The 57,421-nt window shown below is 42.7% G+C and overlaps 2 protein-coding genes, 2 pseudogenes and 1 gene segment (V, D, J or C); 1 reads left to right on the top strand and 4 right to left on the bottom strand.

Annotated features, from left to right (window-relative positions):
- Nucleotides 1-8,007: 8,007 nt before the first annotated feature.
- Nucleotides 8,008-8,591, bottom strand: LOC144583865 (immunoglobulin heavy variable 4-38-2 pseudogene; annotated as a pseudogene).
- A 2,120-nt stretch (nucleotides 8,592-10,711) lies between these two features.
- Nucleotides 10,712-11,262, bottom strand: LOC110070463 (immunoglobulin heavy variable 4-38-2 pseudogene; annotated as a pseudogene).
- A 3,297-nt stretch (nucleotides 11,263-14,559) lies between these two features.
- Nucleotides 14,560-15,149, bottom strand: LOC110070464 (immunoglobulin heavy variable 4-38-2-like). The segment is given in 2 exon segments: nucleotides 14,560-14,882; nucleotides 15,101-15,149. Coding segments are annotated over 2 exon segments (372 nt in total).
- A 2,165-nt stretch (nucleotides 15,150-17,314) lies between these two features.
- LOC110070466 (vomeronasal type-2 receptor 26-like) lies at nucleotides 17,315-28,299 on the bottom strand. The gene is made up of 5 exons (XM_078378810.1): nucleotides 27,413-28,299; nucleotides 26,023-26,880; nucleotides 23,958-24,185; nucleotides 23,455-23,602; nucleotides 17,315-22,003 (listed from the first exon to the last, which is right to left on the bottom strand). Exons 1-5 carry the CDS (start codon nucleotides 27,701-27,703, stop codon nucleotides 21,090-21,092), a joined length of 2,439 nt encoding a protein of 812 aa, XP_078234936.1. The 5' UTR covers nucleotides 27,704-28,299; the 3' UTR covers nucleotides 17,315-21,089.
- Nucleotides 28,300-36,898: 8,599 nt separating this feature from the next.
- On the top strand, nucleotides 36,899-44,736 carry LOC110070467 (vomeronasal type-2 receptor 26-like). Its single transcript, XM_073003732.2, has 4 exons — nucleotides 36,899-38,180; nucleotides 38,761-38,982; nucleotides 40,540-40,666; nucleotides 41,595-44,736. Exons 1-4 carry the CDS (start codon nucleotides 37,392-37,394, stop codon nucleotides 42,503-42,505), a joined length of 2,049 nt encoding a protein of 682 aa, XP_072859833.2. The 5' UTR covers nucleotides 36,899-37,391; the 3' UTR covers nucleotides 42,506-44,736.
- Nucleotides 44,737-57,421: the final 12,685 nt, after the last annotated feature.

The raw sequence follows: 57,421 nt of genomic DNA, 5'->3' as shown, positions 1-57,421 counted from the left end.
ATGGCGGCAGAAGAGCATGGGAGGCTCTGCCCCAGAATTCAGGATTTTGGAATGAGTGACAACGCTCCATCGGACAACGTAATGGAGATGGCAAAGGAGACAGCATGACGTGCCCAGGAATTAATTAATTAATTTTATTTATTTATTTGGCTGTTATACTGCCCATCTAGACGAATCTACTCTGGGCGCTTTACAGTCCAGAAAAGGCAACTGGTGTGTCCCCAGCCTACGTGAATAAAAGCTGCTGGGGGAATTCCTTATAGGGAGGATTCCATTCCAGATCTATTCTTGATTTCATCAGCAAGCATTCTGTGAACACATAATTGGAATTTCTTGTATTTAATTTCACAGTGTCACTGGAATTACTCATAGAGTTTCCGATTGCTTGGGGATTGGGGTGGGAAATGCAACACGTCCCCCAGTATAATGGATTCATATTGAATGGAATAAATAAATTGCACTCTAAATTATTAAATACATTTAAGGTGTATATTTTTTTCATAATTCTTAAATATATATGTAATATATTACATACATTTTTATATATTTATAACTATTAAGTTTACAGTGTACAATTCCTGCTGAGTGAAAACAGGAGCTTTGACCTGTACTTGGAGCACCAGCGCTTGCGTCTGTACAAAATGTCGGAGTATTCTTGGTGGTACCTGCATGAGGCGCTTGAATACAAAGCTTCCTGAAGCACTTCGGGAGTCGTCGTTCAAAGAAAATAAACAACAGATGGTCACACCTCCAATTTAATTCGCAGTGTGCTCATGAGAGACTTCATAGCTTGAATACAAACTAAAATTGGAGACGGGTGATGTGGATTCCACCTCACTGAAAACTGGATCCTCAACGTGAAGAGGGAAGCTTTGGTATCAGAAAACAAGTTTTTCCTCTCCCAACTGAATCAACATGACACGAAGTTCCCCTTTTTGTACAGATGCCAGACTAGCTTTCTCTCACTGTGTCCCCTTGCGCAGTAATAAAGGGCTGTGTCGGCAGCCGTCAGGGACCTCAGCTGCAGATAATATTCATTCTTGGAGGCATCAGCCGTGATGGAGACCCTGCTCTGGAAAGCTGAGCTATAACTTGGCTTCCAGGTGGCACCGCTGTAGTATCCTCCCCCTATCCATTCCAGTCCTTTTTTGGGTGGCTGGCGGAACCAGTCCCATCCAGCACGCGAAGTCATGGTGTAACCAGAGACTGTGCAGGTCAGCTGGAAAGATGCTCCAGGCTTCCATGTCCCCTCACCGGACTGGGTCAAGCGAATTTCTGAAAAGCCTAGGGGAAATTTTTTTAAAAAAATTAAAATAGATAGGAGCAGTTGCAGCTGGCCTTCAGCAATGGTAGAATCATTTATTTTGCCCCACATTATTTTTTCCTTGTTGTAATCTCTCTCCATAGAAAATGGAAACTCCCACATACCTGGCTTAAGGAATGAAAAGAGAAGCAGAAAGACAGTTACAGGTTCCATTGTGATAACTAGGGTTGGCTGTGAAGGGGTGGGAACCTCTATTTAAAGAGTGAGGTAGCCCATGAGCCTATTTGCATATGGAGAATAGGCTTCCCATTCAGACATTAAAGAGGCGTTAATAATTTCGAATGGAATCCGTTACCTCTGCAGAGTAGATATACCCCTTTCTGGCCTTTTCTCTGCCTTTTCCCTTGGATGTCGTTGAGCAGGCTGTAGTGCCTTTCCATTTTAATAAAGCTTAAAAAAAAAGTGACTTGGGGAAATAGCAAGTCATCTACCTGGGATGAGAAACATAATACCGTCAATGGGTCTTGCTTATGTAGAATAGCGCTGCATCAATAGGATGCCAAGAAACCCCAAAGGAGCGACAGGGTTGTCACTTCAGATAACACCACCCACAGCTCTATTTTGGTGCCGACTCAAAATCTGTATGGCCTACAGGAGAGACTACTAAGGAGGACTCAGCTTTCAAAAGGGGAGGGATGGTTCAATCTGAATCGAAACATTTGTGGTCTCCAAAAACCTAACAGCACCGAAAATGATCCAAAAGTGAGCTATTCCAGCAGTGCAGAAGTGTGTTCACTTTAGGGAAAAGTATTTGAGAAGTTGAGCATCATCTCTTACTATCTATCTCTCATTCCGGTCTATTAAAGAATGAGAACGACTTAAAGAAACAAAGTAAAGTCTTGACATTTAGTATCAACATAGTTTCCCAGAACTAAATGTATCTGTGTGAATAGTCTAGTCCAGTAGTCCCCAACCTTGGGCCTCCAGATGTTCTTGGACTACAACTCCCAGAAGCCTTCATAACCACCTTTGCTGGCTAGGATGTATGGGAGTTGAAGTCCAAGAACATCTGGAGGCCCAAGGTTGAGGACCACTGGTCTAGTCTACAATCATCATCCCATCAGCATGCAAACACTGAGTCATAGGCTGAAATCCTGTTTGTAGAGGAAATGCAAGCATAAATTTCCATTTATTCATCTCTAAAAATATAGCTATCATCCCTCATTCATGGGATCTATCTTTGCAATAGAGGTCTAGAAATTCAGAAATAATAATTTCATGGTCTAGGAAATAAAGCAGGTCTCCTAAAAATTTCAGAGAGATGAGACCTGAGGCATATGCCATTATTCAGCTCCACCCTCTTAATCTTGATGTTATTTGAAGCGATATATTCATGAATTGACAAGGATATGTATGTGCAAAGAAGCGTAAGCGATACATTTGTTGTGTGCAAAGGAATAATCTTGAATTCTTATTCCTATAAATTTTTTTCCCCTGCTGATTGGGTACAAGCATTTGTAGCACCAGAAAACTGTCCTCGACAAAAGAAAAAAGAGAGTCTCTTTCCAGATGCCAGACTGGTTCTGAAGGCCTTAGGATTGGACCTCAACAGCTAGACAGGGGAAAGATTGCATTTGTCTTCAGTGTGGAAGGGACGGTCACTCTCGAATTAGCCTTCTCAACCACACTAGATGCTGTTCCAAGTCCTCCATTCAGAGCATGTTACCATAGTCTCTCGAGACTGAAGGATGCCTAACTCTGTAGACAACAAATCTTGACTTCAGCTGTCTTCTGCTGACAGCCTTAAATCAACTTTGGCTACCTTTGTTGAACTCCTTGCCCAAATTCTAAGAACTGAGACAGGCAGTTCCATACATGATTTTTGGCTCACTCAGACTGACAAAGCAAGTTGACTGGTCTTGCTTGGCTTATTTCTTAGGTTCCAGCTGGTGCACATGGATCAATGCCTTCAGGAAAGGAGGGTGTTTTAATCAAGGCTGAGATTCACTTCCCCTCACTGTGTCTCTGCTGCACAATAATACACTGCTGTGTCATCTGGCCTGAGGCTGTTCATTAGTAAATACAGCATGTTTTTTGAGTTGTCCCTGGAGATCGTGAAGCGCCCTTTGACGGAATCAGCATATGACAACCGGCTTCCATCATCATATATCCACGCGATCCATTCTAATGCCTTCCTGGGAGCCTGTCTGACCCAATGTGCGCTGTGGCTTCCAAAGGGATAGCCAGAGGCACGACAGGACAGGCGAAGGGACTCTCCAGGCCTTTTGGTTTCACCTCCGGATTGAAGCAGCTGGACCTCCAGTCGAACACCTGGGGAGAAAGCAGTTGCATGAAGCTCTATTGACATTAAAACCAAGGAATAAGAGAATACATTGGAATTTCAAAAGAGGGAAAAAAATAACCTCTGCACACAGCTAGAAGGACAACAAATCGAAGAGAGATCATATTTTCCTCAGTTGCTTTGAACGTATTTAGCGGGAAAGGAAAGAGATGGACTCTGTCTGGAGCAAAGATGGGTTCCTCTGCGTCTGATTTTAAAAGGAGCCAACCCCTGTATTTACATATGGTAACAGCCCATAAAAATTTAGATTAGTTCCTGTCCACCGTATAGCCTCTGGAGATATATAAGTTCCCTGTCCTGTGAGTTGCGATAAGCTATAGTTTAATACTTATCCAGAGACTGATGGGTCGGGAATAATAACAATATTAATCATTAAACTGCAGAGCTGGAAGGGACACTATGGATCATTAAGTCCAGCCCCGTCATGGAAGACCAGCAAGGAATTCAACACCCAACTTCTGGACTTATGGCCAGAGACCTAAACCACTGAGCCGTCCAGTACTTGATGAGGGTTCCAAAGTATGTCATTGTCATATTTAGGGAATTTTCAAAAAACGAAAGGGAGCAACAGTTCAGAAATACTTCTTTCATGGGAAAATGGTGAAGGAAATGGACCTCTTGTTGAGTACATCTCCTGATGTTGGCTTCCAGCCAAAGGAAAGCAATACCCACCATCTCAGACTGTTGGAAAGAGATTGTTGGGGAAATGCCCTATCATGCTCCTTGTTTTTGCCCTTCCTGAAGTTCTGTAACTGTACAGAGTCCTTCATTTTGAAAAAAAAAAATGATAATAATAATGGTTGTCATTCAGCAGTCTGCGGGGACTTTCCCGTGTTGCTAAATAAGGTGACATATGGAAGTAGTAATTAATCTACCATGCATGGTACACACAGTACTGTCAATGTCTCCTGTCTGTCTGCCTGTCTCTCTATCTCATGGTAGTTCGTTCGTTCGTTTAGTCGTTTAGTCGTGTCCAACTCTTCGTGACCCCATGGACCAGAGCATGCCAGGCCCGCCTATCTTCCACTGCCTCCCGGAGTTGTGTCAAATTCATGTTGGTTGCTTCGCAGACACTGTCCAGCCGTCTCATCCTCGGTCGTCCCCTTCTCCTCTTGCCGTCACACATCTTTCATGCAGACATACACTGGGTTTACTGTCTATGTGCTGAGCTTTGAGCATCTCAATACAGACCACTTCACTTGAATGCCTGTCCATATTGATTTCTGCAGTTTTGATTTGTGCCCATTGCACGAGCATGCATGCACGCACATACACAGACGTTTTATATTATCTGCAGGCCAGGGAAGAGAAAGAAAAGTGAATGAAGAAAAATGAGTATGTCCAAGTCCCAAAAACAATTACTTTTTCTGTACATATTTCAAGTTATACGAGTCTGTGTGTGGCTGAAACGTGGTCAAAATACAGTTAATTGCCAAACTGTAATTCAGTAGATTCTGAGGAAAACAGCTCCGGAAATAATAATCCGACCGTTCAAACCGCAAGCTGTTGTGTACCACTTCCACATAGCCTCCATGCTTTAGAATCTTTTTGCCACTGCTGCCCCCTTGTGAGAAACGAGGGCTAGAAAATCACTTTCATTTCTTTATTTGGAAGACCAATTAATCAGAAATTATAAATCTCCTCACCTTGAAGAAGGCAAGACCTTTTCTGATTGTCTCACTGGAAGATTTTACATTTGCAGGCAATAGTTTTGTACAAATAATGCCTGTAGAGAAACTGCAGAGAACGGCATTAGTCACTGCTTTCTTTCATGGGCCTTGATGGATTTGAAGCATGGAATGGTTTCTCATTGGGTAAAAGAGTCAACATTCAGTGCTTCCTTGCCAGCTTTCGCTCTATGTGTGCACACTTTGTTTCTCAAAGGGAACTCATAATGGGAGATGGTATAACTTCCAGATTATCCTTAGGACAGAAAAATGCCTCTATGCTCTCATGACATGCACACTCTTCTACTGGGCATAAGGAACCACCACCTCAGATTGCAGGTGTTAGAGGAGGCGGCTGGAGAGAACTGAAAGAGCCATGCAGACTACCACATCTCCTTCTCCCACCATACTAGCCTGTGTTTCCCAAAGGAAGATATGCCACTCTGAGAAATGGGAAACATAGGTAGTGTAAAATATGCAATCAAAACAGTAATGCATTGTTGCTGTTTAGTCGTTAAGTCGTGTCCAACTCTTCGTGACTCCATGGACCAGAGCATGCCAGGCCCTCCTCTCTTCCACTGTTTCCCGGAGTTGGGTCAAATTCATGTTGGTTGCTTCGATGACCCTGTCCAGCCATCTCGTCCTCCGTCGTCCCCTTCTCCTCTTGCCTTCACACTTTCCCAACATCAGGGTCTTTTCCAGGGAGTCTTCTCTTCTCATCAGATGGCCAAAGTATGGGAGCCTCAGCTTCAGGATCTGTCCTTCCAGTGAGCACTCGGATTTGATTTCCTTCAAAATGGATAGGTTTGATCTCCTTGCAGTCCAGGGAACTCCCAAGAGCCTCCTCCAGCACCACAATCCAAAAGCATCCGTTCTTTGGCAATCAGCCTTCTTTAGGGTCCAGCTCTCACTTCCATACATTGCTACTGGGAAAACCATAGCTTTGACTCTGCGGACCTTTGTTGGCAAGGTGATGTCTCTGCTTTTTACGATGTCTAATGCATAGCAATGATTAATGGTTGAGAAGACAAAGAGAATGCATTGCTAATGCATAGCAATGATTAATGGTTGAGAAGACAAAGAGAAACAGAGCTACAGATTCATGGTGATTTCTAGGAAGGGCTGTGAAATGGAAGAAATTTCTATTTAAAGAGGGAGGTAGCCCATGGGCATATTTACCTATGGGGATTGTGCCTGGCATTCATGCATAAAAGAAAGATGAAACTCAAACATGGTTGCATGAGGTCACACGAGTAGGGTTATGTATGTCTGCCTTCCCCACCGATAGCTGTTTGCATCTCCCTCATTCGTGAGATATTTCGTTAGAACAGAAATCCAGAAGTTCCCAACATTACTACTAATGCCTATCCTTGAACATGTTGGGGATCTTGCAGAAACAAGAACTTTTCAAGAATAGTTAACTGCTTAAGCCGTACTTGCAAGTGCTGTTCCAGAGCAGAATCCATTCCTGCGCCCGTATTCCCTTTTCCCTGCTCTAATTCCTCTCTCCAGAAATAAGGGAAACCCCTCTTTCCCGGCACAGATCTGGCTTAAGGACTGACAACAGAAACAGAAAGACAGGTAGGGACTCCATGGTGATTTCCAGGATGGGTTGTGAAATGAAGGAAATCTCTCTTTAAAGAGGGAGTGTAGTGGAGGTGCGATTTGCATGAGGAGGTTGTGCATAGAAGAGACACAAAGAAGTTCAAACATGCTCTCGAATTCTCTTTTTATTCCTCCATTTACTAATCACATACCTATCTAGTGGTTTCAAATGAATTTTTAAACTCATTAAGAAAGGATTCTTTTCTTTTTTTTACACAGATCTGCTCTGAAGAGTGTTCTTTCACTCACATCCGTTTCCTTGGCTTTACTGAAATCTTATTGCTTGGTGAAGGTCCGGTGTCTTTTTCCCTGTGGGTGGAAAGTCGTTACACAGGTTTTGAGTGGAGAGGTCGCACAAGAAGGATGCTGCATATTTCCCCTTCGCTGAATTCATAGGTCTTTGTGTTCTCCCTCAGTCATGGAGTCTTTCATGGCGTAAAGCTACAGGCCCCATTGTGTTTTCTACGATGGGCTGTAAACCACTGTTTATACAGGAAAGGAGCAGAAGGGCCAAGTTGTATTTTGAAGACACGTTCAGAATTTCAGACATTAAAAGTGCAAATCTAACATGTTCAATTCTCTCCTGAATTGTGCATTTTCTTTACACTCTCTTCACAGTCAATTTATGGGATTTCAGGTCTGCTCTTGGAAGATAAGCCTTAAATTGTCTTCCAGGTGGACCCACCATATCCGTCCCCTATGCATTCTAGTCCCTTCTGGGGCAGCCGGTGGATCCAATTCCACAGAGAGTCAGAAGTCGTGGCGTTTCCAGAGACTGCCCAGATTAGTTGGAAGGATGCTCCAAGCTTCCATCTCCTACCACTGGGGTACGTCAAGCAGATTTCAGAAAAATGTAAAGACAGGGGGCCTAGAAATCAGCCCCAATTGGGTACTCTTTCAGTTTAATTTGCTATTTGCAGATGAGAAATGTCCCTGTTTTATTACAAACTAACCTTGGAAAATGAGATTTGGATTCCAACTCACTGGAAACTGGAGTGTCAATGTGAAGAGGGAAGCGCTGGCGCCAGGAAATGGTTTTTCTCCCCTGTGTCCTAAGTCAACCTTAGACGAAGTTCCCCTTTTTGTACAGATGCCAGACTTGCTTTGTCTCACTGTGCTCTTCGTGCACAGTAATACACGGCTGTGTCGGCAGCTATCAGGGACCTCAGCTCGAGGTAGAATTCATTCTTGGAGGCATCAGTAGTGATGGAGGTCCTGCTCTGGAAAGCTGAGCCGTAACTTGTGTACCAGGTCGAACCACTGTAGTATCCCCTCCCTACCCATTCCAGCCCCTTCTGGGGTGGCTGGCGGATCCAATGCCAGTAATAGCCAGAAGAGATGGAGTATCCAGAGACCGCGCAGGTCAGCCGGAAGGATGCTCCAGGCTTCCATGTCTCCCCACCAGACTGGGTCAAGCGGATTTCAGAAGAGCCTAGGAAAAACAGCAAGAAAATGATACAGCATATAAATTGTTTAAAGTTGCATGTCCTAAAACTAACACATTTTTAAAATGATTGAAATTGATTTTGATGTCTCTCTTCAGAGATAGACCAAAATTCCCAACATCAATGCTAATGCCCTCCCTTGAACTTATTGGGGATTTTGCTGGAACAAGAACCTTTTAAGAATAGTTCTTAACTGCTTCAGCCATACTTCCAGCTGGTATTACAGCAGAATCTGTTTCTGTCCCCATATTCCCTTTTCCCTGCTCTAATTCCTCTCTCTATTAAGAGGAAACCCAACTTTCCCAGCACAGACCTGGCTTAAGGACTGACAAGAGAAGCAGAAAGGCAGGTAGGGACTCCATGGAGATTTCCAGGATGGGTTGTGAAATGGAGGAAGTCTCTCTTTAAATAGGGAGTTATCGAATGTGCAATTTGCATGAGGAGGTTGTGCTTGATATTCATGCATAAAAGAGAGACGAAGAAGTTCGGACACACTCTCTAATTCTCTTTTTATTCCTCCATGTACTCATCACAGAGCTAGTGGTTTCAAACGAATCTCTGAACCCATTAGTAAAATATTATTGTTCTTGTTATTTTATTACACTCTGCTCTGAAGAGTGTTCTTTCACTCACGTCAGTTTCCTAGGCTTTACTGAAATCGTATCGCTTGATGAAGGTCCAGTGTCTTTTTCCCTGTGGGTGGAAAGCTGTTGCCAGGACTTTGAGTGGAGAGGTCACCCAAAAAGGATGTTGCATATTTCCCCTTCGCTGAACTCACAACTGTTTGCATTCCCCCTCAGTCCTAGCGTCTTTCATGGCGAACAGCTTAAGGCCCGGTTGTGTTTTGTATAATTTATTTATTTATTTATTTATTTATTTATTTATTTATTTATTTATTTATTTATTTATTTATTTATTTAATTTATATGCTGCCCACACTACCCAGAGGTCTCTGGGCGGCTTACAATAATTAAAATTCAATACAGTAAAAGATAAAATAATTAAAATACAATTAAGATACAATTTTTTAATGTTTTTAGGTTTTAATGTTGTACGCCGCCCAGAAGCCACTGGCAATGGTGCGGCTAAAAAATATTGTTAATAATAATAATAATAATAATAATAATAATAATAATAATAATAATAATAATAATAATAATAATAATAATTATTATTATTATTATTATTATTATTATTATTATTATTATTATTATTATTATTATTATTATTATTATTAAAATTGCCATCAGACCCACAGCTAATATTATTTCAATTAAAAGCCTAGAAAAGGCTGGAAACATCTGTTTAAAGAGGAATGTAAGAAAAGCGCCAACTTGTTTTGTACCCTCAGGTTCTGAGGAGCAGCCCATTTTGGCACAATGAAGAATGAGGCAGCCGCCTCAGGTGGTGGGTGGGAAGGGATAAAATGAAGCAGAAGTGTTTTGGGAGGAATCTGCATGAGGCACTAGGATTCCCAGCTGTCTGAAGTCGTCATAATTAAAAAAAAAATTGTGAGAATTTGAAAATATAGATTGGGATTCCACCTCACTGCAAACTGGAGCGTCAATTTGAAGAGGGAAGCTTTGGCATCAGGAAACCTCTATTCCGAACACAACTGGCTTAATGACTGAAAACACAGCTAAGGACTCTATTGTGATTTCTGTTCCCATTCTCCCTCATTCATGGGATCTTTCTTTAGAACAGAGATCCAGAAATGCAGCGAAATAGTGCCATGACCCCGGAAATGAGGCAGGTCAGAACTTTTCCCAAACATTTGAGGGAATTCAGACCTAACGTAGATGCCATTATTCAAGGCCAGGGGATTCTCTATCCACCCTGTTACTGCTGATGGTTGAATCTATGTGTTCATGAACTGATAAGAAAGTGTGCAAAGAAGTAGAAGAAATAACCTCACTGTAAACAGGAATGACAATGATTAGAGGGAATAGAACAGACTCCAATTCTCTACAGACGCCAGACTTGTTTTGTATCTCCAGGGTCTGAAGGACAAGTCCACTTTGGCACAGAGCTGAATGACGTGGGAGGGGGTAAAATCATGCAGAAGTATTGTGAGAAGGATCTGCGTGAGGCATGAGGATTCACAGCTTTGTGATGAAGTCGGTGAGTCAAAAAAAAATAAGCCACAAACGGGCACCGTTCCAGTTTATTTCGCTGTTTGCAGATGGAAAATCTCAGTCTTATTACAAATTAAAACCAGAAACAGAGATTTGGATTCCACTTCGGCGTAAAACGGAGTATCAATTTGAAGAGGGAAGTTTTGGTGTGAGGAAATTGTTTCCTCATCAGTGACCTGATTCAACGTGAGAGAAAGTTCCCCTTTTTGTACAGACCCCAGACGAGCTTTGTCTCACTGTGATCCTCGGGCACAGTAATACACGGCTGTGTCGGCAGCTGTCAGGGACCTCAGCTCGAGGTAATATTCGTTCTTGGAGGCATCAGCCGTGATGGAGACCCTGCTCTGGAAAGCTGAGCCATAATTCGTCTTCCAGGTGGAACTACTGTAGTATACCCAACCTATCCATTCCAGCCCCTTCTGGGGTGGCTGGCGGACCCAGTTCAATCCAGCACCAGAAGTGATGCTATACCCAGAGACCGCGCAGGTCAGCCGGAGAGATGCTCCAGGTTTCCATGCCCCCCCACCAGACTCCGTCAAGCGGATTTCAGAAAATCCTAGGACAAAAAGAAAAATAAATGTGTTAGGATAGGGAAATTGTTAACATCCTCCCTTTAGTATATTGGGTATAGCGACGAGAGAAAAGTATTTTAAGGGTTCTTCTAAATTATTTTAGCAGCACTTGCATGAGAGGAACCAGTTATTTCCCATGTATTCACCCAAACCGAAAACAGACCTGGCTTAATAAGGGAGAAGACAAAGAGGAAGAGGGCCAGAGACTTCATGGTGATTTCTAGGTTGGGCTGTGAAATGGAAGGAATCTCTATTTAATGAAGGATGGAGCCCAGGTATAATTTGCATAAGGAGGCTGTACCTGCCAGTCATGCATAAAAGAGACATGAAAAAGCTCTGACACATTTTCAATCAATTGTTTTGCTACATGGTCTGGCTATGGAAGTGTTCAGAAATTCATTTAGTGCCTTATTTAAAAAGCAGCTAGAATGCTGTCTTCTAGGTTTTCTAAATCCCCAATTCCCACCAGCGGAGTCTGATCCGGCTCCACTTGCATTAGTCCTGATCGAATTGGAACGGAGAAATTTGGTTCTTGAGGAGATGAATTTATGCATTGAATTAGATGTATGATGGAAATGAAATTGGACAATAAAATGGCAAAGTGTCATGTAGAATACATCTCTATTCCCCCAATCCCCAAATAGGTAAAGGTAAAGGTTCCCCTTGACAATTTTTGTCCAGTCGTGTCCGACTCTAGGGGGTGGCGCTCATCCCGCTCTTCAAGCCATAGAGCCAGCATTTGTCCGAAGACAATCTTTCCGTGGTCACATGGCCAGTGTGATTTAGACAAGGAACGCTGTTTACCTTCCCACCGAGTTGGTACCTATTTATCTACTCGCATTTGCATGCTTTCGAACTGCTAGGTTGGCGGGAGTGGGACAGGCGACGGGAGCTCACTCCGTCGCGTGGATTCGATCTTACGACTGCTTGGTCTTCTGACCCTGCAGCAGAGGCTTCTGCGGTTTAGCCCGCAGCGCCACCACGTCCCTCTAATCCCCAAATATTGTATTTGTATTAAGAGCCTCTGTTTGGAGAACTGCTTTTCCCCCCTGTTTACAAGGAAATTAAATTAATTTTCTTTCTTCATCTTTTGTTTTAATATGCACTTTCATTTCGCAAATGGGACATGGTGGCACTGCGGGTTAAACCGCAGAAGCCTCTGTGCTGCAAGGTCAGAAAACCAGCAGTCGTAAGATCAAATCCATATGACGGAGGGAGCTCCCGTCACTTGTCCCAGCTCCTGCCAACCTAGCAGTTCGAAAGCATGTAAAATTGCAAGTAGATAAATAGGTACCACCTCGGTGGGAAGGTCACGGCGTTCTGTGTCTAGTCGCGCTGGCCACATGACTACGGAAACTGTCTTCGGACAAACGCTGGCTCTACGGCTTGGAAATAGGGATGAGCACCACGTCCTAGAGTCAGACACCACTGGACTAAATGTCAAGGGGAACCTTTACTTTTATATTTAATTAGTTTTGCAAACTTAGTTGGAATGTTTGTTGCAGGAAGATTATTTCATGAGCTTTGAAATCATAGTTGGTTCCATTCTCCCTAATTCATGGGGCCTTTTTTTTTTCTTCTCTCCTGTATTGTGCATTCTCTTTGATCTCTGGTCACAATCAATTTATGGAATTTCACGTGTGCTCTTTGAAGTTCTATCTTGGTTGTAACTACAACTGATGTAAAAACATAAGCTGGTGACATAAACAAAAACTCTGGTGATGACATAAACTGAATTGGAAAACATGAATTCTTTCAGATTACATCTGCTGGAATACCTCCGTCAGGATGGCCAGTGGAAGCTGTAGTCAAAATATTGGCATTCCACAATGATCTTATACCAGTTATGTTGGCTTGGAAGTGATTTCTGAGCTATAGAGTCCAAAGTATGGAGAGGGTCTGAACCTCTGTGTTTTATCCTTAATCTCCCATTTCAGGTCTTCTTCCTTCATTGATTCCATCCATCTCATGATCAGTCTTCCTCTCTTTCTTTCCCTTCCAAGTTTCCTAGCGGTATGTTTTTCCCCCACCAGGTATTCTTCCCTGCTCACAACATGTCCGAAGGCCAGGGACCATAATTCACTTTCTGTCCGGGACCCATTCTGCCATGAAGCATGGATCCAAAGTACAATAGCCTGAGTTGAGTCAATATAGATTCTCGTCAGAGCGGCTCACTTCCAGATCTTTACTCAGATCTAATCCTAAAAGAATCCAGAGCTTCTAACAGTGTGTGCTCCCTATGGTTAACCTATTGTGAGTCCCTGCAATTTGTTTGTTGTCCCACTCAAAGAGGGGAAGACCTCTGAAGGAAAGCTACAAGATACATGTTCTACAATGGGTACACCTCAGAGAACATACACCACCCTGCATCTTCTCCTCTTCTCTTCCCTAATACAGTGACTGATTCATAGGCAAACTCTTTCCGAAGTGCTCCAAAATGTGATTTGCCAACTCGTGGAGAGTGATTAACTACCCAGCAAACCCCTTTCCTCCTTTACTGATCAAAACTGGCATTACGACCGAGCAGCAGGCAAGACTTTGTCAGTTTGATTGCTGAATAATTCTTTCTTGTACTATCCTGGTCAGATTTTAGACCAGCATCTCTTGGTTAGAATTCAGGGCATATTTGTGTTGGAACTTTCTGGCTCCTGAGATGAGAATTCTTGGTCATGATGATGAAGCACATTGACAGATTGTTCTGCCATCTAATGGCCGAAGAAGAGCATGTGAGGCTCTGGCCCAAAACTCAGGATATCGGAAAGAGTGATAACGCTCCATCGGACAACTTAATGGAGATGGCAAAGGAGATAGCATGACGTGCCCATGAATTTCTGCCATTATAAGGGACTCATATTGAATGGAATCCATGAAGCAAACTCTTAATTATCAAATATATATAAGATTTATGTATTTTCAAAGTTCTTAAATATATATTTAATATATTAAGGATATTTATATATATTTATAACTATATAGTTTATAGTTTACATTTTTTTGCTGGGTGAAAACAGGAGCTTTGACCTGGAGCACCAGCAAATTGTCTTTGATTTTTTTAAAAAAGAGAAGAGATTCCCTTTCTCTACAGATGCCAGACTTGTTTTGTACCCCCAGAGACTGAAGAGAAGCCTACTTTGGCCCCAAGCAGAATGAGGCAGCCACCTCAAGTGGTGGGTGGGAAGGAATAAAATCATGCAGAGTTATTGTGGGAGGGATCTGCATGTGGCACTAAGATCCACAGCCCTCTGATGAAGTCTGTGAGCCCTAATTTAAAGATAATCAGCCACGAATGGGTACAGTTCCAGTTTGATTCCCTGTTTGTGGCTGAGAAATGTCATAGGCTTCTTACAAAGTAAATCTGGGAAGGGAGAGTTGGATTCCACCTCAGTGGAAAATGGAGTGACAATCTGAAGAGGGAAGTTTTGGTACCAGGAAAATGTTTTCTTCCCTGTGACCTGATTCAATGTGTAATAAAGTTCCCCTTTTTGTACAGATGTCAGACTTGCTTTGTCTCACTGTGCTCTTCGGGCACAGTAATACACGGCTGTGTCGGCAGCTGTCAGGGATCTCAGCTCGAGGTAGAATTCATTCTTGGAGGCATCAGTAGTGATGGAGGTCCTGCTCTGGAAAGCTGAGCCGTAACTTGTGTACCAGGTCGAACCACTGTAGTATCCCCTCCCTACCCATTCCAGCCCCTTCTGGGGTGGCTGGCGGATCCAATGCCAGTAATAGCCAGAAGAGATGGCGTATCCAGAGACCGCGCAGGTCAGCCGGAAGGATGCTCCAGGCTTCCATGTTTCCCCACCAGACTGTGTCAAGCGGATTTCAGAAAATCCTAGGAAAAAAGAAGAAAAAAAAGTAGGATAGCTAAATTGTTAACGTCCTTCCTGTAATATATTGGGTATATTGATGGGGGGAAAGTATTTTAAGAATAGTTCTACATTGTTTTAGCAGCACTTGCATGAGAAGAATCAGTTACTTCCCGTCTACTCTTTTCTCTCTCCTAGAACCTTTTTCTATACATGTAAGGAAACACCCAATCCGAACACAGACCTGGCTTAATGAGGGAGAAGACAAAGAGGAAGAGAGCCAGAGACTTCATGGTGATTTCTAGGTTGGGCTGCAAAATGGAGGGAATCTCCATTTAATGAAGGATGGAGCCAAGGTGTGATTTGCATAAGGAGGCTGTTCCTGCCCTTCACACATAAAAGAGAGATGAAGAAGCCCTGACACATTCTCTCTCATCATTCTTTATCCTTCCGTTTAGTCATCACATAGTTTGTGATTTGAACTGGTTCTTCAGACATATCTTGAAATGAATTATTTTGAAATAGTTCTGGCCACTGTATAGTGTTCAGATATTCAATTTGTACGTATCTGCACAACTAAGAAAGTAGCCAAATCTTCTGAGGTTTTTAAATTCCTGATTTACAACAAACTCTTCCTGATTCAGCTCTGTTTCTGTTACTCCAGATTTGGTTCCTGGGAAAGTGAGGCCAATTTATCCATCATTCAGATCTGTGATGGAAATAAAATTTGAGAATAAGATAGCTAAGTTTTATGTAGACTACATCCATCATTCTTTTTTTTTTTTGGCAGAAGATTGTATATGTAATAAAAAAATTGTGTTTTGGATCCATGACAAAAAAGTTTATATTTAATTCCAGTTTCCTAAAATGAGAGGCATTTTGGTCATTATCACAGAAATCATGGAATCATAGAAAAGTGAAGTTGAAAGGGACCTATAAGGCCACAAGTCCAACCCCCTGTTCAGTGCAATCAAAGCATAACTTCCAGGTGAAAAGAAATACATTGGTAGATTCTGCTGCCATCTGTTGGCTGTAGAATAACATTGAAGACTATCAAAAAAGGAACAAGGACTCAGGATAGTGGAATGAGTGATATTGCTCTTTCTGACAACTTAATGGAGCAGGCAAAGATGACACCATGACATGCCCAGGAACTGGTTTCTCCCTAGCCCATGCGAACAGAAGCTGCAGTGGGGACCCCATATAGGTCCATTATAGATCTGTTACTGATTTCATTCATAGTCACACTCTTTTCTTGGAAATGTTTGATATTTCAGTGCAATAAATTATTCAGTTTCTCCATATCACTGGAACCACATTATGGATCTTCCGACTGCTGGGAGAAAAATGCAACATAAGCATCAGTGTTCTGGACTCGCATTGAATCAAAAACATGAGTTGAAATTTTTCAAAAATCTTATGCCTTTTCTATGAAATTCTTATTCCAAATTTCACCCATGTTTTCTGATACTTGTTTTCAGATTTTTCCCATTATCTAAATGAATGGTCATTCAACTTAGTGTTGAGATTACTTACAAATGTTGATTCTATATGATATAGACTTGAGCTTTGAGGAACTGTTTTTTCTCTCCCTCAGACATGGATGATAGTTTCAAATGCTGAGAAGATCAGTGTAGGCATCCTTCGGTCTCCAGAGACTATGGTAACATGTGACAGAGTTAGCGGAATTTTACCAGGATTTTCCCAGGTGATGATAACCGGCAGAGTTCCCAGTGAAGTGCAGACACAGTCAGCAAACACTCTTGTAGCAGAAATACTTGGTTTATATGCAGAATATTTACAGATATTTACAGCAACAGTCCTTGTTCTATACACGGCAGTTTCACAGTCACAGAGCCTTAAATCAGTGTCACAGTCCAGTAAATAGTCATATACCATATAGTCAGTCCGTTCAGCCAGAGTTCCACTCTCCAAGCACGTAGGTACGGCTTCCTCTGAACTCTCAGGCTTGGCTCCACAGCTACAGCACTTCACAACAACACAGCAGCAACCTACAATGTTGTGTTCTAGTTCCCTAGCTATATACTAGAGTTAGCCAATCATATTCACCCTTCTGGCACATTCTACTTCCACAGCTGTTTTTACTCATACTTGGGTCTCCTTTGCAGTGCTGGTCCTTACAAATACTTACATCTTGTACTGAACTACATTTAACAATTTTCCAGGTTTAACCAAACCCTGACAACATGCTCTGTATGGAGGACTTGAAACAGCATCTAGTGTGGCTGAGGAGGCCAATTCGAGAGTGACAATCCCCTCCACACTGAAGACAAACACACTCTGTCCCCTGTCCAGCTCCCTGATTTTGCTGCTTTCGGGTCGGCCTCTTTGCCTCGGCCTGCTGGACAAGGGTCTCTTCAAATTGGGAGGGGCCATGATGCAACGCCTGCCTCCAGGCTGAATGCTCAGATGTCAGGGCTTCCCATCTGTTGAGGTCCATTCCTAAGGCCTTCAGATCCCGCTTGCAGATCTCCTTGTATTACAGCTGTGGTCTCCCTCTGGGGCGATTTCCCTGCACTCATCCTCCATACAGGAGATCTTTTGGAATCCAACCATCAGCCATTCTCACGACATGCCCAAGCCAATGTAGACCTCGCTGTTTCAGTAATGTATACATGCTAAAAATTCCAGCTCGATCTGGGACTACTCTGTTTGGAACTTTGTCCTGCCAGGTAATACCAAGAATGCGTCAGAGGCAACGCCTATGGAACGTCTTCAGCTTCCTCTCCTGCCGTGCTTGAAGAGCAGAAATGGAAGAATAGGTTGGTGGCGGATATATGTAAAGCCAGGTTATTATTCAAGTTTTTCTTAAATGCCTCCAGTGTTGCAGCATTCACCAACTCCCAGGTAACTTGTTCCACTGCCGTACTGCTCTATCATATCATCCCTCAGCCTTCTTTTCTCAAGGCTTAACATGCCCAATTCTTTCAGCCTTTCCTCATGAGGCTTGGTTTCCTTCTAAGAGTCTCACTAATCTCAGCTAGTATTCACAGCTTTCATATACTCTTGATTAGTGGAAGATAGGTAAGCTTTGGTTTCCTCATGAAGGCACTAGCCGAACGTCTGACACAGGGCTACACTCTTTGTTTAATATACCAAGTCAATGTTTTTTCTGTCTGGGAAGCCAGATATATTACTTCAGTGAATTTTTTGTTGTAAATTCGTTCCATTGTAACCAATGCCAACCTTTAAATTAGCCAAGTCTTCCTGGACACGTGAGCAGTTGTGTCAATACAACAATGGATGCTAGTCAAAGTGTAACATTAGATACTTTGAGGCAGAGCTTGGCATCCAAATCTTAGTGGCTGGTTCTAAGTATCAGGGGATCAGGATCTGACCTATGGAGAAACCGAGGTTCCCATGATTTCAAAACATGGATAATGTGGGCTTCCTTGGTGACGGCTCTTAGTCCCTGCAAACATTACCAAGAGAGATAGGCTCCTTCCCTCTTCTGTTCAGGAAATCATGAATCAAAGCTGCCTTCAACAACTGAATCTCCAGGTTGTTCTTAATAATGTTTTATTTTTTTCTTTTCTTCTTCTTTCTCTCTCTCTTTTTTAGTATGATTATTGTATTTCATATTGTCATATTTATTGTTACGTAGAATCTGTGGGATTTTTAAGAGTTAACTTATAAACCACCCAGAGGAGTCCATAGACCGCACAGTACAAAAATCAAATTAATAAAGCAGGATACGTCGATGAAAAAAGCAATGGGCTGGATGAAAAACAGAGTTGCCATGTTGCTAAAACTAGCCACACCAAGGGAAGCCAGAAAGGTAAAGACGAAGGATCGGGCTTTCTTGGTGGTGGCCCCCAGTCTCTGGAATAGATCTCAAATGGATATACAACAGGCTCCTTCCCTCCTGATGATTAAAAAATTGTAGAAAACAGAACTATTGAAAGCTTCCTACAATAACTGAATCTCCAGGATGGTGTTAACACAAATCTTTTAATTATTTTCTCTTTTTAATTTTTTTTTAAATCTTGTAAATCTTTTAATCTTGCAAATACTGTAGGGCAGTGGTCCCCAACCTTGGGCCTCCAGATGTTCTTGGACTTCAACTCCCAGAAATCCTGGCCACTTCTGGTGGTGAAGGCTTCTGGGAGTTGTAGTCCAAGAACATCTGGAGGCCCAAGGTTGAGGACCACTGCTGTAGGGCATGCTCTAATAGAGCAGTGTATGAATCGATTCTAAGCAACAGGGACGATAGACAAAAATGAATGTTAAGAAGACTAAGCATTTCCCAGAGCAGGATTCCTTGGGCTTATGGCCGGGCACTATTCTTGGTTGCATCTGATGAACCCTACCAGCCACCCTTGATTTGAATCTACAGTATATAACTCAGTGTATAGACTAAATCCAGAGCTGGGTGTGCTTCAAATAATCTTTCTTCAACCCCCCCTGACCTTTTTCTTGACTCCACTATTTCTTCTCATACAAGAGCATCCTATGCCATTCCATACCGGTGGAAAGACCTCAGGCTCCATTCTCACACTGGGAAAAAAAATCCATGGTAGCAAATGAGCGATTATTCTATTTTATCCTTACTGCAGCTACGGGAGGAGGAAAGATCCTGGCTGACGTGGGCATATTTGTCACTTGATTGCTCTTGGTAGAAATCAAACCCTTCAGATAAAACTTTCACATTTCTTAAACTTCAATTTCTGAACACCAATTTGAGTCTTTCTCAGCCCATTGGTGGGAAGAGGGGGATAACCAGAATTGCAGATAGCCGTGTGTCATAAGGACCTCCTCAGGCTGAGCAAACATGTCTGGGTTTCACATTGAAAACAAATTTGGTTCGGCACCTTTCCAAGACTGCTCCTCTGCATTGCTGATTCTACTTCACCTGGAAGATGAACCGTCAAAACTGAACAGAACTGGCTTCGCTGAATCTAGACATTTAGTGGAAGAAAGTATAACTTGTGCCTCGCCAAGGGAGTACTGAACTCTCTCGGCTGACACTTCCAAAAATCAGGTTTACCTCCAGCAGAGTACCCAGACAGCTCACAACACTGCCACGCAATACTATACCTGAGACACCTAATGATTCAGAACCAAGTACAGTGGTGCCTCGCTAGACGATGATAATCAGTTCCACTGAAATCGCTGTTTAGCGAGACCAATGTCTAGCGAAAAGCATTTCCCCATTGGAATGCATTGAAACCTGTTCAATGCATTCCAATGGGGAAGAATCGTCGTTGTCTAGCGAAGATCGGCCATAGGAAAGCCGCTTTGTGAACCGCCAATCAGCTGTTTAAATCGCTGTCTTGCAAAGCTTAGGTCCCGAAAACACCAGCGCGGAGGGAGCTGTCAAAATTGTCGTCTAGCGAAAATCAGTTTGTGAAGCAGGGACCAAACATTGTCCAGTGAAATTCCCCCATAGGAATAACTGTTTTGCGAATCGCTATAGCGACCACAAAAAGCCAATGTCTAGCGAAAAAACTGTCATGCGGGGTAACTGTCTAGCGAGGCACCACTGTAGAAAGTCACAAGAAGCAGAGTTTCAGTTGCAGCAATTCACAATTGCAAGGAGCTTGGATTAGCTATACCCTAATACTCAGTCTCTGCTTACAGAACATTTCTGTTGACATCTCCATATTATGATTTATTCAATAAGTGTGGCTAGTATCTGGGCCTCCCATAGAAATATGTGAACATTAAAAGAAGATGAACATAGCCAAGAACGTGTTCCTTCATCTCCCAGTTCCATAGAGACACAGAAAACGTGATACAGTTGGGGTAAAAAGGCATAACTTGTAGGACAGAGGGCAAGATTCAGCTTTAGCAAGCTTCTTTCTGCAAATTGCCAGCAGATGGGACCCGCTGTGCTTGTCTGTTCATGCAAACAATAACAAAAACAACAACAAAGAATTCCATGACAGTTAAAGACAAACATGATTTATTTTGCAGGTCTAATTGGTACAATTAAATAATATCAAAGAATGACTCAAAAGTGCAATGGGGAAACAATAACTCAACCAGCAAAGTTCTAGTTTTATTTTGTATACTTAATTCATATTGGTTTGCTTTCTCCTTGTGTGATAACAATGGATAGTTCAAGATATCTAAATGAAGCAACATTTATTCAATTTTAGCACAGACCTGAAGAAATTGATAGAAACTATATTAGTGAGGACTAATGCAGGTGAGCAACTCTGAACCAACTTCACCATTTACAGATGAAAATTCTGTGTATGCTAGGGAAGTCATTTCATTTTACTCCTTTTCCCTCTTGTCAGATGTTCTTTGGTGTTCAACTCAGGCCTCAAGAGAAGAATGTAAATCTTGGGAGCAAAGATGCAAATCAAGAGGCCAGCGCTGGAAGCTAAGATAGAGAAGATCTCCACAGCCACCATGGACTTCCCCTTGGTGCTCAAATAGGTGGGAACAAAGGATACCCAAACACTGCAAAAGACCACCATGCTGAAGGTGATGAGCTTGGCCTCATTAAAACTGTCTGGCAGCTTTCTGGCTAAGAAGGCCAACGTGAAGCACACGAGGGACAAAAAGCCCAAATAGCTCAGGACAAGGTAAAACATGATAACAGAGCCTCCATTGCATAATTGGATAATCTCTTCAGTCAACGATTGCATGTCAAATGCTGGGAATGGGGGAGATGTTCCTAACCACAGTGCACAAATTCCTACTTGAACCAAGGAGCAGGAGAGCACAATGCAGTTTGCTGTCCTTCTCCCCAGCCATTTCTTCATGTTGGATCCTGGTTTGGTGGCCATGAAAGCCACAACCACGGTGATGGTTTTGGCCAGCACACAAGAAACGGCCAATGAAAAGATGATGCCAAAGGCCGGTTGTTGGAGGAGGCAGCTCAACTTTCCAGGTCGTCCAAGAAAGAGCAAAGAAGAGAGGAAGCAGAGGAGGAGAGAGATGAGGAGAGTGTAGGTGAGGTCTCGATTGTTGGCTTTGACAATGGGGGTGTCTTTGTGCTTCATGAGAAGTCCTAAGACCCAGACTGTGACCAGGGAAAAAGAGAGAGCAACCAAGGCTAAACTCCACCCTAAAGGCTCCTCATAAGACAAAAATATGACAAGTTTGGGCAGGCATCCAGTTTTGTTCTCATTTGGATACTGGTCTTCTGGACATTTGAGACACTCGTCCATATCTGAAGAACACAAACAGAAAACAGGGAAGGGGAGCATACAGAAATCTAGAAATATAACTTTGATGTCAATTGCCCAAAGCAATGAGTGCTCACAAGGACATCTCCTCGCTTGTTCCACATATCTTAATTGCTATATATATATATATATATATATATATATATATATATATATATATATATATATATATATATATATATATATATATATATATATATATATATATATATATATATATATATATATATATATATATATATATATATATATATATATATATATATATATATATATATATATATATATATATATATATATATTTACAAAAAACTTAAAATATCCCAAGTGTTGATATAATTACTAGTTATAATAATCTGGCTGCTGTGTTGATGATGAATGCATTTAACTCAGTGGGTTCAGTAAGGCTATCTTGTGGCCAATGTGCAGGTAAATCGTCTGGTGACAATAATCTTGACAGTAATCTTCTGGTTCACTAATAATCACTGTCATGTCGGGCTGTCATGCTCAGGTGGAGACTCATTGATTTACTTCTCTGAGTCTCAAGGTGGGGAACAAACAGCGCTTGAGGGAGACTATACCCAAAATTCTTGGTCTAATTTCACTATTTAAGGGAAAGGATGTGTTCTGCAGCAGAATATTGCAACTAAGGGAACACACTGTAGATGAAGCCACCTGAATTACAGAAAGTGAGAATTAGTTGAACCAAAGAGGAATTGAAACCAAGAACTGCTTGAACGATGGAAATCTACCGTTGCTGATGTTATCACTTTTCTTACGCTGACTTGTTAGGGAAGAGAATTTTGGCCACTGTAGGTTTTGTTTTTGCATATGACATGAATTAAATAAAGCCTGGGCACCATCTTCTTTTGATCCCAGCTAGTGTCTGCATCTGCCTTGATAAGTTGACATGTGTGTTTCTCCAAACACACAATAGTAAGTCGATGTTGATGCACTAACTGGCTTTCTCCTCCATCTTGTACCCTCAGATTTCTTGTTTTGCTATAGCAATACACAAATCATTGCACTATTGTGAGCAAGACAGTGAAGGGAATCCCTATAACTCATGAGCAAAGTTCTTAAGATTTCTACAACTCTGATTTCCCCTACATAGCCTTTGCGAGCTTCAGGATGGAGGTGAGAGGGAGACTTTAATAGCCAAAAATCACTTTGAATTGCTGCTGAATTGCTGTGTTGTGGTGGTATTACAAGTACTGCTCTCTCTGTGTGTTCACTGAAGAGTAATGTAACCCCATGATGATGATATCATCCGGTCTTGCAGAAGAGGACCTTGTCATCTGCTTTATTCATTAGTCATTGAATAGCTATGTGGTTACATACCAGTCATGGCAACCCTTCATGTCCGAATTTTGGCATTTAACCCCAGAAACTCAATTATCTTTAAATGACAAAAAACCAATATTGGAATGCCCACCTGTTTGGTTTGAAATCCTTCCTGCTGGGCATAGAGCACAATCATAACAACAAAACTTTTCTCCTTCCTTACTTTTCTTCTGAAAGCCAGGATGGCAGTACTCGTTGCAAACCGAAATGGGAACCACCTGTTCATAAAAAGGACAGAACTGAGAAGGGTCATTACGAAGAGATATCTAATATTCCTCCTAGTCAAGTACCCTACAGAAACCAGGTTGGCCAACTGGGGTCTTTTGAATTAATCTTCTCTGGAAACCTTCACCAAGACTCAAGAGATGCACAATAACTATTTACTTCTACGGAAACGAATGTAACACTAATCTTGTTTTCAAATTAGGGATAGGTATATTCGGTAAGTCAACACTTCATCTAGTTTTTGAAAGTGGTTGGTAGCATTGTCTTTATTTTAGAGGCTAATACACCAAGTTGACGAGATCTGAAGGCAAACTTCATTCACCAACATGACCCTCTTAGGGAAGTAAACCCCCCCTCCATAATTCATACCTGGTTAAAGCCTCGGTGCCATACAATGCTATCCCAATCGATCACGACTTCTTCTCCTTCAAGAGCGCCGGGAACCACCCTTCCAATTTTCACTTGATGGAAAGAGTCGTTGGGGAATATGACCACGTTCATGATGTCAAATCCACCACTTATTTCCCTTTTCTCATTAAAGGACACAGTTTCTCCTTCTGAGTTGTTAAATGACAACCTTTGCAGGAATGGGTGAAGCTGGCAGAAAAGGGAAACCGAACAAATGAGAATAAAAAACAAGAGAAATTAAAGCTAGGAGTGAAGTTTTTCTTGGGATATATTTGGCACCTCTTCGGATCAGTGCAACAGCTTCTGCCCTTTGAGATGTCTATGAATGGGATACACTGAATGGAATACTTCCTCAGGTTTATGCAGTTATTATTCCTTATGTTTCATCTACTAAAGTCCATGCATGTGATGGAAAAGACTGATTCATCAAAAAAACCCTCCAGTTTATGAATATGGGGTATTGTGCCTATTTGGCCAGAAAGGAATTTAAAATTCTCTTCCTAAGAATCAGCTCATTAACTGACAGGGTCAAAAATTCAGATTGCCCCTGCTCTCGACCTTATTTCTCCTTTGAAAACTGGTGCCAGAAGGCTCGTTTCAGAAATGTTTGCTGAAAGCTGGCAGTAACACAGCTAATCTGAACTGAAACACTTTGAATATGTCTTTCAAAATTCTACGCAAATTCCATGGCAAAACGTTCTCCTTTCTGGTGGACCATGACTCCATTACATTCTTTAGAGCAGTGTTGCCCAACCTGGATGTCATGAACCTCAGAAAGGGAAATCAGCTTACTGTAGGGGAGAAAGAAGCCTCTAATGGATGACTTTGCCCCATTAAAAATGCCTTTTTATGCAAACATGGTGGGGGAATCACAGGTTACATGATCATTATACTGTAAAAGGAGTCTCAAAAGTTGGGGACCACTGCCTTAAAGCATGTCTGGATTTTTGACTCTTCATGCCCTTTAATTTTCAGGCATGAAGATACAACAATGTATTTACAATACATCAACTCTGGAACACGCTAACTGGTAAGTCTGTCCCACATGCTCAGTTTATAAGTTAATCAATTTTTCTCCCTCCTTTTTTTGAGAATGATACATCCTCCAGCTTATTTGAGAATCAATATTACATGCCCTGCATCCTGGATTCATAGCACAGCCTAACCATTCTATTTCAAGACAAACAAGATCAGTCTTTTCAATTTGTATGAGCTCTTTTAAATCTGGGGATGTTTTAGCCTTCCTTGTTTTTGGTGCTGACCTGAAGTCCAGTTTTAAAATTACAATTTTTGTTTGGGCTTCTCCCACTTTTAGAATTTCCTTATAGTATATTGTTTTTTTTTTTCTGCCACCACAAGATCATTGTTGCACCCACATGCACTGATAATAAAAGCTCTCACTTAAAACATTGTATCCCATGCACCATTTCCGAAAGAGCAATCAGACACATTTCATAGTTCAAAATTATCAATTATCCACCAAGAAGAGGAAAACAGTCCTCTTGCTTCTTGATGGATAACTGACCTTGTATTAATTTATTAATCAAAATATTTAGAAAGGTGTCGAGATTTTTAGAAAGGTGTAGAGCCAAAATAGCTCAGTTGGGAGAGCGATACACTGAAGATCTGAAAGTCCCTGGTTCGATCCCGGGTTTCGGAAAATTGTATTAAGGGACGTGGTGGCGCTGCAAGCTAAACCGCAGAAGCCTGTGCTGCAGGGTCAGAAGACCAGCAGTCATAAGATCGAATCCACGCAACGGAGTGAGCTCCCGTCACTTTGTCCCAGCTCCTTGCCAACCTAGCAGTTCAAAAGCATGCAAAAATGCGAGTAGATAAATAGGTACCACCTCGGTGGGAAGGTAAAACGGCGTTCCCTAGTCACACTGGCCACGTGGCAACGGAAACTGTCTTCGGACAAGTGCTGGCTCTACGGCTTGAAAACGGGATGAGCACCGCCTCCTAGAGTCGGACACGACTGGACTAAAAATGTCAAGGGGAACCTTTACCTTTACCTTAGAGATGTTACCTGCCAAGGCTGAAGATTCTGAAGTTCACATTCTGGATGCTCTACCGTGGTTCTGTGCTCCAGCCTAGATGAGTACATGGCATGCAAAGCATGAGCCAGGGCATAGACGGCATTGTAGATACTAGAGCTGTGTCCGGTCAAGTGCATGTCAAAAACAGGCACAGGGAGACTTGCCAAAGTCTCTTCTCCAGTACATTTTTCATTGTCAGGAACCATTTCTCCGAAGACACAATCAAAGGCTTGCTCCCAGAAATCTTTTAGGAAACCATCTCTTTGGTTCCAGCCCGGTTTGATGAGCTGAATAAACTCTCCAAATTCTACAAGCTCATTTCTGTGAATAGTAAAGGCGATGGCACCTTCAAACATCTGAAGGTCCCAAAGCTTTAGTGATCCTGTTAACATGAAATCAATCTGAGTTGTCGTGATCCACACTTTTCTATACATCCAGTACCCTTTATTTTCCGGATCTCGCAGAAATGTAATTATTCTTAGCCACGCAATTGTCGAGATTTCTCCATAGATGATACACGCACGGGCTTTTTGATTGGCTAAAATTTCATACACCTTACGAGAGACTGTCAGAATTGTTTCATCCAGGTCATCGAAATAAGGTTGCCGTGGCAGTCTTTGGACAAAGGCTGAACAGATCCCGTTTTCAGAAAGCCATGGGTCCATGGCTCGCACAAAATGTTCCCCACTCTCATTATCTGCAACGATCAGCCCAACCCATATCCATCTAAAATGCTGAAGCAACCGGAGAATCCCCATGTATTGATAGTCTTCACTAGGGACCATATGGTAGAAGTAAGGGTACTGAGATGTATGAATCACCTCAGGATCCAAAGAGCCATAGGTGAACTATAAGAAAAAGTACAGACATGGCTGTGATAATTTGGAAGTACGTTTTCCTGTATTGAGTGTATTTTGTTCTGTCAAGTTGGGTCCAACTCATAGTGACTCTACTAGGACTTTCAAGGGAAGTGAGATATTAAGGGATGGATTTAGCAGTTTCACTTCCCCAGTGAATTTCCATGGCTGAGTAAGGATTCAAACTCTATTTAACGGAGTCCTAGTCCAACACTCTATTAACTATACCACACTATTCATGGAAGAAATACTGGCTAAAGGTGTTGACACATTTGGAAAAGACAAGGATTCCTCCAGCTACATCTCCTTTTCTGCAAAATGAACTTGACTTCTTTGCCTGTATTGTCTACCTTTCCCTGAAGTATAACCTTGCAGTCAAAATAACAGAATAAAGGATTCATGAAAGTTCTCTATCTCATATATCCCTGCATTCCATCCTCCGTGAACTAGCAAAGGAAATAACAGAAGAACAGGCTCACGAAAGCTCACTATTGATCTCATAGATCCCAGTATCCCATCCTACCTGAGGGATTTTGTAGAGACCTAAGATGCCAGCTATGAGAAAGGAGGTGTCAGAGCCCAGTCCCCCAATGACTGCTTGGAGATTTTTCTCTCCATCACATTCATAATTGGGAAGAAATCTTTGCGTCTTGAAGAGCAGGTCTAGAGTGGTTCGATAAGTCATTCTTGATTCATAGTAGCTGTCAACGATGTGGAAGCCAAGGGTAATGTTGGGCAAAATCTTGGGATTCTTGTTGATCTCCCTGATGGCAAAGGTCATGGCCAGGGCGTGCTGGTAGAATTTTGTCACCATGCTGCCAAGAGAGGTAGTTTACTATTGCAACAAGTATTTTACAGTCAAACAAAAGTTCTAACGCTTAAACCAAGATGTTTCCTCCTCAATTAATAACACATCTAAAGGTTGTTGAGTGCACTGGTGCTGAATGTTGCTTATGTTGGTATAGGGTCAGAATGAGAAGGGTTCTGATCAGCCTGAAGGCTTTCTGCTGTGCTTGAAAGAGAATCTGGTTCGTTCATTCAATATCTGTGCATATAACATCCTGCTTCAACAAAACTTTGAAAAGGGAAACATAGCAATCTAGGGATTCTTGTTTCTCATTCATACTGTAAAATCAAGAAAAATATCTTTTCTCTTTACGGCAAGATTTCTGTCTGTGAGCTATTATTTTCACCATCATGTTTTCCACTATAAGAAGCCATCACCCTATGCAATTATACCCCTGTGCAACATTGCATCTTCCTTGGAAAATGCAGAAGAACAAGTGAGGGAGGCAGGAGCTGATGATGAATAGAATGAAGGAAAGAAGGAAAATCAAGATATATTATTTTCCTCTCCTTAAATTGGCAGATAAAAGCTTGTGATTTTCTGAATGTTGATCGATCTAAGCACTGACATGATTGATTGAATAAATATGTATTTGTACCTCTTCAGCTGGCCTAATTGACTTATTTCTGGAGTTTGAATTTCAAAATACTTTGACTATTAATGAACATAATTTTAACAGTATATTTTCCTGGCTTAAAAAATGCAAAGGATCAAGTAGGAAGGGTAGAGAAGAATCCTTACTTTACAACATCGAAAAGATCCAGAGAAGGATGTTCCCTGAAGGAAGCTTCATGGAAAATGTAAATCATTTGAGAAAGAATCACACCGATGAGGATTTCACCATGCTGGTGCCACTCATGAGGAACGCGGAGGGGATCCTTCACAGAACAACTCATCGTCTTTCTTGCCTTGGATTCAGCGCAGGGGAAACGAAGGTTGCAATGCCAAGAAGCCCATTCCTGTGACAGCAAATCCTCCCTTCAGAAGCAAACTCTCCTCTGAGCTAAACAATTGGATCTAAATGGGCCCCCACCACTCCAAACTTCCAATTCCATTGGAGGATATTTTTAATATAACTGTTTTCAGACTTGTTTATTCATTCTCTTCCAAGAATATTCTGGAAATCCTCTAGTGGCTGAGTCTGGTGAACAAATTACAGTAATTTTAGTAATTACCAAGAGAAGCAATTACTTCTTCAGTATTTCGACCTGAAGAAGTTTGAGATTTGGCTGGGGGGGGGGGGGGAGGACTTCTCAGGTATTTTGTGTCTGTTTTTTTCTATATGGGGGAAAAATTTTTCTGCTTTCTAAGAGGATGAAAAGTTGTAAATCTCTTCCAGATGGCCAACAAAGACAAAAACTAATTAAACATAGCCTCTGGAGATGAGGTGGCTGTAGTGATTTTGAAAGCAAAAGCACAGTTGAATGGAAATGAAAACACCACCTCTACTCAATTCCACTTTTAAGGAAGTTATCACAAGGATTAAAGACTGTGTTTTGAGTCCTAACTTTAAAGATGTCCAATATGCAGAACATTTCCTGACTACAGATGGGTGTGAATGAAAAAGCTAATTACCAAATTCATTCAAAAATCCCTCATTCATCGATTCATATTCATACACATCGATGCTCCTGATGATATGAATCAATGAATGTTTGTGATTTTTTTATTTGTTGCCCTCCAGGCAGCTAGAGACACCAAAATCACAGAGGAGCTTCCCCCGACTCTCTTCTACAATCCCTCAAAGTTTGGCGAAGATTGAGTTTCCCCAAGTCAGGTGCTAAAGGACACTTTCCTAGGAGGTCCCAATTTGTGGGTGTTTAACCTGGATGTCTGAACCCCAATCTTCTCCAAACTTGGAGCGATTATAAAAGAGAATCAGAGAAAGCTTTCCTGTCATTTTGGTGACTCTAGGTGCTTGGCGGGGGGGGGGGCTGCTTTATTTTAAAGTCAAAAATCAATCGACCATTTGATTTATTGATTCATCAGGAACAAAAAATTGTAATCCATGATTCATCAACCCTGACGAATCACAAATCCAAATGATTCACTGTTTTTCTGATTCATGCCCATCTATGATCCTGACTATCCTCTGCTACCTCTGCAAAAGATTCCTGACACATGTGAAATCAGCGTCATAAACGTTCTCTGTTTTTAACATGAAACACACTGAAGACTTCAAGGAACCAAACAACAAGACAGGTGGAAAACAATATTTCAACAGGATATTCCAGATTCTATTTTCAATTCTTAATTCACATTAATTTCCTTCCTGACATTTCTTTCGTATGAAGAACCCTTAGGAATTGGTCTAGTCTCACTCTCTATTTCCTTCTCTTTGATCACAATCTTGGTACTAGCATTGTTTATCAAGCACAATGATACTCCCTTCGTCAAAACCAACAACCAGGAGGTCACCTACATTCTCCTAATTTCTCTCCTCTTCTGCTTTCTTTCTCCTTTCTTCTTTCTTGGGCAACCTGGCAAAGTGACCTGCCTTCTCCAGCAATCTGCTTTCGGCATCATCTTCTCCGTGGCTGTTTTGTGCATATTGGCCAAAACCATCACTGTGGTCGTAGATTTCATGGCTGCCAAGCCAGGGTCTAAGAAGCGGAGATGGTTGGGGAAAAGACTCACCCATTCCATTGTCCTGTTCTTCTCCTTTATTCAGGCTGCAATTTGTACGGTTTGGCTATCTACCTCTCCCCCATTTCCACATTTGGACATGCAGTCCCTAAATGACAAAATCATACTGGGCTGTATTGATAGCTCTGGTGTCCTGCTTTATGTTGTCTTGGGCTACATAGGACTTCTGGCCCTTACCAGCTTCTTGGTGGCTTTCCTAGCCAGGAAGTTGCCTGATTCTTTTAATGAAGCCAAATTCATCACCTTCAGCATGTTGGTATTTTGCAGTGTTTGGTTGTCTTTTGTTCCAACCTACCTGAGCACCAAGGGAAAATACATGGTAGCTGTGGAGATCTTCTCTATTTTAGCTTCCATTGGTGGATTACTGGGTTGTATTTTCTTCCCCAAATGTTATCTTATTATGTGAATACCTTTCAGCCCCAAGGGAATGATTTGAGTAATCTAAGAGTACCTTATATACGTAGTTTTCCTACATGGTAACTAGAATCAAGATTGTTGTAATTCTAGCAGTTAGCAAGTTATAGTACATAGCATTAATAAGGAGCTACCTGCTGTACGCAGAACAGGGTAATACATCAAATTCACCCCAACAGTTTATCATTCAATAATATAACCAAGTGAGTTATTACCGCTTTGTATGAATAAAGAATGAACATCAAAGTTTCTAATGTTAGATTTAATTATGCTTCAATTGTTTATGTTCTTATGTTTGAAGCTGGCAACGTGTTTAGCCTTGGTAAAACAGTCAATGAGTCTCCACCACTGACACTTTTCACTTCATTACCTGTATCTATAAAGTGTATTTTTATGTTCAGCAATTTACGTACAGAATTGTGGAGTAGCTGAAGTTCTGAACCCTCTCTGAAGGCCAACCCAAGGAGAACATTCATATGCCATTCAAAACTGAAGAAGTACATTCAGAATTCCACAGGAAGAAACTGAGTTCATTTTGCTGGCTGAAACATCCCACGGAAGAAGGGCAGGCAATTCGTTAAGAAGTGTAGAGTTGTGAAAAAATGTAGAATCGTGGCTCTGTGTTCTAATGCTGCTTTCCAAATGAATCAACAAGAAAAAGCGAGACCACTACAGTGAGCATGGATTCAAGGAAGCAAACTGCTAACCTGCTCACGACCGAGTCTGCTTTAAGACCTCGTTGTTCATGTATTAAAACCCTAAACAACTCAGGGTGATGGAATGAACCCCCTTTTCTGCTCCAGGAACTCCTTCCCTCACCAGGGTCCTATAGCAGAGACACAGTAGACACCACACTGAGGACACTTGGCCACAAGGATCCCCAGGCCTGCAACCAGGAAGCATGAACGTTCCCACCTGGGACATACCTACTAACACAGATGCCGTGGATTCAAGTCCTTTTCCAAGTGAACCTGGTCTGTGTTTATGGATAGCTTAGTGGATTAGGTCTCTGTTTGTGGAACCAGACATTGGAAGTTCGATTCCTCAGTTGCGCCTCCTCGATAAGGGCTAGACTCAATGATCCATCAGGTCCCTTCCAGCTTTGCAATTCCAAGGTTATTATTATACTTAACTCGTTTGAGATCGTTATCATGAGAAAGTCTGAAACTGGGCAGGTCCTGATCCTGACCCAGGCTCCACTTATCCACCAGGGGTGCGCACCAGTACTTACCTAAGCAGTTTGTGTTTAGGAATGACAGGCCCAATGTCCACGGGATGGAAACAGAGGAGGGCATGAAGGGAAGACAAAGAGGAGTCTTGGGGGTGGGAGTGAGGGTGGAGGGCACTTGTAGGAACAGGGTGCATAGCAATAAACAGAGCCGTTCACTGGTGTTGAGTGTGAATCGTTTCAGCAAGACTAAGAGGAGCTGTGGCATAGTCCTGATCACGGAGTGGGGAATTTCTTCTTACATGTGGTTTTAGACCACACCTGGCTGTGGCGTTCGGCCTCGTGGCTCCTGCTTTTTTCTCCAAACAAAGAGCTCAACAAGGTACCTCCACACGCCCTCTGACATGCTGCCACCAGTTGATCTCTATATCAACTTATTTTTAATTATAAAAGACGAAATTCCATCCAGTACTGCACTGACATTTCAACAGAACACATTTATTAATTACAGATGGTTTCTGGAATAATTCATAAGCACATTCTTCAAGATTCATCAATCATCAATATTAACCTTCTATATTATCACCGGTGACTGCAAGGAGAACAAACCTATTCATTCTAAGGGAAATCAGCCCTTAGTGCTCACTGGAAGGACAGATCCTGAAGTGGATACTCCAACACTTTGGCCATCTCATGAGAAGAGAAGACTCCCTGATGTTAGGAAAGTGTGAAGGAAAGAGGAGAAGGGGACGAAAGAGGACGAGATGGTTGGACAGGGTCATCGAAGCGACCAACATGAATTTGACCCAACTCTGGGAGGCAGCGGAAGACAGGAAGGCCTGGTGTACTCTGGTCCATGAGGTCACAAAGAGTTGAACACGACTTAACGACTAAACAAAAACAATGTGTTACTGTTTTGATTGCATATTTAACGCTATCTATGTTTCCCATTTCTCAGAGTGGCATACTTTCCTTTGGGCAACACAGGTTAGCTAGCATGGTGGGAGAAGGAGATGTGGTAGTCTGCATGGCTCTTTCAGTTCTCTCCAGCCTCCTCTTCTAACACCTGCAATCTGAGGTGGTGGTTCCTTATGCCCAGTAGAAGAGTGTATGTGATGTGAGAGTAAGGAGCCATTTTTCTGTCTGCAGGATCATCTGGAAGTTGCACCAGCTCCCATTATGAGTTCCATTCTTTATTTATTTATTTATCAAGTAAGTAAGTAAGTAAGTAAGTAAGTCAGTCAGTCAGTCAGTCAGTCAGTCAGTCAGTCAGTCAGTCAGTCAGTCAGTAAGTAAGTCTTTCTTTCTCTCCCTTGCTGTCATTCCCTGGTCAAGAAAACAATTATTTTACTCAAAGACCTCATGACATAAGTTGGAAGCCTGCCAAAAGAACATATTCAGGAAATGCTCTTTAGGATGCGTTTTACATGCCCTATCATGGGGCAGAGTGAAGCCAATGTTTCAAGAGACAGATGCTGACAAGCTATTGTGGCCAAACCCCAGCCTTTTTTTTAAAAATAACTATCACTTCTGTCAGTTTGTGCATACAGAGCAGGGCACCATCTTTGCCTCAGCCTCTAAATTTCCCTCAGGTTGAAAAATGAACTCTGGTTGAAAGGAATGCAATTGTGTCCCAAACAAGCTGTCCTTTTCTGGTGTCATCCCAAGGCCTAGCATGGCCTTGTATTCGCTCACTCGGGGCAACCTAAATTTGTGACTTCTTTGTTGTCACATAAAGTTATGGAAGGATTTTTTAAAAATCTTTTCTGGTGACCTTGCTGCTTGGAGACCAAGTAGTCAAAGATAGCTGTCTTCCTTGCAACAGTCTAATTACCGTAATTACTAATCCCCGAGAAAGCTTGAGCAGGTTTCCAGAAGAAGAAGATGACAAAAACATTCAATAAGGATGTCAGAAAATGGTTATAAATAAATCTTTCTGTCCTGAGATGCAGCAAAGGGACCAAATTCAGGCCTGGGCTTCTGATGTTTCCTCCCTGTCACAGTTGAGTTTTTGGCTCTGAGACTGTTCCACCTTGGTGTCGTAAAGAGACTTGATCTTCCGGACTAGTTGGTGTTAGAAACCACACATCTGTTATGACGTTTCAGTGGAGAAACCGTAGTGATCCATGTTACCTTTTTATTAGGCTAATGATATTAATTCGGCTGGCACTGAGGGCAGAAGGCAGTGCATTCCTCTAGCCATCAGATGGAAAATATACGTGTGTTGCGCTTGTTGTGTAGGACAGTAAAGGAGATATGAGAAGCTGCCGGGCAAGCGACCCACTTCCTGTTCGGCATGAATGGTATCGTCCTGGCCCTCTCCTCATTGGGGGGATGGTTTCTCAGATTTTTTACCATTATCAAGAACTTTCCTTCCAGGATCACCCTTCTCGTGAACTAGGTATTGATTTTCCCGTGTAAGGAGCTATCATTTCTTTATCTTCCTTTTTATCATGTCAGTTGTGGTACCTATGAATGCAAGAACGGGGCTTCCAAAACTGGACGAACACATTAATCTCTTTCCCAGTCATTGCTCCTCAGTGAATCTCCTAATAACAAAAACAACAATAATAATATCTTAGAACAGAAGAGTTGAAAGGGACCTTTCAGCCTTTGTCAAGGAGGCACGGTGGGGAATTGAACTCCCAATATCTGGGTCTGTAGCCAGAGACCTAAACCATTGAGATATCTAGCAGTCTTCCTTTCCTCTTCATAACAGAGTAAGCTTAGCTATGAGATCATAGACTGGCTTCCTATAAGCTCTGCTGGACTGCTGGTCCACCTGTCCTTCATCCCCACAATTGGACATGTGGATATGTTTTTCATGAGGTCAATTGAAGCATCCATAAAATAATGAATTCTATTCCATTCAAAGCAACAAGACAAAAGTCATCTATGTTGGGTGTTTGGGAGTGGTGGTGTCTCTTAGTCATATTTCTACCTGTGTTTTCCATTTCCTGCCAACCTAGCAGTTCGAAAGCATGTTAAAAATGCGAGTAGATAAATAGGGACCACCTCGGTGGGAAGGTAAACAGTGTTCCGTGTATAGCCGCGCTGGCCACGTGGCCACGGAAGCTCTACGGACAAACGCTGGCTCTACGGTTTGGAAATGGGGATGAGCACCGTACCCTAGAGTCGGACACGACTGGACTAAATGTCAAGGGGAACCTTTACCTTTACCTTTCCATTGCTCAGAGTGATATTTGTTTGTTCCTTTTTAATATTTGTATGCTTACTGTTTTTAGCTCTAGTAGTGTCTTTTAAGGAGGTAAGCTGTCTCTTTATTCTCATTGTTCTCACTTTAAATATGGTTGTTTAATGATGTACACCACTGGTGAATAATTATTGCCTTCCCCTTTAAATATCATCTTCTAATTATGTAAGCCATCTTGGGCTCCTTTTAAAGGAGTCAGGTGGGGGGGGGGAATATTATAAATAAATAAATTATAAATAAATGTTTGCATGGGATCATTTGACAATCTGACTGCCTTCTGACAGTAAACCACCACGGTGCCAACATTCTGACATGAAATGCAAAACTGTTTGTGAAACAGTTCACTTTTCTCTCCTCTTTCCAGCATGGTGACCAAGTTCTACCAGCATGTTCTGGCCTTTGCATTTGCTGTCAAGGAGATCAATGAAGATCCTGGGATCTTGCCCAACATCACACTTGGGTTCCACATCTATGACAGCTACTATAGTAAGGGAATGATCTACCGCACCACGCTGGGTCTACTCTTCACATCAGACAGATTTGTTCCCAACTATGAATGTGCCCCTCAGGAGAAATTAGTAGCCATTGTTGGGGCACTTGGCTCTGACATTTCCTTCCACATGGGGTTGATCTCAGGTCTCTACAAGATTCCTCAGGTAAGATCGCTGTGTGGGGAAGCCTGGATATTCACAAAAGGAAACGAATGAACAAAGAGAGACAGAGAGAGAGAGAGATATGGACAACACAACAAAAAAGTCGGCACCTTAAAGACCAGCTGCTAAATTTGTTGCGAATCAAATCCATTTCCTCTGACACAACCGTGAAGCTATAGGACTGTCATATTTATACACAGCCACATGACCAGCTGAGGATACAGATAACGGAGAAAGTGAGAGTGATTCATTAGGAAAGAAATAGGACTACCAACTATGTATAATTATCATTAAGAGTCCACAAGGTAGCAATAGCATTGTTGACACAAATTGCAAACCATGGTAATCAAGGTAGGACTTCACACTTTGTAATAACTTAGGAACTTGACCGATATTTCATCCCTTCGAGTGTGTTTGATATATATCTGTATATATCTCTTCCCTAAGGTGTTTCTCTTTCCAGGCTAGTTCTGAACAAATTTTCTTCTAAAGACAGTCATAGTGAGATTCAAATTTTTCAAAAGTTTTGTGTGTGTTGCCCTTTCTGATGGCAGATGGCAGTTCTTTAATTCTTTTGCATAGAGCAATGGTTACCAAAGGGACATGGGTGGCGCTGTGGGCTAAACCACAGAAGCCTCTGTTCTGCAAGGTCAGAAGACCAGCGGTCGTAAGATCGAATCCACACGACGGAGTAAGTGAGTGCCCATCGCTTGTCCCAGCTCCTGCCAACCTAGCCGTTTGAATGCATGTAAATGCAAGTAGGTAAATAGGTACCACCTCAGTGGGAAGGTCATGGCATTCCATGTCTAGTTGAACTGGCCACGTGACCATGGGAACTGTCTACAGACAAACGCTGGCTCTATGGCTTGGAAACTGGGATGAGCACCGCGCCCTAGAGTCGGACACAACTGAACTAAATGTCAAGGGGAACCTTACCTAATGGTTACCAAACATTTTTGAGTCATCGGTGCCTTGACTCCATTCTGGAGCCTCCCTGATGCAAAAGCAGCATCACCATCATCTGTCTCTTCTCTTCCTCCACAGGCAGGTGGCTGGAGTCAGGGGAGGAGTTTACCCAGGGTCTGTGCCCGGGCACATAGGGAGACCTGCCAGCCAAGGAGAGGGAGAGGGTGGTGGCAAAGGATGAGAGGATTTAGTGGCCTCCCTGGCTGGGTTGATGGTGCTCCAGGATGCCATAGCATGCAGTTTGGGAACCACTGCCATAAAGGTTGTCCTGTTTATCTTATATAGAGTGCAGAAGGGAATGGCTGGAAAAGATTGGCATAGAAGATAGCATTAGCAGATAACAAGAAAACATGTCCCTGATGTTGTGTGTGACTGCAGTTGTGTTGCTAGAACTGATATGGGATCAGATCTTGCACTTGGATTTATAACAGGGCATAATTCTCATCTCTGTTAACCATGTGGTTTAGTACGTACCCGTATAAACAGATATACCCACATGGTCCAACCTTAATATATCTGTACATTTTCCTTTAGCTGACCTATGGTTCTTTTCTCTTCGAAGAGGATACAAGACAGGTGGCTTTCTCTTATCACATGGTCCCAAATGAAGCTGTTCAGTACGCGGGGATAATCCGGTTGCTCCTGCATTTTGGATGGACATGGGTTGGCCTACTTGCTGTGGCTGATCATAGTGGAGAACATTTCTTGAATGTTATGGAGCCCTTACTTCACCAAAATCAGATCTGCTCAGCTTTCATACAAAGAATACCAAACCGAACATACTTGCCTTCTGTTGCCGAAATGCAAAGCATGACCAATTATCTACCTCTAATGGAGGCAAAAACCAGTACATTTATTATGTATGGAGAAACACTGACCATGATGTGGTTGAGCATGTTAATGAATTTAGCAAATGCTGAATATATGGAAAATACAAGTACGGGGAAAGTTTGGATCATGACAGTCAAATTTGATTTTGCACTACACGGTCTCGTCATCCATTGGAATTTTGAAATGTTCCATGGGAACCTTGCTTTCACAGTTCACTCAAGTAAACACCAGAAGTTTCATACATACCTTCAGAACATGCAGCCTTCTCTGGCAGAAGGCAACAGCTTTCTCAGGGAATTCTGGGAACAAGCTTTTGACTGCTCATTTCCAGATCTCATTGAACCAAAAGAGGAGAGTAAATTATGTACTGGAGAGGAAAGACTAGAGAGTCTTCCTGAGGCTGCTTTTGAAATGGACATGACTGGCCCCAGCTATGGCATCTATAATGCTGTCTATGCTGTGGCACACGCTTTGAATGTCATGGATTCTTCTAGATTCAGCCAGAGAGGAGAGATGTGGAATAGAAGACTTCAAGACCTCCAGCCTTGGGAGGTAATGGCAATTTTAGCAGTGATTTGGGCTTAAGGGTCTTCCCAATCCTAAAAATCTATGAATCCATAACCTTCAGTTCATTATTCAAGTTTACCTTTGTGGCTAAATGCCAAGGTGCTGGGAAATACCTAGGTGTTGGGAAGGTGCTGAGATACTGCCAATGGGCTCAGAGACACCTATTTTTTTATTTCTTCCCCAAAGGTTCCAGGACTATCTGTACCAAGGCATTGAGAGTAGGATTAAAAGTACTTGCATTTTCAAGCGGATCTTTGCAAGGTGGCATTTTATAAAGCTTTACTTGCAGGGCATTGAATGTTGGTATATTTTCAATATATGAGGTTCATGCCTAAAATGTGATTTTCTGTTTCTTTTATTTTCTTTCTCCCTCTCTTCCTTCCTTCCTTCCTTCCTTCCTTCCTTCCTTCCTTCCTTCCTTCCTTCCTTCCTTCCTCCCTCCCTCCCTCCCTCCCTCCCTCCCTCCCTCCCTCCCTCCCTTCTTTCTTTCTTTCTTTCTTTCTTTCTTTCTTTCTTTCTTTCTTTCTTTCTTTCTTTCTTTCTTTCTTTCTTGCTCTTTCATTAGCTTCAGCCCTTTCTTCACCACATTTCATTTAACAACTCTGCTGGTGAAGAAGTATCTTTTAATGATCAGCAGGAAATCATCGGTGGATTTGACATCATCAATATGCTGATATTCCCAAACAACTCTTTCCACCGAGTGAAAGTTGGCTGGGTTGGTCCCAATGAAGGAAACGAATTTGTCATTGATGAGGACATGATTGTGTGGCAAAGATATTTTAAGGAGGTGTGTGGACTAAGGGACAGGGTAGAAGGAAAGATTGTCGGTGGGTTGAACAGAATCTCTTAGGGGTGATCAGAATGTGTCATGCTGGGAGCACCATACCTTCAATTAAAAAATGAAGATATGTCGTTTTGAAGTTCTAAGTGTCCCTTCTAATGATATTTGGAAACAAATGTATGTGTCCTCTGCAAGTAAAATCTGTTGAATATTTTCTATGCTTTGATAAATTTTAGCTGAGCACTGTGGAAGCCAGAAAGTCTCCCTACTCCAGAGTTTTATGAGCCCCCAAAAAGCTCTGTATTGTCTCTATTTGGCTGAAGCTTTCCACTAAGTTAAACACATCCAGGAAACTGACTTTTTTTTTGAGAGAGAGAGAGATTGACTGACCGACTGACAGACAGAGAGGTGCACAAAATGACACATTTTTTGCTGTACTAGATGATCTGCTGAGCTTGACAATTACACAAACAAACAGGCAAATAATAGTAAACACAAAAGTTTGGAAAAATAAGATCAAGCCCATATTTTTATAGGACAGTGAGACATCTGACTATTTCTGACGTATTCTTGGCAAAATATCTCACTAAGAACTAGATCTGTTTTTAATATTCTCCTTTAATATTCTTAAAATGTTGCTACATTTTAAATAGCTTGATGATGTATTATTATTAGAGATGGGGACGAATATAAAAACGGATCAGCTTTTTCGATGAAAATAGCCAATTTGTTAAATATTTGTCCCTTCATACTCATGGGTTCCAGAGACCCCAACAAATACGAAGGGATGAATATTTATCTGTTTTTATTCATCCTTCATATTACCCCCCCCAAAAAAAAGTAATCCAGGCTGCCCTTTGCAAAGATGGCAGCTGCAGCTTCCCTACTCTAAATGAAGCCACAGCCACCATCTTTGCAAAGGGCAGCCAGTCTCCCTTTTTACATGCCATGGCTGGAAGGCCAGAAGGAGACCTCAGCAGCAGCAGTTAAGGTAAGGGGGTGTAGGTGGGGTGGGGGCTAAGGTAGGGAGAAGAAGGTCATGTGTGGGGTAGGCTGTTGGGGTGGGTAGCTGTGATGGGTGGGTGGCTGCCTATCGGCTGCCAATCAGCTGATCGGTGGCAGGGAGGAAAAATTGTGTTTTGGGGTTTTTTTTAATTGGAAGGGAGTGTTGGTGGGAGTGGGGTGGGGGATAAGGTAGGGAGAGGAAGGGGTGGAGTAGGTTGTGGGGTTGGGTGGCTTTGGGTGGTGTGGCTGCCTATCTGCCACTGAGCAGTTGATGGACGGCAGTAGGCAGAATGGCGGGGTTTCTTTGTAATAATAACGGGGCTGCGGGGTGTTTTTTAATCCCCCCCATGAATGAACTAATAACTTTGTTATTCATCGCTTCATGGGGGCAACTTCGTGCTTCGTGAATCCTCAACTTTTGACAACTCATGAAGTGGGACAACTGGCCAAAATGCGGAGTCATCCCCATCTCTAATGATTATCATTATTCCTTCCACTAAGAATAGCTGATGTTGCAGTGTGCCTTCTGTTCTAATATCCTTTAATGTTTATGAACAGGTGCCTCCCCTTTCTGTGTGTAGTGACTCATGTTATGCTGGTTCTCAGAAAAAAAAGAAGGAAGGAGAGAAGTTCTGCTGTTATGATTGTTCTCCTTGCCCAGAAGGGCAGGTTTCCAACCAGAAAGGTAGGTGATTCATCACATTCTGCATTTCTGAAAGAAAAAAAAAAGAGTGGATGGAGGCCAATTGTTCCCCTAATTTGACATACATCATAGCTTTGACTATGTGGACTTTTGTTGGCAAGGTGATGTCTCTGCTTTTTAAGATGCTGTTGAGGTTTGTCATCGCTTTCCTCCCAAGAAGCAGGTGTCTTTTAATTTCGTGGCTGCTGTCACTATCTGCAGTGGTCATTAAGCCCAAGAAAGTAAAGTCTGTCACTGCCTCCGTACCTTCCCCTTCTATTTGCCAGGAGGTGATGGGACCAGTGGCCATGATCTTAGTGTTTTTGATGTTGAGCTCCAGACCGTTTTTTGCGCTCTCCTCTTTCACCCACATTAAGAGGTTCTTAAATTCCTCCTCACTTTCTGCAATTTGACCCAACTCTGGGAGTCGGTGGAAGACAGGAAGGCCTGGCGTGCTCTGGTCCATGGGGTCACAAGGAGTCGGACATGACTAAACGACTAAACAACAACAAGGTGGGGTGGGGAAGTACAAGGAAGGGAATAATGTTAAATATAATTGTCGAAAGTGCCGTGAGCAAATCCATTTATGTGTAAGTGATAGGTACATGCAGCTGATATACACCCAAGTCCATAAACCATCATGGATCATGTCAGGTGTGAAAAGAGATTGTAATTCTCTCTGTTGCCTGATGAGTGATAAAACTGGAATAATGCTTTCCCTTCTAACATAGTTATCCATCTTCAAGTTTCCTGCCACTGAAATACTACTCAGCGATTCTGAATAATAGACACTATGATGTCACTTGTATTGAACAGAGGATTAGACTTTATGGCCTTATAGGGCCCTTTCAACTTAATGATTCAGTGCTTTTATGATTTATGTCATATGGGATAATATTTTACATGAAATGGGTCCACTTTCCTTTTTCAGATACGGATGAATGTTTCAAATGCCCAGAGGATGAATATCCAAGCAAAACTAGAGATAGATGCATCTCCAAACCCCTGACATTTCTTTCGTATGAAGAACCCTTAGGAATTGGTCTAGTCTCACTCTCTATTTCCTTCTCCTTGATCACAATCTTGGTACTAGCACTGTTTATTAAGCATAATGATACTCCCTTCGTCAAAGCCAACAACCGGGAGGTCACCTACATTCTCCTAATTTCTCTCCTCTTCTGCTTTCTTTCTCCTTTCTTCTTTCTTGGGCAACCTGGCAAAGTGATCTGCCTTCTCCAGCAATCTGCTTTTGGCATCATCTTCTCCGTGGCTGTTTCGTGCATACTGGCCAAAACCATCACTGTGGTCGTAGCTTTCATGGCTGCCAAGCCAGGGTCTAAGATGCGGAGATGGTTGGGGAAAAGACTCACCCACTCTGTTGTCCTGTTCTTCTCCTTTATTCAGGCTGCAATATGTACAGTTTGGCTATCTACCTCTCCCCCATTTCCACATTTGGACATGCAGTCCCTAAGTGAAGAAATCATATTAGAATGTCTTGATGGCTCTGGTGTCCTGCTTTATGTTGTCTTGGGCTACATGGGACTTCTGTCCCTTACCAGCTTCTTGGTGGCTTTCCTAGCCAGGAAGTTGCCTGATTCTTTTAATGAAGCCAAGTTCATCACCTTCAGCATGTTGGTATTTTGCAGTGTTTGGTTGTCTTTTGTTCCAACCTACCTGAGCACCAAGGGAAAATACATGGTAGCTGTGGAGATCTTCTCTATCTTAGCTTCTGGTGTTGGATTGCTAGCTTGCATTTTCTTCCCCAAATGTTACATTATTTTGCTCATGCCTGACTTAAAACACAAGGGACAGCTAATAAGGAAAAAGACTTTAAATATCTAAGAGCACCTTTAGAAGAAGTTTTCCTACAGAGCAACTGGAATCAAGATAACAGGTTCAGTATATAGTGTTAACAATGAGTTAACCACAGTACATAGAACTCAGTAATATGTTGAATACATTCTAGTAGCATATTAGTCAATAATGCAGTCTAGTGATTTATTTCAATGAAGAAGGTACATTAAGTCTTGATTTGATATTTGAGTGTCCTTCAAATGCTTATATTATTGTTTTTATAGATTGAGCCTGTTTAGTTTCTCTACCAATGACACTTTCCCCTCCATCACCTATTTTTTTATATAAAGCACAGCCTTCCCAGTTATTTCATTCTGGAGAACCACAGGATGTGAATACATGCAGCTTTCAGGGTGTCTACTATCTATCCAAGTTGACATAACCAATGGGGCTGGGGTGGAATCCATATCCACCAGAGCTATCAAATGCTTGGTGTGTTCTGGTGAGCAGTTTAGGAGGTGGGACACCTGCCCAATTTATGGGGGGAGAGAAAATGGAAGGCATGAGCCCAGTTTGAACTTCCTCAGTAAAGTTCTCAGCTGGATGGAGGTACTCTTTGAACTGTACCTGTCTACTGGATTCTGCCTTTGGATTCTGCTTGTCAATTCTAGTAGACATTGACTTGGCTTTGGTGTTTGGATTGATATTGGACTGATCTGCCTTCCCTGCCTTCTTATCTCCCTGCCCTGGCTGTTCGTTTTAGTGGGTCCTTCTGTAGCTGACTCTTTTGACTTGCCTTTCCCCATATTTGGGTCTTCTCAGACTAGGGACCAGCATAGAGTGGGACAAAATATTCCTCATTTGAATGTTGCAGTTTTTCTTGGGAGACGTTACATATGCCTAGTTTATCCTTGTATTTATCTCAGGGACTTCCTTAACACATCCACTTTGTACAACTGCCCAGCAGGAACAGCAGCATATTGAAATGAAATAATAAATAAAAGAAATGTTTGTTTGCTGTGAATATTTTATTGCCATTTTGTGTACTGTATGAATAGGATGTTTCATTATTGCGGTGCACACCTCTAAAAACTTATTTTCTAAACAGTTTACATATATTGATAAAGAAGAAAAATTGTTTCTTGACTCTGTCGTCCTTTTCCTACATTACTCCATAGTCAGAACAAGACAGTTCAAAGTTAAGCAATTATTTTCTAAGTTTATTGTAAACGATGCAGACCAACTAAAGCAAGATAATGTAAGAGCTATGTTCTCTTGATACATCAGTCCATGTTATACTAGAAACCTTCTTGTGTTTCCTGTGCATAATCCATGAGGACATCTCTTCAGCTGTTCTCAAATTGTCCTTGGGTCGAATCCAATTGTTATCTTTCCCAGAGGAAATCCATTGAATCAAGGGGAGTTATTTAAGTGTTGACATGTCACTGAGTGTACTTTAGTTGGACTTAGCAAGTAGATCAAACTCCTGATAAAAGAGGGAAAAAGTAAAGTAAATGCATCATAGTGTTCATGAACAAAGAGTTTTAGCTCACAGGGAATTGAGGCCTAATGAGCTTCCCCCCCCCCCAAGTACGCAACACTCCAGAATATAGAAAATAACAGCCAAAATAACATCTGAACAGCAATTATGAATTGTGCCGCTTAAAGGCAAAACTAGACAAGGGTGGTTGTTTTTCCTGCAAATCTCTAATTACAGTAATTATTACTAATCGCCAAAATATCAGCAGTTTTCAAGAAGTGACTGTAAAAAAAGAACCCCATTCAATAATAATGCCACAAATTTATTATAAATCATCCCCTTAAACTATTCAAATTAGGGACAAGAACTCAGGGACAGCAGGAATTGTTCGGCTTTGTTGCCAAAACAGCCACGGCTCAGTTGTCATTCAAAGGTTGCCAGTTGATGTTCAGAACCGTACCCATGCTTTTATGAATTATACTGGGAATCTTGGCAGTCACCCATTTTAGGTTAAGCTGATCTCACTGACAAGAGACATAGACAAACACAGCTGGGAGTCAGTGAACTTAGAGAGAAGCTCAGCTTTCCAATGTTAATCGTTCTGCTGCTTCTCTTGCCCCACAGGGCATGCCAAGCAGATATGAATGGGTGCTCAGTAGATGACCCAGTTTTCTATTCATCATGAGCGGCATCATCCCAGTAACCTCCTCATTGGTGGGATTGCCGGTCAGATACTGTACGTTTTGTCGAAACATTCCTTGACAGTCCACCTTTCTTTACAGCTGGATTTTGATGCTCCCATGTAAGAGAGTCTTCATTGATTTTTAAAAATTCCTCTAACCTTTGGTGTGAAATAATACAGGAAACAGACTTTCCCCAAATTAGAGGCAAGGAAGGAGTGAGAGCTTTTTCAAGTCACCAATATCTTATCAACTCAGTTCGTAAGCTCCCCTTCCCTGCCCCCGCCAGTACTCACAAGGCCGCCAATAACGAGAAGCCAGCAATATAGAGGTTCCTCTGGGCTCAGAAAAGCTTCATGTGGAAATGTTCCAGAGCCCCAGGGTTGTTCTGGAAACTTATCAACATATATGAAACATAGATAAAATTCATACAAATTTAAAATGTTGAGATAAGACTATTAGACAATTTAGACTGTTTTTGACCAGAAGCAGAATACTTCAATAACATTATCTTTACTATTTGCTAAGTAACCTTTAGTATACATATTGGGGACATAAATTGGACATACATAAGTGCCAGATTTATTGAATTTCTCCTCATTCACAATAAATTTGCCCTGTATCTAAGTAGCCCCATTTTACTTGAATAAAATGGAGGCCTCAGAAGGCAGTGATGGTGGCAAATACGGTAATTGCACAAAAACGATAATTGCTCAATGGCTGGCTATTTGTCAGAATGAAAGACCCAAGCATGCAGGAGTCCCATATAACTCTAGTTTAGTAAACGTTACAGGTAGACCACGAGAGGCCTGTAAAACTGAGGTGGGCCATAATTCCATTAAAATCAATTGCAGTGTTGTACCTTAGCTGTTAAAGAGTCTGACATCATGCTTTGTTGCAGAAGACTCTTCCCTTAGAAGCTCTGACATGCGATGGTGGCTTTTTACTCCTGCCGGATAACTCTTCTAGCAGTTAAAGTTGTCATTTAGTTTGCTTTTTTATTCTCTGTGTTAGAAAGGTCAGAGATTGGAACCACCGTCTCTTTTGGGTGCATAAAGCGGCACCGATTACACATCACCAGGCGGAGGTGGCATAGACCACAGAAAGGACTGGGCACCCAACAGCCAGGATGAAGCATCAAAAACAGCTGGTCTGTAGGCTGGGTGGCTACATAGCTGAACTAGTGTAGGAACCTTCTTTTCCATTCAAATAATTATAGGGTATGGTTTTTAAAAATTGTCAGGAACATTCCTTCCTTCCCCGCTGGCCATATCCCATCATCTCATCATGCAGCTCTGGCTGCAGATACAAAACATGCACTCCTAGCTGCGATGAGCCTGGAAGAATCCCTGTGCAAATGGAAATAGTCCATAATAAATAAATAAATAAATAAATAAATAAATAAATAAATAAATAAATAAATAAATAAATAAATAAATAAATAAATAAATAAATGAGGGGGGTGACTCACATCAGCTACTGGAACCACCTCTTGTACATGTGGCATCATATATACTGTGGGCAAGTTTTTGGCAACAAAAGCAGTTTGTTATATATTATTGCAATCTAATAGTATGTTTGTTCCCAAAAGGCTGTTACTACAATATTTTTAAAATGGCTCTCTTAACCTCTAATGGAGGTAAAACACATGCCTTCCAGGAATCAGGTATCCGCCAAGACAGAATCCTAACCATTATGAGGTTTACATGCTCCAACCTATCAAAAGCAGTATTGATGCCTTTCTAATCAATATTGAGCCTTCTCATCAACGCAGGAGTAATCTTCCTACATTTTACTTATCCTGAATTCACAACTAGTGGGATATAGCGTAAGGATGCAGAACTGTGCATAAGATAAGGAGAAAACATAGCAGAAATTATACATTAAGAGTAATTCCACTTGCTTTCCTTGCTTCAGCCTCTGGGTAACTCTGGAGATGACAGATATAGTATATAGTCAATGTTGTAAAAGCCAAACAAAACCTCACAAGCAGTACATGAAATCCAAAAGGAGGAGAGTGTGAAACCTTGCTACCCAGAGACCCAGAGACTTTTGGGTAGTGTGGGCAGCATATAAATTAAATAAATAAATAAAATAAATTTGTCACTCCTTGAACTTCCATTCCTGTGGACACATTGGGCACTGTTGCTGGACCTGCTCAGAGTTAAGCCACTTGAATGGTGTCCTTTAAAAATAACACCTGTAGAACTTCGTTCTGGACACAGTCATGTCTAGGTCAGCTTGCATGCTGCGGTTTACATTTTTTTTAACACTTCCCTCAACTTTTTTTTTTTAATTGAGCCACCCTGTGTTAAACTGGATTTAAGGAGAGCGCTGAAGATAACGTTCCTGGACTACAACTCCCAGACTCCCCCTCAGCCACCATAGCCACAGAGGACTGGCCATGGTGCCTGAGGAATTGTGGGAATCGTAGTCCGAGGCAAACATTCCACACAGCACTACCGAGGCTTTCTGTTTCCCGCCTTTTTGCCTGCTCCCCCCTCCCTCCCCCCTTCACTGACGGAGAAGCAGGCGAGAGACCCGCTGTTTTCACGCTCCCTTTGGCAGCCGTTACTAAACACTCCAAGGGCGGGGGGGGGGGAGGGAGGGAGGGAGAAAGGGAGACCTCACTTACTGCCCCGTTACTGCAACGCGCATGCTCAGGTAAATTTCTATAAATAGAGGAAGCCAGGCAGGCAGCCTCGCCATTTTGTGTTGCGTAGTGGAGCTGTGAGGAAGGCTCCTAGTTAGGGCTGGGTAGTATGTGTGTGGCGAGGGTCTAGCTACCTATTCAATAAAGCTTTAGTGGACAAACTGCGAAGATGTTTTCTTGGGTGGGAGATACTGTTTTACATTATTTCAAGTCACCTAGTCCTGTCTTTACGTTCCAGTTCTGCCAGAAATAGGGAGTTCCCCCCCCCCCCAATTGAGGACTAAGATAGCCTTTTGGGGGGGGGAAACAGAGAGGAGACTGGTACATTTACAATCAAATTAATCTGTGAAGGGACCTGTATCACCACAATAGTTCTGTTTGAAGAGTTAAGCTGCTTGGAGTGTAAGGATTTTTTTTGGGTGTGGGGGATTTCACAGATTTGGTGGTCCAGAGACTGTTGCTGTGGAATTTTTTTTGTAGGGCGTGCAGGATTTTTAATGAGGTATTAGTGGTGCAAGGGAGTAAGCTATGCTGCATGGGCGAAGCCATGTTACTGATTACAAAGAATACAGCTTCATATAACTACATATGTAGCTTGCTAATTAGATCAGGGTAAATTCCAAATCTTTTAAAAGAGAAGAGCTGTTTTCCAAAGAGACACAAACCTTTTGAATTTATGAGTTCTAGAATAGTTTTTAGGGGATTCTATTTTGTCTGCAGAAGGAAAAAAAGTGCATAATAAAATTCAGCAGTTCTTCTAAATAACAAAAGATGAAACTCATGCATTTCCCATATATTCAGTCCCCAAAGGCTTGTCATTAATAACCCATATCAGGTCTTGAAGAGCTAAAAGCTATTGATTCCTTTGTTTGGTCAACCTGCCTCATAATGGGCTTTACTCTTTCTCATGGTTTCATGATGCCTAGCGTTATCTTTTCCATTCTAGCATGATCATAAATGATGGCTTTGGAAGGGGCAGATAAGACAGTTGAGCCCAATTCCTTGTTCAGTGCAGAACTTTACATAAGCTCACAATAGTCATTTTAGTCTCTAGTGAGTTCAGGTTTGATTTGCTCTAGAATCAGGTTACTTCTCTCTGTGGGAGTCTGGCTAGGTTTTCTCCCAGGACATGGGAGGAATAATTCCCTCTCTATTTGCTTTCCTTGTTTTCCATTTTCCACATCTGTACACAGTAACTGGGAATACCATAAAATGAATTTCTTGTAGCTTTGGGTAGAGGGTTGGAATGGGGCTCGAGAGATGTGGGTTCAAGTCCCTGTTCAGCTATGCAAACACATTGGTAGGAGTAAACCACTCAACATTATACATATCTCAAAAGTCTTTTTAAGGGTTGCCATAACTATTGGCACGTACATTAAAGTATACCCCGTCCACATCTCCAACATAATTTGTAGTATTTTTAAGCATTTGATGCTTGTGAAATTAAAGATTATGCAGTCTCCAAATCAATTTATAAACATTTTATGCTCCCAGATAATTGATTTTAAAAAAATTTCCATATGCTTTTCTTGACATACCTACTTCCCATAATGCTAAGAGCTGCTTCATGATTTCTAACTTGTTAGTTCCCAGCATTTGCTGCTATTCTGCCCCACTTTTTCATCCAACGATCTAGCTAAACCACATTATTTGATGTTATCTTTTCATCTTCTAACATCTTTATTTTGTCTTTGAAAAATACATTTTCTCCAACGTGAGCTTTTAAATTTTTTATTTTAAATTTAATTTTTTTAAATTTTATTTCTGAAGAAAAGACAATCCATGTTACAAGTAATAAATACAAAGCTTAACATAGTATACTATTATCTTGTTATATAATTTAACCGTTGACCAATTGCTATTCCCCACAATTCCCAAAATCACATTTACACCATTCCCTGTCTCATCTTAAAGAACTATCGACCAACAATCTCAACGCTTCAGATTGTTTTCTAAACCACGTGTCTCAAGATTTATTTTATTTGGCATATTTTAATAAGGGCTTCGAATTTTAAGTGAATGGACTATACCTTACTTCTATATATAGTCTAACTTTATTAGTCATTTTTTCCATCAGCGTTGTGTATCTTATTCATAAATGCTTGTAATGAGAGCTCTTGAGCATTTTTCCAATTTCTAGCTATCTCAGATCTTGCAGTGCCTATAAGATTTGCAACTAATTCTTTATTTTCAGGTTTCTCATTTCCCCCTGTAAATAATGAGACTAACAATAATGTTTCATTCATATCTATTATTTTACTGGTCAGTGTCTCTATCTATCTAATTGCCTCGTGCCAGCCGCCTAGAGTGGGCTTAACCGGCTAGATAGGCGGGATATAAATAAAATAAATACATAAATAAATAAAATGCTTCTATTTGGGGGCAAGAAATCCACATAAGTTCCAAAGTTCCTTTTTGTCCGCAGTTCCTCCAACATTTATTCTATATATCTTCATTAAGTCTATGTAACTTTGTAGGATGTAAATGCCACTGATGCGCTACCTTCAGAATCATTTCCTTCACATTTGCTGATACAGATTTATATGGGTATTTATTCCATATTCCTGACACGAGCTTCTAAGCATAGAGTGGTCGTATTGAGCAGATAGGCGGGGTACAAATAGAATAAATAAAAATAATAAGCCTCAAAGGTCTAAAGGTGAGCCATGGCTCCCAGTAGGAAATACAGCTGTATAGTATACCTTCTAAAGCAGTCGCCCCCAGCTTTTTTGACACCATAGACTGGTTTAGTTGGAAGATCATTCTCCCAAGGACCGAGGGGGGTACTCATTTCTGTTTCCATCACTTTATCCTTTTTATTCTCCTGTTTAGACGATGGAGGGGATGGCTCACTCCTTTCCGTCTCCTTTTTCTCCTCTTTCTCACACCTTCCCCTGGAATTGGAAAAACGGGCTAGGATGTAGCCACCATCATTGGGTGGTTTTGTTTTTTTTCTAGAGTCAGAAGTGGGATGCCTTGAAAGGGGAGGTTGAGGACCATTGCAGGGATGGCTGGGAATCTTGAGTTGGATGGGACAAGTTCAACTGGATCCAGCTCTAGAGCTCTGACTGAGCAGATCATGGTGGACCATTTTGACATCCGTTCAACTTTCGAAGGGCAAGTTCAATTCCTTTACCAAACGCTAAGGTTGAGCTTGTTCTACGCGGCAGCAGTTTCATAGGTGTGTGAATGACAGGGGAGCAGATAGATGAGTTGCCTCCCACCATTCATCTGACTTGATTACCCCCTTGTTGGGCAGTGAGGGAGTTCCATCTTTCCCTTCCTTCTAGCCCATCCGCCTTGTGTTGCTCTTTTGCATGCCTTCCTCTGTCTGTCCCGCTCTTCCCAATATGGCTTTTTTGGGGGGACAGGTTCTCCTCTTTCAGCCTCCCCCTGCCTGGTCCCATCAGTTTCTCCCACATCTTTATTACTTTTACTTACTTTGGTTTATATACCGGCCAAGAGCGACAGCTGAAAGCTGAGGAAGGACCCTGTGGTGGGCGGATGGCAAGGCTGGCTTCGCGCTGAGAGACCCAAAGGGGAACGAGGGGGGGGGGAAGCAGTCCCCTCAAGTACAAACTTATTTATTATGTCTGAAGATGCCCACATGGAAATAAATTGTTAGGGCTAAAACAGTCCTTTAAAAATATATGTATTTTTGCCCACTAATTTATTTCCTTAAAGGAAGAAAGGAGACAGAAGCCTCAGGCACTGCTCTCACTCGGTCAAGTTAAGCCCTATGTGCTCGTTGAGTCAGAAGCAACTTCCACACCGTTCGAAGGGTCTTACTCTCAACTACACGGGCAAAAGCTGGGAAAAGGAAGGAACTCGCCTTAACTTGCTCGGTACTGAATAATTTAAAGCAATTAGTATCTCACCCCCTTCCAGTTGCCGACGAAGGGGAGCAAAGGGAAATGGGCAGTGTGGTGTTTGCCCTAATGGCCCCTGTTTGTCTCAGCCAACACAGAGCTCACGAAGCTTCTCCTTCCCGCCAGAAACTTTGTTTTTTTGCTAACACCTTTTGAGGGGAGGGCAGGTGCCCTGCAGCTTCAGATTTGAAGGGGGAGTAGTTATTATCACTCTAAAGGGAACAGGTGGTCGCTGTGGCTGCCTCCTCGTACGTCACAGAGGGGACGCCACTTCTCACACTCTTTCTCAACACACGCTGCCACCAACCACACACATATATCTGACTCCTCAGACAAAGGTATGGATTTTAAAAAGGAAAATGATTGTTTATTGATACAACTTAATATGTGGTAAATCACTATAGAAACTGAATAAGGCAATCAATAAAATAAAGGATCCCTTCAATCACGCTATCACTCAGACCTTAACTAACACAGTACTTCATGCCCTAACTCAACTCTCACTCTAACTCTAACTCTCCAAAAACCCAAATCTCCCCAATCTCCAAAATCTGCCTTTACCACATTCACTCCCCCTTTATATACATTAACTACACCCACTGAAGTCCCACCTCCTGTCCTGCCATAGGCAGATAAACTCCAGCCATAGCAGTGACAGGCAGGTGACATCATCACCAGGGAAATGGGCAGTGTGGTGTTTGCCCTAATGGCCCCTGTTTGTCTCAGCCAACACAGAGCTCACGAAGCTTCCCCTTCCTGCCAGAAACTTTGTTTTTTTGCTAACACCTTGTGAGGGGAGGGCAGGTGCCCTGCAGCTTCAGATTTGAAGGGGGAGTAGTTATTATCACTCTAAAGGGAACAGGTGGTCGCCAATACTGTCACAAACCTTTCTGCAGATAACCGACGTAACATCTGCTGGATCGAATTTTTTCTGTCCTTTTAATGCTGCCCCTTCCATGGAATTCAGCCATTTAAAAAGATTGAATGCTATTTATTATTCCTTCTTTCACTTTACGTTCAGAGGTGATCCTGGTTGAGTGGACAAACAGATTGCAGAAGAGGGTGCTGGATGGGGAAGCGAGATCTTCTCGATCCAGGCCAGAGAGGTCTCCCCAAGGACAAAGACTGAGATGCCTCAATTCTAACATAACCATTCTTCACCTTTTCCACACACCCTGCAGTTATATGGTTTCTTGTCAGAGCAAGTCCTCTGATGTAAATGGAGGCAACAGCTCTCATGAGAGCTCTTTTCATATTCTGTTTTCCCCCTGTGTGACTTCTCCATGGTAAACTCTATGGTTTTGACTGAAGCACTTCCTCATTCCATGAGTTTATATGGTTTATCTCCTGTGTGAGTTCTTTGATGTGTAGTCAAGTGCGACTTTATTATAATTATAACTTATCATAATCATTATAATTATAATTATTAATATTTAAAGACACCTCATTATTTAAAGTCAACTGGTACCTCCTCCTGTCCAGTGGGGTCCAGCAAGGCACCGTCCAGGTGGATTTGGGCAGCCTGCAGCCCCTTTCTTCTGGCAGTGACTATGACACGGCCTTCACCCTCCAGCCTGTCGCTGCCTCGAGTGCACTCCTGAACCCATCCATCTCACCATGAATGCCCAGAATGAGAAGCCTCACTGGGCTGGGAGGCGCCCTTACCCCCGACTGCCTGCCATGCCACCCGTCCCGCTATTATCACCCATGTGAGTGTGAAAACTGGTAGCGTCCACGTACTGCCTCGGCCCCTTTTGGTAACCCCCCCTTCATTCGCTGCCAGGACGTGGCCGCCGGCTCCCATGTTATATCTGGGCAGCCAGGAACGCCGGAATGACACAGCAGTTGGGACCGAATTCTACCCCCGGACGCAGGTGGGAGAGACCCATTACCGCCTGGTAGGGACCAGCCACGACGCTAAATACCCAGGAGGTCCCACGCCACGCGCCAATCGGCCGACCAATGTCTACATCTACCTGGTGCACCTGAAAGAGACTAGCACCCTCTCACCCTGGCAGGAGGCCGAAGATGGAGAGGCGTACAGCTTCCCTCTTGGTGTCCCTGACTGGAGTCTCCTTTCTTGGCCTTAGGAAATAATAAACGAGAGAACTAAGCTCAGTCTCTTCATCCGCCACACTCTGGTTTCCCCCTCCCCACTGATGGCTCTCTCCTGCATTTGCATGCCAGCCCTCGGTTGGACTACAGTTACCATTGCTCCAGGCTAGGTGTCTTGAGCTCCCTGAGACCATCATTCTCCTTTAGATCAGGGGTCTCAAACTCAATTTAGCTGGGGACTGCTGGAGGCAGAGCCTGGGTGAGGCTGGGCCACATCAGATTTTCCATGAGAAAAGTTTTGCTTAAAAAATTCCAATCTTCTCAAATCTTTTTATTTTTAAACACTAAATAAGATTACATAAATAAATAAATTAAGAATTAGTAAGAAAATAAATCAATCAATCAGGAATAAATAAAATAACAACAACAACAGTAATAATAATTCTCTAGTGAGCGACTATATGTGGTATCTTCAGTGTTTTATATTTGCTGTATTCAGATTCAAATGTCTGCATTAACAGTTCTTTAAACTTTAATTGTCTTGAACATGAATGGAACATTGAAGAACATGAACTGTTCTTCTGAACATGGCTTCTCTAGCCTAGTCCTTGCTGCTAGAGACCTGGCAGCGCTTCCTCTTGCATAGCCGAGCCACATTTGGCTTGAGGGAGGAAGCAGTTGAGACCCTCAGTATGGCTTGGAGATGATCATCAGTCAGTCTGAATCTGTATTTGGACTTATTGAAGTTCAAGGTGGACAAGAGCTTTTCGCACAAGTATGCACTCCCAAAAAGGCACATGGTCCGCTTGAACATTTGGGAAAGGTCCGGGAAGCTGGGGGTCAATTCTCTCAAAAATTGCCCAAGCTTGTCTGCTTTTCCACCCACCTCCCTGAACTTCGCTTTGAGTTCAGAGTCAATGAGCTCCATTTGAAGCACAGGAGAGGCATCTTGCACATCAAAGGAGAAGGGGTCCACCAAAATTTAAAATGTGGCTTTCTGCGTCTTGAAGTCTGCAAATCTGTGATCAAATTCCTCCTGTAGCTTCAAAATGACATCAACGTACTTCTTGCCACTGAATGGTGTGCCTTCATCCACGAGTGCCTTGCACGCTGGGAAATGGCAAAGGTTTGTCTGAGAGCTGGGCTTTCCACAACACAAGTTTCATGGAGAATGCTCTCACGTTGTCATAGGCAGCACTGACAAGTTTCCCCCTGGCCTTGTAACTTCTTGTTCAGTACATTAAGCTCATGTGTGATACCAACAAGAAAAGCGAAGTCCATGAGCCATTTGGGATCACTTAGCACGGGAAGAGCCACTCCATCCTTCTCCATGAAGTCTTGCACTTCTGCTCTCAACTCAAAAAATCTCTTCAATATGTTTCCCCTGCTGAGCCAACGTACCTCGGTGAAGTAGAGCACACCCCCATATTCTGGCTCCATTTCCTCTAAGAAAGCCTGGAACATTTGGTTGATGCATTTCACAACAACAGACATCACAGTGTCAAACTTCAGGCATTTGCTGCAAAGGGCCTGCTGATGGATAATGCAGTGCAGAGCAATGGCTTCCTCCACACCCTCCTCTTCCAGTTTTCTTTGAACAAGTGCCACCAGTCCATTTTTCCTCCTTGTCATTGATGGCGCTCTATTGGTTGTTATTCCAGCAAACTTCTTCCATGGCAAACCGGCATTTTCAATGGCATCACACAGCTGGTGAAATATCTGAGCAGTGGTCTGGCCATGCACTGGAATTACTGTGAGCAAACTCCACCATCACTTCAAAATTGTCATCAACACCACGGACATACATTGCGAGCTGGGCAGTGTCAGTGATGTCCGTGGTCTCATCTCCAGTTCTCCCTTCTTCGGCTTCATTCCCCTTCTCCGGATTCTAGTCCTCAGGAGGGAGGAACCGTCTCCCCATCTCTTTTCTCCTCTACCTCCTGGGCATGCAACCCATTTCCCTCTTGGGCAGCGTCTACGATGTGACCCCCTTTGATGGTGAGAAGATTTGGAAGGGCAACAAGCTTTGAGTCCCGAAGCCCTGCACAGATAGACTCGGAAGTGTGCTGGTTCTCTCAAGCGACCCGTGTGTCTGCCGAGAGAGCGTCTCTCCATCAGCAAAATTAGACCAGGCGAAAGAAGCCCCCTGTCCTATTTTCAAAGGCTCAGCGGTTGCAGGATTTGGCCTCTCCCCGCTGTTCTTCTCTTGAAAGCGACTCAGCAGTTGCAGACCTTTTGCAAGGAAATGGGTTTCTCGGAGGAAAGGGTCCCGGATCCCAGGGAAGGAGAGGCCTTGCTTTTCTGAGCGCCTTCTCTCTCGCAGGCCAAGATGCCATCCACCCATTCCACACACACCCCACACCAGAACACAACACACCTTCTCTCTCTCTCTCTCTCTCTCTCTGTCTCCTCTCCCTCAATTTCGCTTGCATATGATCCAGCTGCTGGAGGGTCCATGACCTCGAACAGCGAGGCTGGCCTTGCCCTCCACCCGGGATATCGCGAGATGGGCCAACGCGACTTCCGGGTGGGAGGGGAAAGCCCTGGTATTTAAAGGGCCTTCCCCTTCTGGAACGCCCTCTTCTTTTCGGGCACCCACCCGCCCTCCCCTAGTCCAGTGTGAGTGATTCTGGTCGCCGTTACGGGGCCGGATAGGAATTTTGGCCCCCATCCTGATTGGCTGGTGGAGGGGGGAATTTTCGCCTATCCCACACTGGACGGGGTGTCTGGGGCATGCAGGTGGAACTAGCTCAGGTCACACTAAGGCGGGTAGTGCGGAAAAATAGGCATCTACGGTGGGTCCCGCAGTAACTTCAGGTAAGCCAACAGTACATCCTACCGCCCGGCACTGCGGATCGTGCGATTACAGTGCCTGTGGCGGAAAGATGCGCTGGGACACTCCAGACTAACAACCCTCAATCAAAGGGGGATAAAGGTCTGGGGGCGTTCGGCTAGCGGCCGGCCAGGTCCCCGCTATCCCTCGCGGTCGCGGGGGCCTGGGGGCCTGGGACTCGCCCTTACGTTAATCACTTTAAATGTTTCCGCACTACAGCAGGCCCCTCCTTCAGAATAAAAAACTTGATATATATGATTGTACAATTAATAAAGTGTGGCCCGTATTTAAACCCATATTATTGTCTCGCGCCTTATTCCGGGGTTGGGGGGGCAATGATCCGTAACTTCTCCGCTCCGGTTGTCTGCTTGCCCCACTTCTTGTGGCCTGAAAGCACCCACAGTGCATGTGCGTGCATGCGTCTGTGTGCGCGCATGGGTATAATTAGCTGCTTCTCACATCTTGGATGCTGTCACTCATCTGCTCAGATGTTACCTACTTCTCCCTCTCTCCACCCCCCCCCACCACACCAGCCCCACGGCTCAGCTTCTTTCCTCTGCACCCTCACACCTCATCAGGTGCCTCTGTAGGCTTGGATGCGTGCATGTGTGCGTGCTTAAAAAAGAACCCCACCAGCCGACTCAGAAGTGAGAAAGCACATGCTGGGGGGGGGAGAGGGATGGTCTACCAACAAGTTAAAAACTCATCGCTGGAGCCTCTCAAGGAGCACTCCGTGGTTCTGTAGTCCAGCTTCGTGCCTGTGGAAATCACAAACTCCTGTGGCCGTTCTGAAAAGAGGTCACACCCAAAGGGCCTGTTTCTCTTACTGCAGAGACCCGCAGAAAGGCCCGGCGGGGCGATGAATCCGAGACGGAAGGCGAAGTGTAGCAAAAAAAAAAAAAAACAACTTTTCCCAGCTCCGAAATAAAGTTCTTCCTCCGTTTCGCCTCCGTCTAGAGTTCGAACCAGGGAGGTTGGCATGTCTTTGCCCCCCCCAAGTTCGAGTCTTTGGTCCCAAGTCTGAGTCCCTATGCTTTCTGCCCCAGAAAAAAGGGAGGGGTGGGCGAGTACCAAGTCACGAGTTGAGTCCGACTCAAGCGGGGGGAGAGTTGTGGGGGAAAAAACAAACCAAGTCCAAGTTGAGTCACCAGTGGGATTTCAGTCCAACTTGACAGCGTGTCCCATGACTTGAGTCCCCCTCTTGTTTTTGTCCTCAGTGGAGAACATACATTATCCTTCTTCACACTGGTACACATTGCACTACAGGCCTCATCCTCCTTCCATTGGCCCTGCTGGCTGGGGATGATAGACTCTGTAGTCCAGCCTTGCCAGCAGGGGGCTGGGGGGGGAGATTAATCGTTGCTCCCTGCCCTTGACAGGGTGTGAATTCATCC

Source organism: Pogona vitticeps, chromosome 6 (genome assembly GCF_051106095.1).
Source record: "Pogona vitticeps strain Pit_001003342236 chromosome 6, PviZW2.1, whole genome shotgun sequence".
NCBI classification, from domain to species: domain Eukaryota; kingdom Metazoa; phylum Chordata; class Lepidosauria; order Squamata; family Agamidae; genus Pogona; species Pogona vitticeps.
This window is presented reverse-complemented; position numbering and strand designations above follow the sequence as displayed.

What these genes read in the sequence shown, in the direction of transcription:
- LOC110070466 (XM_078378810.1), bottom strand. Translation starts at nt 27,703, where the DNA reads ATGGTGACAAAATTCTACCAGCACGCCCTGGCCATGACCTTTGCCATC. An exon ending in GTCTCTACAAAATCCCTCAG is followed by an intron (nt 26,881 to 27,412) that starts GTAGGATGGGAT and finishes TTTTTCTTATAG; the next exon opens with TTCACCTATGGCTCTTTGGA. An exon ending in GGCACCGAGGCTTTAACCAG is followed by an intron (nt 23,603 to 23,957) that starts GTATGAATTATG and finishes GACCCTTCTCAG; the next exon opens with TTCTGTCCTTTTTATGAACA.
- LOC110070467 (XM_073003732.2), top strand. Translation starts at nt 37,392, where the DNA reads ATGGTCCCAAATGAAGCTGTTCAGTACGCGGGGATAATCCGGTTGCTC. An exon ending in GGCAAAGATATTTTAAGGAG is followed by an intron (nt 38,983 to 40,539) that starts GTGTGTGGACTA and finishes GTTTATGAACAG; the next exon opens with GTGCCTCCCCTTTCTGTGTG. An exon ending in GCAGGTTTCCAACCAGAAAG is followed by an intron (nt 40,667 to 41,594) that starts GTAGGTGATTCA and finishes TTCCTTTTTCAG; the next exon opens with ATACGGATGAATGTTTCAAA.